We start from the raw sequence: 72,089 nt of genomic DNA on the forward strand, positions 1-72,089 counted from the left end.
CTGGCTTGGGAATGCTTTGGTTCTTTATTGAATGCCTGCATTGTCTTTATTAATATGTATTTCGAGATGTGCTTTATCAGCCCCATGAGTAGCTGCTGTCTCTCACTGACCTCCACATGATAAATCGCATGACTTGGCTCCAGGCCAAGTGCTGCCTGCCAACCAGCAGTCATTACATCTTGTAACTCATCCATCCAACCGTGAGAGCCATGGGTGTGGAGGGTGGGGGAGGGCTGCATCCTGAGGAGGATTGTAAATCATGTTATTATAGAGTCACACAGCATGGAAACAGGTCCTTCAGTCCAACCAGTCCATGCCGACCATAATCCCAAATTAAACCAGTCCCACCTACCTGCAAGTGACTCAAAACCTTCCAAACATTTCTTAGTCATGCATTTATCCAAATGTCGTACAGTCATAGTCATAGAGATGTACTGCATGGAAACAGACCCTTCAGTCCTTCAGTCCAACTCATCCATGCCAACCAGGTATCCTAACCTAATCTAGTCCCATTTGCCAGCACTTGGCCCATATCCCTCCAAACCCTTCCTATTCATATACCCATCCAGGTGCCTTTTAAATGTTGTAATTGTACCACTTCCTCTGGCAGCTCATTCCATACGTGCACCACCCTCTGTGTGAGAAAGTTGCCCATTAGGTCCCTTCTAAATCTTTCTCCTCTCACCCTAAACGTACATCTTCCATTTCTGGACTCCCCCCATCCCAGGGAAAAGACCTTGTCTATTTACCCTATCCATGTCCCTCATGATTTTATGAATGTCTTCTAAGCCTTGTAACTGTGCCCACATCCAACATTTCCTCTGAAAGTCCATTCTGCACACTAACCACTCTGTGTAAAAAAAAAAGTTGCCTCTCGTCTTTTGTTTTTAAATCTTTCTCCTCTCACCTTAAAAATGTGCTCCCTCATCTTGACATCCCCCACTGAAGGGAAAAGATTATTGCTTCTCCTTCCAGTGCAGTTACTATTTGGTCAATTGTAGAGTAGCCACTTTCCAATGAAGTGACATATTGAAAAAAGTGCCAAATGGCAGTGAATGCATGCCCACAGGGCCAGGAAGGCAAAGGATAAGTCAGAGCGTGACTCTAAACTGACCCCAGACCCTTGCCAACACCATCTACCTTTATTAACATGGCCCACCTCCAACCCTGCTTCATGCCATTTGCTTTTGAAAAGCACGCCTATAATTTTGTTACCTGTAGACAAATTGCTCTCATGGATGCCACCCCAAAACCCACTCTCTAATCTCCAACTCTGTCAAAACTTTGCTGCCCACATCTTAACTCACACCAAATCCTGGTCACCAATCACACTTGTATTCAATGCTTATATTAGCTCACGTTCCTAAAACTCCCCAATTAAAAATATTGTTTTGATGTTAAAGTATTTTCATGGCCTCTCCCTTCCATCTCTTTAATCCTCCCTATCTCTTAATCTCCTGCAGTTCTCCAACATTCTGAGATGACTGCCCTCTCCCATTTCTTAACTCTTGTGAATGTCTGGTTTCTTTCTCTCTGTTGTGCCTTCAGTTGCTTGGATCCAAACCTTTGGGATTTCCTCAATAAAACTCCATATCTCTTTACTCTCCCACGCCTCTCCTTACAATTTACCTGTCCTCATGTGGCTAGATTTCAGTTTCTGTCTGATTAAGCACTTGATATTTCTCTGTGTTAAAAGCTGTTACACAAATTTAAATTTCTGTTATAAAGCTCACTTGGAGAGGGGCTTATGTGCCATTTTGGACAGGATGTAGCTATGATGGACAATCGCTAGAACGGGGGTGTAAAATGAGGTAAAGTTGAGAGCTGGAATGGAGGAATAATTTCCTGAAATTACTGAATGGATTGGAACCTTAATGAGATTGGGAACCTGGCCAGTGAAGGATCCTCCCTTAACGGTAGAAATTGAAAGTTGATCAAAGATTCGAAGCACCCAGTAATTCCCAATTAACCCGTGTCAGTATCAGAGTCAGAAATAGTTGATATAGCAGCAGAAAGGGAATTATTCAATGCTGTTTCTATAATTGACCAAATTGTGTGAGGGAATCATCACCCATCTTGAATCTAATCCCATTTTGTATCTTTATTGGTAAAAGGTTGATGGGTTAATGGAGCACTTTGTTAATTTACTTTTCAACAAATCTATGCTGCACCTGGCCTGGGAGTAACTGATGGAACACTATAGATTTAGTCCAATTCTACTATCCATTATTCTTTGCCACTGCATCTAGTCCATGCTTCCTACCACCAGTGTATTCATTGGAAACATCACGCATCAGGCAAAGCCTGTTTGCTGGATTGGTGGATAGACATGATAGATGAGAGTGGTGCTGGAAAAGTACCGCAGGTCAGGCAGCATCTCAGGAGCAGGAAAATCGACATTTCGGGCAAAAGCCCTTCATCAGGAATAGAGGCAGGGTGCCTGCAGAGTGGAGAGATAAATGAGAGGGGGGTCAGGGTGGGGAGAAAGCATAGAGTACAATAGGTGAATGGGGGTGGCGATGGAGGTGATAGGTCAGAGAGGAGGGTTGAGTGGATAGGTGGAAAGGAAGATAGGCAGGTAGGACAGGTCATGAGGGTGGTGCTAAGCTCGAAGGTTGGAGCTGGGGTGAGGTGGGGAAGGGGAAATGAGGAAACTGTTGAAGTCCACATTGATGCCATGGGGTTGAAGTGTTCCGAGGCGGAAGATGAGGCGTTCTTCCTCCAGGCGTCAGGTGGTGAGGGAGCAACGGTGAAGGAAGCCCAGGACCTCCATGTCCTCGGCAGAGTAGGAGGGGGAGTTGAAATGTTGGGCCCCAGGGCGGTGGGGTTGATTGGTGCGGGTGTCCCGGAGATGTTCCCTAAAGCGCTTTGCTAGGAGGTGTCCAGTCTCCCCAGTGTAGAGGAGACCACATCGGGAGCAACGGATACAAGAAATGATATTGGTGGATATGCAGATAAAATTTTGATGGATGTTGAAGGCTCCTTTGGGGCCTTGGATGGAGGTGAGGGAAGAGGTGTGGGCGCAGGTTTTGCAATTCCTGCAGTGGCAGGGGAGGGTGCCAGGAAGGGAGGATGGGTTGTAGGGGGGGCGTGGACCTGACCAGGTAGTCACAGAGGGAACGATCTTTGCGGAAAGCGGAAATGGGTGGGGAGGGACATATATCCCTGGTGGTGGGGTCCATTTGGAGGTGGCGGAAATGTCGTTGGATGATGCAGTTTATGCGAAGGTTGGTAGGTGGAAGGTCAGCATCACCGGGTTCTGTCCTTGTTACGGTGGAGGGGTGGGGTTTGAGGCGAAGGGGTGGGATCTGGACGAGATGCGTTGGAGGGCATCTTTAACCACGTGGGAAGGGAAATTGCGGTCTCTGAAGAAGGAGGCCATCTGGTGTGTTCTGTGGTGGAACTGATCCTCCTGGGAGCAGGTACGGCAGAGGTGGAGGAATTGGGAATATGGGATGGCATTTTTGCAGGAGGTAGTGTGGGAAGAGGTGTAATCCAGGTAGCTGTGGGAGCCAGTGGGTTTGTAAAAAATGTCAGTGTCAAGTTGATCGTCATTAATGGAGATGGAGAGGTCCAGGAAGGGGAGGGAGGTGTCAGAGTTGGTCCAGGTAAATTTAAGGTCAGGGTGGAATGTGTTGGTGAAGTTGATTAATTGCTCCATCTCCTGGCGGGAGCACGAGGTGGCGCCAATGCAGTCATCAATGTAGTGGAGGAAGAGGTGGGGAGTAGTGCCGCTGTAACTACAGAAGATGGACTGTTCTACGTGGCCAACAAAGAGGCAGGCAAAGCTGGGTCCCATACCTGGATAGACATAATAGACAGTGTAGTGCTGGTGTGATTGCATGGTCAGAGAGAAAGTACAATTCGAAATGGGGAAAATCGATCCCACTCCTGTTGATTATCTCTGAATTTCTCGGGATGTAGTTATCGTTGTTGTTCAAATAGTCCACTATCTACAATTAATTTCGGTCAGTTCGATGAGGTACCAGTTGTGTTGCCAATGTCTATGGAAGTGACAGTTCATGTTGCGAGGAAAGTCGGGAGGGAGCTTAAGCAAAAATGAGTTTCTAATTGCTGCCATGGGTTACCTACTAGATTGTCTACAGCAGGCTGTCAGCTGGGCAGCACTAGGACCACTTTTAGCCTTCAAAAGACTTAATTCTTCCATAGTTGAAGTTGTCAGCAAGGCCAGCGATTGTTGCCTGTCTCTAAGTTGTCGCAGTGATCCTCCTTCTTGAACTGCTACTGCAGTCCATAATGTGAAGGTGCTCTCACAGTTCTGTGGTTTCCATGTGTGTGGAGTTCCAGCACTCTGACCCCAAGAAAATGAAGGAACTGCCAAGTGAGGATTGCATGTGAGTTGGAGGACAGAATGGACGTGCTTGCATTGCCATACATCTGCAGCTCTCGTCCTTCTAGACTTTTGAGGTAACAAGTTTTGGTATATCTGAAAATTGGACCTCTTTTACATGTGGGGCAGACCTCTAGAGTACTTAAAGAGGAAAAATCCCAAATTTATGAACTTCCAAAGTATCAATAATGCACTTTCAACTTCAAAAGGAAGGTCAAACTTTAAATTTATCCATGAAAAAGACTGTTACTTTCTCCTGCAGAAAGGAAAATAGTTGCAATTCTTTTCCATCACAAGTCAAGATGCTGGGAATATTCAATAGGAAGGGTTGAAGCCAGGCAGGTAGACAGAGCTCATGCAGTCCTCCCTCACTACTGCACTGGAGTGTTCGACAAGATCTTGTGTTGTGGTCCTTTTTCCAGCTTCAACATGCTCTCTACAAGGTAGATTAGTTCATACTTATAACTGGATTTAGAAGCACAAGCAAAATAACCAGTAAGAACTTGTGAACGATGAAGGTAGAAATTTGTCGATTTATCAAGGAGGTTCTAGGTTGGTTATTACTAGTTAGTCTTGTGCTTTATTTTAAGCTCTGTTAGAAACAACACTTAGAGTTGAAGGTGCTGTTTTCCCCATCCCCCATTCTCCCCGCTCTTCGGAGCCTGCTAGAATTTTGCATCTTTAAAACATGAGAAACAGAATGCAGCTGACTCCTGATAAATGGGGGAACCACTTTGCCAGCACTTTTCTTACATTTGGATCAGGAGTGCACTTGGATCAGAACGGCTGTCAGACTTCAGACGAAAACAGCCAATTTGCAGATCTTTGCACCAGAGCAGCCTGTGTAATCACTTAATCAAGAATCCAATCAAAATTAAACCCGGCACAAAATACTGAACACACAAAAAAAACTTAATGCTTCACACAGAAATGATTATCCTCTTGAATTATGCCATGAACTCTAGATGAAACTTGGCACAGCGCTGACTGCTTTTAATGAGCCTTGTCTGCTCAACTCTGCAATCAGGACTAAATGACAAGAGGTTTGCTTGCATGTAAATGCTATTTTTTCTTGCCTATTTTCCACATTCCTTGGAAGACACTGGGGAAATGACACAGGCACTGTTTTTATGTGAACAATGTCAATTGCCTGGGGACAGGCGGTGCTGTGGGCCACTCGTTGAGTGGTGCACGTGGGTCTCTTCATTGATAGCGCTACAGTGTGTTGGGTTGATCTGGAAGTACCAACCCATTGGCTCTACCTGCGTTCCTGCCTGGGAATCAACATAGTCTGTATAGTCCAAGGTGTTAGGCAAAAATGCTTCAGCTACTATTATTTCCTACGGGTAGATTTCATGTTCGATCTCCAGTCATACAAATCAAACAGCAATGGAGGGAGCTTGTTTGACCCATTGACCCCATCTCTTTGAAGAGTTATCCCATTAGTCTCACATATTGCTTTCTCTCCTTAATCCTGCAAATGTTTCCTTTTCAAGTGTTAATCTGATTAAGGAGAATCCAGTAGAATTTCGAAATGAGTGAACTGTTCAATCTGGAACTCCAGTTTGCACCAGTACCATCATTTTCATTTTTTTCGGGATTTTGCATCTACTTACCCTCTGGATCTGCGTTCATTTCTCCTTCAGGCAACAGATTCCAACTGCCAACAATTTGCTGCAAAAAATGCTTCTCCTTAACGTTTTCCCTCCTGATCCCTAATTATCTAATAGCTAATTATCTTAAATCTGTGGTCTCTGCTTACCCAATCGTCCTGCCACTGGAAATTGTTTAATTCTAATCTACTCATTCAAAACCCTTCATCATTGTGACCCCCTACTTAATCTGCCCTTAACCTTCCCTGCTGTAAAAAGTAAACCTCATAAAACTAAATCTGTTTGAATTCTTTTCTTGATTAAGATGCTGATTCAGTGTCAATGCCAACAACTGTGTCATCTTAATAATATATGTTTTCCTTGCTCACAATGCAAGGGCCCTGATGTTTATTTAAGGGTTTTACAGGTTTAAGCAACCTCTTTCATCATGTTAGTGAAGGCTGGATTAGTATAGTGTCTGAATGTTTAATGTCTTCAGACATCAGCATTTCCTCACTGCTCCCTTTCACGACCCCTGTTATCCTTTTTTTTGGTTGCCAGGCCGAAGGTCAGCCTGCAGCTTTCTCCTCATCCTGGCTGTTTGCTGCGTGGGCTCAAGAGATGAAGGCCTCAAAGTGTGTCAGCATTGTCAGGAGAGTCGAGTAAACTGAATGGAATCGAGGTCATTGGGTACACCATGGAGGAAGTTGAGCTTTTGATTTGAAGTGTGTGAGGAAAGAAGTTTAACTACGGCATCTATCTGCAAAATAATGGTGCCAAAGTTCACAGAGATAGACAATGTAGGTGCCCTTTCACATTATTCTGGCAGGACATGTCTGGTAGAATAACATGTTGTTTAGATAAACAGCCCTGGTATTAAAAGTACTGGATTCTGAACTCCACATCAAGAGAAACATTTCTCAGACAATTCATGTACTTCTGGATCAGTGTGTCAAGTGTGAGGTCCTTAAAAACTCTTATGGGTAAAGGGGATTGCAAAGTGAGTGCCAATTTGTGTGTGTGTGTGTGTGTGCGTGTATCTGTTTATAAAATCTGGACTTCTACAGTAGCTTTTTTGATCTTAGGATGTCTCAAATTGCATTACATCCAATGAAGTCTGGCTGCTGTTGCAGTTCAGATGCTTATCTGTTCCTGTGTGTGAGTGTACTTACAATATAAAGTATGTGTGTGAGCGCAATTTGTGTTGTATATTTTTGTAGCTTTGATCTTCATCTTTACTTCCAAGCCTGGAAATCAGATAGTGGTGAAGCAAAAAAGTTGATTTGTCATTTCGTGAGGTTTGTCCAGACTGGCAGAGACAGTAGAGGTTTCAGTTTGACTCAGTTTAACACTCTCTCCCACTGAGTCAGAACCTTCTAATGTCAAGCCCCACTCTTAGACTTCAGTGTTTGACCTTGGCTGGCATTTCAATACTGCACTGAGGGTGATGCATGTGTAATTGATCACTTCAGGGTCTTTCTGTTTCAGAAACGTATAAGATCCATGTTTGAGGAATGCCAGGAGGTTCTCTTAATTCCTGCTTTCTTTCCCCAATCCCAAGCCATTATGCGCAGATTAAATGGTCACTTAACTTGCTTGCTTCTTTTGGGGTCTGTAACAAATCAGTTGCAACATTTACCTGCATTAGAGACTGCACGCCTAGGAGTAATTCATTTCCTGTAATTTGCATCCAGATATCCTGAGAATGTGTATGGTGCTCTACAAGTGTAAGGTTCTCCTCTCATTTTTTTTTAATCTACCAAAGCTGGCATAAAGAATGGATTCCATTTTCAGCAATTGTTGTTAGCTGTGCAATATGGGTGGTACTGTTTTCTTTGATAATGAAGGCTATGGGTTCAAACTCTGCACGAGAAACACAAGCACAAAGTCCAGACTAACAGTGTCAGTACTGAGGGAGTGTTGTCAAGTGAGACAGAGAGGTTATGCATCAGTGATTACCCCTTCTGGAGGACAGTGTACACAGTACAGGTGGTCCCCAAATTATGAATGCTCATACTTACAAACAAGATTCCACATTATTATTAATTTTATGGATCTGACATGAATGTTTCCTCGTATTTACAAATTGTTATTTTATATTTTGCTGTATTGATTTCTGACTGATATACAATTTGACTTATGAACATACTCAGGAATGGAACCCCTTCGTAACCTGGGGACTGCTTTACTTAAAGAAGGATGTTAATGTGTTGGAAGCAGTTCAGATAAGGCGCACTAGACGAATAACACCACCTCCCCATTCCAGTTATGAGGGAAGGTTGCACAGGCTAGGCTTGTACCTGCTGAATTTAAATGAGTAAATGGAAACTTGATTGAAACATAAAATCCTGACAGATCTGGATAGAGTAGATGCGGAAATGATATTTCCTTTTACAGGAATCTCTGAAACTTTGGGTCACTGTTTATAAATCACTGCCAATTTAAAACAGAGATTAGACAACTTATGAGTTTTTGGAACTCTGTCTCTGAAAAAGGCAGGATGCAGTGCAGGTAGAAGCAGAGCCTTTGACTATTTTTGAAGGCAAAGGCAAATTAACTCTTGTTAAGCAAGCCGGTGAAAAGTTATTAGGGATAGCCAGCAATGTGGATTTGAGGTTACAACCAGATCAGCCATGGTGGAGCAGGCTTGAGGGGCTGAATAACGTAGTCCTACTTCTGGGTTGTATGTTTGTAATGTAAAGGAGGACTCAGTGTGCTCTCCAAGGTGGGAGATCTATCTTGAAGAAGAGCAGGGGTGTTCTGGCAAATACTTATTCCTCAGCCAGCATTACACAAACAAAAATGATTCTTTGAGCAATACTATATTGGCGTTTGTGGGAGTTTGCACAAATTGGCCGCTGCCTTTTACAACAGTGATTACACTTCAAAAGTGGCTTATTGGCTACAAAGTGCAGTGGGATGTTGAAAGGCATGATGTAAACGAAAGTCTTTACTTCTCCTTATGCCATGAGTCAGACTTCTAATTGCCAGGGCACAGGGAACCAGCACTCTGCCTCTGTGAGGAGTCGCAGTGCGGTATCAGACAGATTTGGAAGCTCACAGGTCTGTACTGGTTGTTTCCATTGGCTGTGTTGTACCTGGATTATGTAGTGGGATGTTCAGCCAGGGTTCACGCTCGGAAGGTTATTAATTGATCTTGCATGGAAAAGTGTGTTTGTGATAATGTGGTGAGCAAATTGCGCAGTGGGTCCCAGTCTTAAAGGGGAAACCACTGTTTATCCCTGCTCTGCGTGTTCAGACACAGCAATGCTGTGCTGGGACCTCCACGGAGCAGGTTAATATCCAGATCTAAGTAGGTAACACAATTGGATGGGGTCAAGTCATTTTCCTGTTCAAACTACACACCCCTCCCACACCACATGCTATTTCAGCCTGGTAAGGGGAATTAGAACATAGAACATAGAAAAATACAGCGCAGTACAGGCCCTTTGGCCCTCGATGTTGCGCCGATCCAAGCCCGCCTAACCCTCATTAGCCCACTATCCTCCATATACCTATCCAATGCCCATTTAAATGCCCATAAAGAGGGAGAGTCCACCACTGCTACTAGCAGGGCATTCCATGAACTCACGACTCGCTGAGTAAAGAATCTACCCCTAACATCTGTCCTATAGCTACCACCCCTTAATTTAAAGCTATGCCCCCTCATAATAACTGACTCCATACATGGAAAAAGGTTCTCACGGTCAACCCTATCTAAACCCCTAATCATCTTGTACACCTCTATCAAGTCACCCCTAAACCTTTATAAAAATGACAAACAGCAATGTCCCAAAACAGATCCTTGTGGAACACTGCTAGTAACTGCACTCCAAGATGAACCTTTACCATCAACTACTACCCTCTGTCTTCTTCCAGCCAGCCAATTCCTAATCCAAACCTCCAACTCACCCTCAATGCCCTCACCCTCATTCTGACAATTAGTGTCAGAATGAATTATTCTTCTGCTGCTCATAGCATTTCCAACTTGTCTGAGGCACTGGGAGTTGCAGGAGCATTGTGGAATCTTACAGAAAAAGAACGAAGCCATTCGGCCTTTATGACAGAGCTGATCAATTCGTCCCTTGCTCTTTCCATCAACAGCAACTTGCATTGATGTAATGCCTTTAAAAATGTAAACCACTCCGAGACCATTCACAGAAGTACTATGAACCAACATTTGAGACTTAACAAAATACAATGACAATAGTTCAGGTGGTGAAAAGCTTGATCAAAGAGTTGGGTTATAGAGAGTGACTTAAGAGAAGAGAGAGAGACAGAGAGAGGTGGAACAGTTTAGAAAGGAATTCCAGGCCCTAACGCCCTGGTATTTGAAGGCACATGGTGGAGCCAGAAGGGAATCAATGTGACGTAGTGTAATGCTATTGGACTAGTAATCCAGAGACCCAGACTACTGTTAGTTCATAAATGTCCTTTAGAGAAGGAAATCTGCCAGCTAGAATGACCCCCCAACTTCAATTTGCTCACCATTTCAAAAATCCACTGTACTCCCATATTGACATTTCTTCTGTTTTCCAATGAAGTTCAGCGCAAGCTTGGAGGAAAGCTTTGTTTTCTGCGTGGGCACCTTACAACCTCCAGAACTCAATGTTGAATTTAACAATTTCATAATCTCTGGCCCCCCCATTTTAACTATAACCCCACCCCTGCCACAGCCATGTCTTGTTTGCATATTGTTAGCTTTTATTCTCATTAGAGTGGACCCAGTTTCTCACTTTCACAGCAAACATTTACACATATTTTACATTCCTCTCCTTTATTACCAATATTGCTCCCTTTGCTATTTGCTCTGGGCACCCACACCATCTGCTGGATCCATGGTCAGCCCTACACGTGACTCCAGACACAACAACAATGTGGTTGACTCTTGACTTCTGAAATAGTCTGGCAAGCCACTCAGTTCAAGGACAACGAGGAATGGGTGACAAGTGCTGCCTCTGCCCATGATGCCCATATCCCATGAAAGAATAAAGTAATATTAAAGTCAGGGATTCCCAAGAGACCAGAACTGGAGTTGTGCAGCCACCTTGGAAGGTTTTTGGAGCTGGAGGAGATAACAGAAGTAGCGGGAGGCAAGGATAAGGAGAAATTTAAGGATAAGGATAAGAATTTTAAAACTGAGATGTTGCTTAACTGAAAACCACAGTGAATCAGCAAGCACAGGAGTGATGTGTGAACTGGACCTGACACGAGCTGGAATATGGGCAGTTGAAGTTTTGATGAGCTCAGGTCAACATTGTGGGAGCCTTCAGTCTTCCCAAAATTTAACTGGACACCATTTCTGCTCATTGGTACTGACAATTGGATAGGCAGTCTAATTATTCAGAAAGTAGAAGAGCCAAGAGAGGTTGCTATATGGTAGGCCTGAGTCATCAAAGTGTATGCTAAAACTGATGCCATGTTTTCAGATGATGGCTGAGCTGCGGGTAGATGAGAATCAGAAGGGGCGTGGATTGGAGGCCTGAGGAATTGGGAGAGAATCCATTGAGGATATTACTTTGCCAACAGTTACACAGATACGAATGGAATGAGGCAAATGCAGCCCACCCCACTTCCCCATTCCCTCCCCCCAGGTAGATGATCGGTGAAACACTCAAGAAGAATCGTATGGATGGCCATGTCCAAGGCTGCAGACAGATTGAGAAGGATAAGGTGGAACAAATTAGTGAGACAATTCGTTCATTGAGATGTCACTTCTGACTCTGATGAATGACCTTCACTTCCCACAGCCTCACAAATGTTCATTTTTGAGTATTTATCCAAATTCCATTTGAAAGCCACTCTTGAATCTGCTTATGCTGCCCTTTTAGGCAGCGCATTTCAGGACAAAGCAACTTGCTCTGTCAAAAAAAGAGGTCTTCTCATATTCTCCCATAGTCTTTTTGGTAATTAATTTGAATCACCCACATGATCTGCTAGCTGGTGGCTGACCTAGCTGCACGTAGGAAAAATTTCTTTCTAAATATGTCCAGTCTCAAATCTCTTCAGGATTTTAAACATATGATATATCTCCTTTTCACCCTCCCTGTCCAAGATTTAACAACAGCTGTGGGAGGACCTTACTCCTGTGTGAATCTCCAACTTCAGTGTAAGTGAACAAAAATACAGGCCTTACTTTTGCATTATATGTTGGTTACTGAGGTGGGGGAGTCGGGGTGGGGGGGAGAGGGGTCGGTGGGAGGAGAAGAGGAGTGGTTACCTTAATTGGCTCAATCACTGGCATGTGAATCAGATTAATACCAAAAGAACAGGCTCCGATCCCTGGTCCAGCCAAGGTAAACTTAGGACCTACCACCTCCCTCTACCTGTAGAAAAATAGGGCCCGCCGCTTGATCATGGTTTAAAGAGTGATCACCAAAGTCTCAGCCTTTGGGCATAGAACTCAAGAAAAAAATGGGCTTGCTAATTCTCCAGGCTCAAAGAGTTAAGTATTAAATGTGTAGGTTAGGTGGATTAGCTGTGGGAAATGCAGGGATAGGGTGGGGTGACAGCTCTGGGTAGGATGCTGTTTGGGGGGGTCAGTGTGGATTCAATGGGCCAAATGGCTGCTTCTATGTAGGGATTCTATGTAATTTGTATGACTTTTCTTTGAGTGCATTTTGGCTACCAGTCATAAAATACTAAACTTGGGGAAAAATATCCTGTTTTGCTTGGGTGGGCTGTTTGGAGGTGAGAAGTCAGTTGGGCAGCACAGTGGCTCAGTGGTTAGCATTGCTGCCTCACAGCGCCAGGGTCCCAGGTTCGATTCCAGCTGTGGACGACTGTGTGGAGTTTGCACATTCTCCCCATGTCTGCGTGGGTTTCCTCTGGGTGTTCCGGTTTCCTCCCACAGTCCAAAGATGTGCAAGTCAGGTGAATTGGCCATGCTAAATTGTCCATAGTTGTTAGGTGCATCAGTCAGAGGGGGGTGGGTTTCTCCTCGGAGAGTCGGTGTGGACTTGTTGGGCCGAAGGGCCTGTTTCCGCACTGTAGGGAATCTAATCTAAAAACTTGTAGGGTTGGCAACCCTAGTCTTGCGTTGTAAATTACCATTAATAGTTTCCATGCAGCCGGATGTTGATTTAAGCTAAAAGAGGCCCCGAAAGCTTTTTTGTCACCTAGTCATTTTGTAATGTTTGACCATAGGAGTCAAATCTTAGCAGAAGCATAAACAATTTGCCAAGAAAAATCTTGCATGAACCACAGTCACTGCTTTGATCAGGATGTCTGTCGACTGCCAATAAAAACAGCCATTTTGCAGTTCTCTGGCCTGCAGCTCACTTTTGGCGTTTGTTTTCACATAACATTAAATGCTGACAACAGTGATTAGAATTCTAATGTGGTGCTGGAGTCTCCCAAAAATATTTAACAGTGGACCGATCACATTGATTATATCCAACAATTGTAAAATGTTGTTTTTTACCCCTCCCATTTCAGCCAATTTGCGAATCATGTCAGAAGCTCTTCGCTGTATGTGCTGAAAACATTTAGAACCAGGTTCCACAGTGGTTAGCTATGGCCTAATCGGTGTCCCTCTCAATGTGAGCCAACAGAATGGATTTAAGGCCCAGTCCCGACCATTGAGCCCAAACTCCAGATCACATTCCAGAGGACTGTCAAGAAAGCACTGCACTACTTCCAAGAGGCATTGTCTCTTGGATGAATTGTTAAACTGAGGACTGGTCTGTCCTCATGTTATCGCCTTTTTGTTTGCGGGATATCACAATGTACAGATTGGCAGCTGTAATTCCACAGTGAGTACAGAAGTACATCACCATCATTGACTTTGGGTGTCCTGAAAAATGCAAATCATCCTCCTTCATAAGAATAAAGGAAGACCAGGAGAGAATGAAGCATAAGTTGTGCAACACCCATCTCTGTACTTTTTTAAACTTGCATGTTTTCAGCCACTGTTTATATTTTTCAGTAACCATTCATCTTCAAAATGTGGAACTGTCTGGCTGTCCTGCTGATGTTTTACTCGGCAGTGGTTTCCGATTCCCATTTTGATTTGTCGCTGCCATGTCCAAATGAATATTAAAAAAACTAAAATCATTTTTCTATGAAAATGGCTGATTGCTCTTTGATGGTATCTTAGCTTCCAAATGCAAATGATCATCACAGTGTTGTGATGAGAAAATCCTTACACAGTGTTGATTCTTTCAGAAGGATCAAGTAAATAATTTAAAAATTCATTTTTAAAGAGAAAATTAATTTATTCGAAATGAAAGATTTTTTTTTCTCAGTTTCCACCTTTAAAGTAAGAATAGCAGTAGCAGTTTCAGCTATCGAGTTTTGTAAATGTCATCAATCAGAAAATCATTCCATGGATGCATGAAGTTAACTTCACCTCCTGGTTCTGGGGAAGAGTCACTGAAGACAATTAACTCTGTTTTCTCGCAACAGATGCTGCCAGACCTCCTGAACTCTGGCAATCTCTGTTTTGTTTTTTTAACAAGGCTGTATTAGCTCCCACAGACATTTGTTGTGTTCTGCCATTAAGATTCCCACATACACACCCCCAGCATCTTATCTTTGGCTATGGTTGTGCTCCAGTCAATAACCACTTACTGCCTGAGCCGCGTTATGACATGCCATGACTTGTGTCAGTTTTCTGGCTTTCAGCTTTCAAATAAAGTTTATAAAGTCATGAGGGGCTTGGATAGGGTGAACAGCCAAGGTCTTTTCCCCAAGGTATGGGAGTTCAAAACTAGAGGGCATAGGTTTAAGAGGGACCCAGGGGCAATTTTGTCACGCAGAGGGTGGTGTGTAAATGCAATGAACTGCCAGAGGAAGTGGTAGAGGCAGGTACAATTACAACATTTAAAATGAATTTGGACAGATGCATAACAGGAAAGTTTTCGAGGGAAATGGGCCAATGCGGGCAAATGGGATTAGTTTAGTTTGGGAAACCTGGGAAACATACCTTTCATTTTTTTTTCTAGGCAGGTTCAAATGGATCTTCACCTTGTCTGCAAGTCAGCAACCTAATTGGGGGTTTCAACAGTAACAGTCCCTATTCTTGCCCCAAGGTGATTGCTCAGAAAATCAGAACATCGCTGAACCACGCACGTGAATGTAGATACCTGCTCTTAAGATCTCCAGAATAAAAAAAAGAGGTGCTGGATGTCTGAAACAAAAACAAATAGGTGGTAAAGCTCAGTAGGTCTAGCAGCACCTCTGGAGAGAAAACTGAATGTTTTGGGTCCAGGGACTCTTCTTCAGAACAAGTCTTAAGATCTCTGCATAGCTACTGAACTTGGAAACTTTAATGTTCACCTCTACAAATGGCAATGTCCTTTTATCATCACTGTAAGAAAATGGACCACAGAAAGAGATTATTTCAGCCTTTGTGCCTGTTTCAGCTCTCTGAAATAGATGGCAAGTTCATTCCACTTCTCAGTTGGCACTCCCTACACCAGCATACTCTCTTCCTTCACTAATATTTACCAAATTTCATTTTGAAAGTTATTAAGTCTGCTTACTTTTGGACAACACTTTTCTGCTCATCGCAACTTGAGGGCTGGCATGGTGGCTCAGTGGTTAGCCCTGCTGCCTCTCAGTGCCAGAGACCAAGGTTTGATTCCAGCCTCGAGCAGCTGTTTGTATGGAGTTTGCACATCCTCCCTGTGTCTGTGTGGGTTTCCTCCGGATGCTCCGGTTTCCTCCCACAGTCCAATGATGTGCACATTATGTGGGTTGGCCAGGCTAAATTACCCAGAGTGTCCAGGGTTATGCAGGCTAGGTGGGTTAGCCACAGGAAATGCAGGGTTATAGGATAAGGGAGGAGTAGGTCTGGGCAGAGATACTCTTTGGAGTGTTGGTGTGGACTTGATGGACTGAGTGGCCTGCTTCCAACTGTGGGGATTCTATGATTTCTAACTCATAAAAAACAAATTCCTCAAAGCTCTATCCTCTCCCCCCAGTGAAAACAGATATTCCCCAATTTATTCTATTAAATGTCTGCATAATTTTGAACTCCTCTATTGAATCTCCTCTCTGGCTTTTCTGCTGTAAGGAGAAGAACACTCACTTCACATTAGTTCTGGAAACATTGCCTTTCCTCGTTTAATTAAATCCCAGGCATTCAAGGGGGATTGGTTTGTTTTGCTCTGAAGCCATTATTTAAGTGATTGATGTGACCGCTGGTGAATTCATGAGGCAATAAATGCTTCCAAGATTCTGATTAAACATTGAGTCTATTGGCAGAGGCATTAATGAGCACACTGGAGCTATCTTTGCTGCATGAATGTTGCTGTCTGCATTAGAGCTGTTGTATCCTTTGTGACTTTATTGTGTGATTTTGCAGCATATTTCATGCTCTGTTTTATAACTTAGTAATATCTGTGATTGATGGACTTAATTTCTTTTTAAGTGAGGATTGTGTCAGCTGACCAACAACAACCTGTCTTTATGTAGCACTTTTAATGTAAAATAAATGTTCCAAAGTGCTTTACGAGTCTTATGAAATAGACCGGACACTGAGCCACATTGGTAATACAAGGTCGGATGACCAAACACTTTGCCAAAGAAGTAGGTTTTGAAAAGTGTTTTAAAGGAAGAAATTAAGGTGGAGAAGCAAAAACGTTTGAAAGAAGGAATTTCTTGAAAGCTAAAAGTACAGCCACCAATGCTGGTGTGAGAAAAATCAGAAATACCTTAAAGTGCTGGATTTTGAACAGCGCCGAGATCACAGGATGGAAGTTGAGAGGCCACAGAGTGAGATTTGAAATCAAAGATGACAACGTTAAAACCAAGGTATTATTTAAATGGGAACCAAAGAGTGAGGACACAGCAGATTGATGAACAGGGATCTTGGTACTAGACCCAGGTAGCAGGGTTTTGAATAATTTCAGATGAGAGAGCATAGAATGCTGGAGGCGAGCAACACGAGGAAGATCCCATTTGAATCCTGAGGACAGAACATTTCCTGGGTCTCTGGATTACAATTCTGTGACAATACCACTAAAGCTATCACCTCCCCAACACCAGAAGAGGAAAATAATTGTCTTTTATTTGAAACACGCAACATGTTAGCTCTAGTATGTATATGATTTTATTGAAATTTTTTAATTGTCTCCTCGAGGACTGAAATGTGCAATCAAAAACTGGATCTTTGTAACGCTAATTCTCTGTCCTGTAAGCAATGGGGACATCAGCACAGTAAAATCACTACTGTCACAATGAAAACGATTGCTGCTACAAAAATAAAGAGCCTGCATTTAGGTAGTGCCTTTAGGTAGTGCTAAAAGCGCTTTTCAGGCATATAAGTGTGGTCACTGTTGCAAAGTGGAAATCATAATGACCTATTAGAGTACAGCAAGATCCCACAAAGAGCAATAACAACTGATATTGCACCTTCAACATATTTAAATATCCAAAGACACTTCACAGGAGTGCTAGCCAGCTAAATTTAACAAAAAGAGATAGAGTATAAGGACAGATGGCCAAACGTTTGGTCAAAGCTGCATGTTTAAGGGAGCATCTTAAAGGAGGACAGAGAAACAGACAGATATAGGGAGGGAATTGTAGACCTAAAGGCTGAGGCAGCTGAAGGCACAGCTGCCAATGACACTGAGTGAAGCGTGATAAACAATCAGATGATGTTTTGTGGTGATCTTTATTGAGCGACTGATATTGATTGATTGATTTATTGTCATGTGTACCAAAGTACAGTGAAAAGCTTTGTTTATGAGCAGTACAGGCAGATCATAGTAAGCAAGGATATACAGATCAAAAAGACTTAGGCAGAGGCAAACAGGTTACATTGTACAGGTAGTGCACTAGGCGAGATCAACGTTAGCAATATCAGCATTATTTGAGGCTAGAGAGTCCATTCCTCAATCTAAGCTGGGAAGAAGCTGTTCCTGAACCTGCTGGTGCGTGCATTCAGGCTTCTGTTTATTATGCCTTATGGAAGAGGTTGTAGATGATCATTACTGGGGTGTGACTGGTCTTTGATGATGTTGGCAGCCTTTCTGCAGCAGCGAGCAATGTAATTGGGGTCCGTGGATGGAAGATTGACTTCCGTGATTGTCTGGGCTGTGCACGCCACCTTCTGTAATTTCTTACGGTCCTGGGCAGAGCAATTGCCATACCAGGCTGTTATGCACCCAGACAGTATGCTTTCTGTGGGGCATCTGTAGAAGTTGGTGAGGGTCTTTATGGACATGCCAAATTTTCTGAACCACCAGAAGAAGAAGAAGAGGTGATATTATGCCTTCTTGACCATCACACCTACATGGGCAGTCCAGGCTCTTGGTTATCATCACTCCGAGGAACTTGACGCTCTCCACCTCTCAACCTCAGCTCTATGGATGTAGGTGGAGGTGTGTTCTCCTCCTTTCTTTCTGAAGTCAATAATCAGTTCTTTAGTTTTGCTGACATTGAAAGAGAGGTTGTTCTCATTGCACTACATCACAAGTCCTCTATTTCCCTCCTGTATTTTGACTCATCGTTGTTAGATATCAGTCCTACTACGGTGATGTCATCAGCGAACCTTTGGATGACGTTCGTTCAGAATTTGGCAACATGGTCGTGAGTGTACAGAGAGTACAGTAGGGGGCTGAGGATGCCTCTTTGTGGAATTCCAGTGTTGAGTGTTATTGTGGAGGAGGTACAGTTACCTATCGTCACTGATTCTGGTCTGTGGGTCAGAAAGCTGAGGATCCATTTGCAGAGGGTGGAGACCAAGGTCACCAAGTTTTAAGATCAGTGGGGATGATCAGAATACTGAGGAGAATTCCTCAGGTCTTTTCCAAATAACGTGGGATCTTTCATGTCCTCCTGAGACATAAGACAGGGTCCAAGTTTAATGACTTATCTGAAAGATGACACCTCTGAACAGTGCCACACTTTCTCTTTCTGCCACTGGAATCTCAGCCAAGATTTTGTGCTGATCTGGGACTTGGCCCAACAATTGGCTGACCATTAGAGGCCACTGGTACCAACTGAGCCACAACTGATACTGTGGCCTTTACGACAGAGTTGGAGAAAGTTTTATTGAATGTTGGATCTGAACGTAGAAATATTAAATGATGTATGACACGTGATGAATGAAACATGACATTCTATTTCAGACAGACTTCCTGGATCTTTGATGGGTTGATCTTAATTTGGGAGGATGTTTCCCAAAATTCTTAATACCTTGGCTTTTTGTTTTGCCTGTTTTTGTTGACTTTCTGTCAGGGACCAGTCAGGTTGACTCTGAAGTGGCTAGCAAGTTACCCTGTTTAAGAAGCAGACTGCCACCACCTCCTCAAGGCATCTGAGGATGGAATCTAACAGCAAGACTGAGTTGCACCTTGACTTACATTATCCCTTCTGTAGATCAGGGCAGCCGAATTGACTCGGAGCTTCTCACCGTTTCTCCACCTGGAGTTATCGAGTTCAGCACAGCACTTCATTGTTATCATATGGCAATGCATTAGCTGGGATGCTGCAATGTCCCCATCAACTCACATTGATTCTCAATAAACACGTTGATTTACTGACGGTGAATCAATGGACTCCATTTTTGGATGGGTGATCTCCTCCCTTCTGTTTCCACTCTGACCTGCAAAAGGAATGTCCCAATCAACTTGAAGGCTCAACCGAGCGATTTCGACAATTTACGTATTTGTCAGTTTCTGTTCCATGGAAATCTAAACATGAGGAGAAAATGATAGGTTGCTTTTTAGAGTAGGAGTGGTATTTGTGATTGACAAAGGGAAGGGAGGCTGGAGTGGTGATTCACAGTCTCTAAGGGTAATAAATATGAAAACAATGATTAGAATATTTTAATATTCTTGACTTCAATCATCCATACATGTAATTATCCCAAGATGTTCAAACTCTTTATTTTGGGAAATGCCAGTAGATTTGCAATATCTGTAGTAATTCTTAGTATATTTTGAGTGTCTTAGTACGTTGTTACAATATCCACATCTCTTCCTGGCAGCCAAAATACCTTTCTCTTCAATATGAAGCCAGCAGTGGTACCATGTGACTCATTCTCAGCTTAGTTTCTGGACATGGCTTTGTTTCTGCTTCTATTGCAAGAAGTGACATTGACTTTCATCCAACTTTAGGCTTTACAATGGTGCAGATTTTTCAATGGGCTGTTTGGAAGTTTGTGCAGTAAACTGGATAAGTACTTTTATGTGTGACCAATTGGGTTTATTTTTTATTCATTCACGGAATGAGGGCATCACTGGCTAGCCCAGCACTTATTATCCGTCCCTAATTGCCCAGAGGGCATTTAAGAGTCAACCATATTGCCAGTCACATGTAGGCCAGACCAGATAATGATGCCAGTTTCCTTGCCTAAAAGACATTAATGAACCAGGTTGATTTTTCCGACAATCAGCGATGGTCGTTACTAGACTCTTACTTCCAGATATTTATTGAATCCAAATTCCACCATCTGCCATGGCAGGATTCAAACCTGGGTCTCCAGAACATTACCTGGATTAACAGTCCAGCAATAATACCATGAGGCCATTGCCAGTGAATCAGTTTGCATTTCATTATGCAACAGCATTGGCTGTTTATTTTCATAAGAAATTTGATGCAATCTCAGCTACACAGAATTCCAGCCATGATATTAACACTTATTCTATCATGACTCAAACTTTTGCATCCTGAAGTGGAAATAATTCAAGAGTACTTAAAAGCTAAATGGCTTATTTCCTGTTTTAAGATCTTTAGTTAACTTGATTCTATGTCATGTTCAATAAAACGGATTCATTCAGTGCTCTCCAATACACTAGACATGCGGCTAATTGGTTATGACTATTTGCATTTTTGATCAGTAAATGAAAACTGACTAATAGACAACATTGTTGGCTATGTAATCACACAGACATTTTTTTATGTATAAAGCACCTTTAATGCAATAAAATATTCCAAGGTGCTTCTTGCATGCATTATGAAGCACTGGAGTCAGAGGAGTTCTTAGGACATGTAACTAGACAAAGTTGTAGGTTTTAAGTCAAAATCTTAAAAGAGGAAAAGGAAAAGGAACAGAACAGTTTAGCGAGTAAATTCCAAAGATTAGAGCCACTAGAGATTAAAATCAGGAATACTTAAGATGTCAAAGTTGAAGGAGTGTCTACATTTTAGATGTAGTGTCGAGAAAGATTACAGAGATGAGTAAGGGTGACGCCATGGAAGAATTTGAAAATAGTGATGAGGGTTTTGAAATGATGCATTGATTAAATGGGAGCCATTATAGGGTTTGTGGGTATGGGAGTGAGTGAACTCTTTGAGTTAGTAGGTTTTTGTGTGAGTTAGAAATGGGCTGTTGCATTCCAGATAGCCTCAGGTTTCTGAAGAACATGAGAGGCCCATTAGGAGAGTATTATAAAATCTAGAGATTATAAAGGCCGAGTTGAGGATTTCAGCAGTAGATGAGCTGAGGCAGGAGTGACATAGAGCAAGCAAGTGAACTTCAATCCTTTTGTGCACTTGTTGGTAAAAAATGGTGGTATGAAACAAAATGTGTGAACAGAGACATCAGATGTCAGTACTCTTATAATGTGGGGGTGCTAGAGAAGCTAGGATTGACTTCCTTGGAGCAAAAAAGACTAAAGAGATATAGAGTAGATTGAGAGTAAATATTTTCCAATGGAATGAGGATTAGTAACCAGAGAATGCACATAATTGAAAGAAGAGCCAGGGATGGGAGCGATGAGAATTTATTTCCATGCAGCAAATTGGTCTGATCAGAAATGCACTTCATGAAAAGGTGGTGGTAATAGTAGATTCAATTACAGCTTTCAAAAGGGAATTGGATAAAGTGTTGGCTATTGAGCAAGAGCAGGAGACAGGGGCTGTCTCAAAGAGCTGGCAGAGGCATGATGGGCCCAATGGCTTCCTTCTGTACCACAAGATTCTATCTCTATAAAACAGACGAGCAACATTTATATTATGCTATATGTGGTTCAACTCAGCAGCCAGCCCTTAATCCTGATGATCAATTCCCATTTGCACAGCTCCCTTTGATCATTTTTATTGTCCGTGAAAGGCGAAGGGACCTGTCGTGTATTTACTTGCCAAAGGGAATTGATCTAATAAAAACCGTCCCTTAATCCATTGGTTCAGTTTAAGGATAGCCCCATTGCTTGTAGCAAAGGCTTGGAGTTTCAAAGTAATTTACAGCTATATTTTTCTCTCTTGTTATTACGACAGACGACAACATTGAGCTGACAGTGAAGAGCCACGATTTACTGCCGAGTCCCCAGCGAGTCACTGACCCAGATAAATCAGGCTCAGCAAAAAATGCTTCATTTTATGGGTGAGATACTCCACTGAAAAGTATTACATTTCCTCAAACGTTAGCCAACTGCATCAATTGTACACCAAAAGAGATCTGAGCTCCCAGGATATCGAACTCATAATAAAAAGAGAGATTTATGTACATTGTATTTTGATAGAGAAGGATGGTAAATGAATTTCTGAATCCTTATCTCTCCTCAACAGTGCAGCAACTTCATCCAGTAATTTACTGAACCGTGCAAAGTATGAACGTCCCAAACCCCATCCCCTGCCTATGCTGAGTAAACCGATTTCATCAGCAGGGTTTATATTTCAAGACAACGTGCCTTTCTATATGGAGTCTTTAATATAGTAAACATCCCAAGATTCTCTACAACAGCAAGCACAACTTGACCCTAAGCCTCGCTCTTATTAGGGCAGGTGACCTAAAGCTTGGCCGATGAATTATGTTTAAAGGAGCACCTTAAAAAGTACAGGAGAGATGTAAGGAGGTTTAAAGAGGGCCTCTCAGAATTCAGTGCCTAGGCAGCTGGTGGAGCAAAGGAGACTGAGAGTGCACAGAATGCCAAGATTAGAGATCGTTTAGGGTTTTGTGTGCAAGAAGCTGGCAGCAATGGGTAGACATGCGACCATGGAGGAATTTGACAATAAGGGCGAGAATTTAAAATTCAAGGTTCATGTGAGTCAGTTCAGATGATATGATTTTGGGTGAATAGACTTGGTGTAAGTTACAGAAGGCTATTGGTACTTATTTGGTGAACACTGAGCGGGACAAGGATTTCAATAAGGGTGCCAACAGCATGTGAACCAAGCAACAGGCAGAAGTGGTTAATATTACAGCATTGGAAATAATCAGTCTTAATGGGTATCTGGTCAAACCTGGATCAAATAGGATATCAAGGTTGTGAACTGCCTGGTTCAGCCTCAGACAGTCTTGATTTTATTCACTCATAGGACATGGGCATTGGAGGCTGGGACAGCATTTATTGCCTGTCCCGGGTTGCCTTTGAGAAGGTAGTAATGGACTGTCTTCTTCAACCACTGTAGGTAGACCTACAATACCAACATGGAAGTAATTCCTGCATTTTGGCCCAGTGGTAGTCAAGGAGCTATCTTTCCAAGTCACCATTGTAAGGGAGATGGATGGACTGCCATGGATAGAGAATGATGTTCATGGCAGGGATTGAAGAGAATGGTTTTCATGTTTCCATCTTTAATCAGAGGAAATTTATGATGATTAAGTGTGGGCAGGTAGTGCAGGAGTTCCATGTGACCATCCCCTTCTCAAATAGATATACCATGTTGCAAACTGTTGAGGGGGAATGGCTTTCCAGAGGAAAGGCGCAACTGCCAGGCTTGTGGCACCACAGTTGGCTCTGTTGCACAGCAGGAGAGGGAAAAGATGAGGAGAGCTTTACTGATAGGGGACTCGATTGTAAGGGGAACTGACAGGCAGTTCTGTGGCAGCATAGAAACTGTTGAATGGTATGTTGCCAGGGTTGGAGATGTCTCAGAGCAGTTGCAGGGCATTTTGAAGGTGGAAGGTGAACAGCCAGCAATTCTGGTACATATCAGTACTAATGACTTGGGTAAGTAAGGAAATTGGTTTTGCAATAGGAATTTAGAGAGTTAGGTAGTGGATTAAAGAAGAAAACTGTGTGCGAGGAGATGCATTTTGGGAGGTCTAATAAGGGAAGGATTTACACCATAAATGTAAGTCCCTAGGGAGTACTGAGGAAGAGGGAAAATCCATGGATCCCTGAAGGTGTCAGCACAGGTAGACAGGGTGGTGAAGAAGGCATACTAGTTGACTGCCTTCATTAACTGGCACATAGAATATAGGAGCAAGGAAGTCTTGTTACAACTTTATAAAACGTTGGTTAGGCCACAGGTGGAACACTGTGTGCAATTCTGGTCGCCACGCTATTGGAAAGACATGATTGTACTGCAGAGAATGCAGAGCAGTTCACCAGGATGTTGCTTGGGATGGAAAGTCTCAGTTGTGAGGAGAGATTGGACAGGGTGGCTTGTTTTCCTTGGAGCAGAAGAAGGCTGGTGGGGGGGGGGGGGGGGTGGTGCATCTGATTAATGTCTACAAAATGATGAGATGCATAGACAGAGTAAATTGTGAGAATTTTCTCCCCATGCCAAACGCGTCTAAGACCAGGGGACATATGTTTAAGGTGAGGACCAAATCGTGAAAATAAATTTTCACTCAGAGAGTGGCAGAATATGAAACAAGCTGCCTGAGAGGGTAGTGGAGGCAGGTACTCTTACAATATTTAAGAAGCATCCGGATGAGTATTTAAAATGCCAGGGTAAATGCCAGTCACCAATGGTATTAGTGTAATTTGGTGTTTATTGGTCCTGTTTCCATGCTGTATGACTCTGGACGCCAAGAGAATTGGTGATGTAGAGCTAGGTATTATCAGCATATATATAGAATCTATCTGTCTTTGGATGATGCTACTGAGGGCTAGCAGATGAACGTGAAGTTGGAAGAGGTCAAGGATTGACCCTTGGGGGAAATCCATGCAGTAATATGTGGGAGAAGTGATTCTCTGGCCACAGCAGGATAAGTAAGAATGGAATTGGGCGAGTCCAGTCCATTCAATCTAGACAACAGTGGAGAAGCCTTGCGAGTGTCTGATGTAAACAAATTTACCAAAGGTTGTATACAGGAAGGGAAAGATGAGCTGGGATAGGTACCATGATCACAGTCAAATAAGTTGTCAGCTATTTCAGCAGTAGCATGTTTGCAAACCAGATCTAAAGATTCATGTGAGGAAAGAAAAATGGGTACATATTGCGAGGTCAAAGCATGTTAAATGATTTTGGGGAGGAACATTTAGAGATGGGGGCAGAAGGTGGCAAAGGTCCAGAATGGGTTTTTGTGATGAGAGATTAATGATGGCAGAATTGAAAGGGAGGGCGACGGTGCCTGAAAGGAGGGAACCCATTTACAATAACAGCTATCATAGAGGATAAGAAGGGAGGTTAGGTTAGCAGATTAGTGCAAATTGGACAGGGAGAGCTGGAAGTAATTCTCATATATTTCATTTTAGGTAGCCAGATGTTGAGGGATAGAACTGGAACCTATTGATGATACACTTTATAAGCTGTTATTTACAGAAACGCACATGACAAGTACGTATTTTTAAACCTTAAAACGACAGACTTGGTCTCTTCCAACATTTAGAAGCACATGTGAAAGTTCTGTTAATGCCAACTCCGGAATACAATTAACTACCCAGTTAATACAGAATTAACAACAGGATATGCTCAGATAGGAGACGAACCAGAGAAATTCAAAGTAAACCAGTTTACAGTGAGGACAAGGGAGAATGTATTAAAATGATTAAGTGGGTTAGGGAAAAGGAAAGACGCAGCAAAGGCAACCTATGGATGGTCTCAACCTTTGTTACAAACAAATCTATGAGGTCCTTGCATTTGCTGAATGTGAATGTGGTGGAGATAGGGGAGAGGAATTCAACAGGATGTGTGATAGACAGTTTGTGATGTCCTGAAGTCATATGCCATGTCAAGATGCCATATATACTGTATTCCTAATGTGAATAATGATTTATGTCTGTGGTAATTTGATAGAATGGGACAGGAACTGAAATTCTAGCCTTCAATATCTTCACAACTTTATCCAGTAATTTCCTGAAGTCTGAATCATACCAAGAACAAATTTCCGAAATTCAGCCCCTGTTTTGTGATAAATTAATTGTTACAATGCATGTCATAATCTTAGGATGTCCCAAAACACCCTACAGCCAAGTGAGGGCTCTCTTAATGTGTCGCCACTTTCCTAATGCAAAAAATGCAGCAACCAACTGGCACAGCAAAACATCAGTAACAGCAGTGATAATGATCAGTTAATTTGTTTTGGCCTTTATTTAAGCTTTGAAGATTGGCTCGATTACTGTGGAGAACTCTCCGACTTTGCATCAAATTAATAACTTGAACCTATTCCATTGGCCAAAGAGGACAGACAGAGCCTTAGTTAAATGTCTGATCTGAAAGAGGTCAACTCTGACCATGCATTGCAGCCTCTCTATTCCACTCAAGTCAGCTTTGATTGGGTGCTCAAGATCTTGGAGTGAGAATTGAACCCATAACTTCTGACTCAGTGACTCTACAACTTTCCAAAATTGTATAACATGGGACATTGGAAGGCTACTTTTGGGATATTTTGTGCAATCGGAAGGATGTTGTGAAACTTGAAAGGGTTCAGAAAAGATCTACAAGGATGTTGTCAGGGTTGGAGGGTTTGAGCTGTAGTGAGAGGTTGAATAGATTGGGGCTGTTTTCCCTGGAATGTCAGAGGCGGAGGGGTGATCTTCAAGAGGTTTATAAAATCATGAGGGATATGGATAGGGTAAATAGACAAGGTCTTTCCCCTGGGGTGGGGGAGTCCAGAACAAGAGGGTATAGGTTTAAAGTGAGAGGGGAAATATTTAAAAGAGACATAAGGGGCAACTGTTTCACGCAGAGGGTGGTGCATGTATGGAATGAGTTGCCAGAGGAAGTGGTAGAGGCTGGTACAATTGCAACATTTAAAAGGCAATTGAATGGGTAAATGAATAGGAAGGATTTGGAGGGATATGAGCCAAATGCTGGCAAATGGGACTAGACTCTGTTCAGCATGGATGAGTTGGGCTGAAAGGTCTGTTCGTGCTGTACATCTCTTGCTTCTTTTGTAGTAATGATTTCCCTGCCCGCACCATTCAAGGCCACACCTTCAACTGTCTAGGCCTGAAACATGGAATTCTAAATGACCTGTTCTTTTGTTTATCTACATGTCCTTTAAAAGGTTGACTATAACCTATCTATTCAGTATACATTTGGTTTGTCCTAAAATCTCCCATGGTTTGGTGTCAGTTTTTGTCATATTACGACCCAGGGAGGAAAGGTCAACTGGATCCACTTTCCTTCTTCTGCTCATTTGACACCAACAGGTTCTTTTTGTTTACATGAATATATTTGGCAATTGACTGAGTGTTTAGCTATTTACACTTCATGTTTACGTAAAAGACACAGTCATGCTGAATTCAGTGGTCCTGCTAGTTTCACTCAATGATCCTGATGTTTCTGGCATCAAGATGGTTTAAAGATAGATCTGGATAACTCTTCAGGAGACAGTCACATTGGGTTGACTTGGAACATAAGAACGTAAGAGCTAGGAGCAGGAGTAGGCTGACTGGTCCTTCGAACCTGCTCCGTCGCTCAGTAAGATCATGGCTGATCTTTCCATGGACTCAGCTCCACTTACCCACGTTTTCACCATATCCCTCAATTCCTTTATTTTTCAACAAGGTATCTGCCTTAGCTTTAAAAGCAATTATTGAAGTAGCATCAACTACTTCCCTGGGCAAGGAGTTCCATAGATTAACAACCCTCTGGGTGAAGAAGTTCCTTCTCGGTTCAGTTCTAAACCTGCTCCCTCTAATCTTGAGGCTATGCACTCTTGTCCTAGACTCATACAGTCTATTTATTTCTGTTTTATTGATTCCCTTCAAAATTTTATGTTTCTGTAAGATCCTCCCTCATTCCTTTGAATTCCAATGAATATAATTCCAATCCACTCAGTCTCTCCTCATAAGCCAACCCCCTCAACTCCGAAATCAACCTAGTGAACCTCCTCTGCACACCCTCCAGTGCCAGGAGACCAAAACTGCACACAGTACTCCAGGTGTGGCCTCACCAGCACCTTGTACAGCTGTAACATTACTTCCCTGCTTTTAAACTCAACCCCTTTAGCAATGAAGGACAACATTCAATTTGCTTTCCTAATTACTTTTACCTGCAGATCAACCTTCTGTGATTCATGCACAAGGACACCCAGGTCCCTCTGCAAATCAGCATGTTACAACATTTTACTATTCAAGTGATAATCTATTTTGCTGTTACTCCTACCAAAATGTATGACTTCACATTTACTAATATTGTATTCCATCTGCCAGAACTTGGCCCACTCGCTCAATGTATCAATGTTCCTCTGTAAAGTTTCACAGCCCTCTGCACACTTTGCACTGCCACTCATCTTAGTGTCATCGGGAAATTTTGACACAGTACACGTGGTCCCCAACTCCAAATCATCTATATATGTTGTAAATAATTGTGATCCCAACACCGATCCCTGAGGCACATCACTAGTCACTGATTGCCAGCCAGAATAGCACTAATTTATCCCCAGTCTTTACTTCCTGTCAGTCAACCAATCCCCAATCCATGCTAATACTCTACCCCTAACACCGTGTCCTAACACTAGTCCTATTCTGTAGAGAAAACAATGCTTAAAATACGTAAGACTTCCCCTGTCCAACTGCACAGGTATACAAATAAGGTCATGGCCAGTTTATTCTAATTGTAGGTGTTAGTTCATGTCTGGGAATCCCTGTCTCGGGCAGAATGTCATTGTCCAAGTAGTTACGTCCAAGGGCATATCTCCACCAGTTAAATAGCCATGTGAGTGTATGTATGCTATACTAATGGAACAGGGAACATGGTTTGTTCATATTCCCCGATATCATTATTTTTGGTGGGGTTTGCACACAAGTAGTTTCCATCTCAATGGTGCTGGAATGTGAGAGATACAATTATGTAGTCCCCCTTTGGCTGCAAGCTCAAGTTTCTGGATTGCAGCTTTATGTTTGTTTTAATAAAAAAGATAACTAGGATTTCCAGTGATAGATTCAGAAATCATTTTATTTTGCACAAAACATGTTTTCATTACAGCCTGATTCTACTCCTGTGAATTGTCTTGGGTGTTTTTATTACATTATAGGGGCTGTATGAATCAGAATAGTTTGTTATTGATCCCATTGTGACTCATTAATTTTGCTGTTCACTTTAACATTTGGATTTCTGTCTCCTGAGCTCCTTTCTCTGCATTCCCCTTATACCCTTCTTTTTTCTTTCCTGCATATGTGAACTCAAACTCCAGTTCAATTTCACAGGCTCCTAAATCACAGGTCCTCATTTTAGATGTAGGAGCCTCACAAGATGATTATCACCAGGCCATTCAAGCTCTGAAGCTATTACAGGTCCCAGTGATTCTGCTCTGGGTACTTGTCTTGATTGGGTGTAAGTAGAATCTGGTTTCCAGCATCTGCAGTCATTGTTTTTACCTCTGTAAGTAGGAAGTGTTGGCCTTCGGACTGACTTCTACCCACATTTGCGGTTAATTTGTTCTCTTGCAACAGACAAATGCAGAACTGGGATTTTTGTCAGCCAGGAATCATTCTGAGTCTGCTATGACACAGATCCACAGTCAAAGTCAGGAGCAGGTGAAAGTTAGAAACATTTTACCCAAAGTCTTCCTCGTTCTCTCAAAGCCCCTCTCAAATGTCCCTAAACCTTATTCCATCTCTCTTGCTCTCTCTCTCTCAATCTTAAAGACTCCCTCTCTGAGATCAGGTACAGCGACGTTAATTTATAGATGATTTGAAAAAGCCAAATACGGCTTCACTTCAAAACATTCCCAGTCTTAATTTGTCTGCATATTTGGGTGTGACCCTCAGCCTTCTTACTCTGATGATGAGTATCTCCTGTTACATTCTGGCAAAAATAAAAAATCAGACTAGTAGAAAATACAGAAGTGAAAAGCAACTTTAAGTTGCACAAGCCCCTCATTTTCCACATTAATGCCCCCAAATCTGGGAAAGAATACCTGATCAATTACGTCCATTAGATGGCACTGTCTCCATAATAATGCCTTTGGATCATACACCAGCTATCTAATATTCTATTGAACAAAGAGAGCTTTCACTCTACTTTGGCACTTTAAAGTAATGCTAGCAGTGGGTAATCCAGAAGTAAGCTGTTGGTTTCTGCAGATCCCTCCCAGTGTCTGGTGTGATATGATCTTGAGTATTGCAGAGATACTCTCGGCTGATTAAGGTGTCAAATCTGGTACGGTGGTTGCAATCTCGGTCTTACATGAGTCGAAGGTTTGTGTGTTTAAATACCACCGAGGAAGTGCTGAAGGTGCTGTCTTTCAGGTGAGACACTAAGCCCTGACTGACTGTTCAATTACATGTAAAAGGTCCCATGTCACTATCTTATGAAGAAAAGGGGAGTTCTCCCCGGGTTCTAAACATTACTGGTACATCATGCAAATAAACAATTTATCAAGTCATTGTCACATGACTATTTGTGGGATTTTGCTGTCAAAAAACAGGTTGTCGCGTTTCCTTCATTATTTCAGTGACTGACTTCACCTCCAAAGTCCTTCATTGTCTGTAAAGAATTTTAGGATGCTCTGAGATCATGAAAGACTCTGTTAAAGCTAAGCTTTCTTTCCTTCACTTGGTGACAGGAAGTGATGTATTCCCTATTTGATCTGCAACAGAGTTTTTTTATGTTCTCTTCTGGGATGTGGATGTTACTGGCTGGGCCAGCAATTATTACCCATTCCCAGTTGCCCATGAGAAGGTGGTGGTAAGTGCTTTCTTGAACAGCTGCAGTCCCTGTGCTGTAGGTAGCCCCATAATGCCCTTAGGGATGGAATTCCAGGATTTGACCCAGCTAAAGGCTATGTTATAACTTTTGATCAGAATTTCTCTTAACCATTTATGTAGAGAAAAAGAGGCAAAGACTTCAGTAATTGAGGGAAGCCAAATCCTCAGAGTTTTGTTCTTTAATGCACTATGTTGTAATTGTTTAATTGCAACAATTTTTTAATCGCCTGGAGGAAGAACACCTTATCTTCCGCTTTGGGACCCTTCAACCCCACTGCATCAATGTGGATTTCACCAGTTTCCTCATTTCCCCTCCCCTCACCTTACCCCAGTTCCAACCTTCCAGCTCAGCACCACCCTCATGACCTGTCCTACCTGTCAATCATCCTTCCCACCTGTCCGGTCCACCCTCCTCTCCGACCTATCACCTTTACCCCCACCTCCATCCACCTACTGCAGTCTCAGCCACCTTCTCCCCAGCCCCACCTCCATCCCGTTTATCTCTCCACCCCCAAGACTCCCAGTTTCATTCCTGATGAAGGGCTCGGGCCCGAAACGTCGATTTTCCTGGTCCTTGGATGCTGCCTGACCTGCTGTGCTTTTCCAGCAACACACTCTCAACTGCAATTTTTTAATGTCAAGTCAGCCTAAGTTATGTAGAATTGCATAGTGTCTGTAGTACAACTAGGTGCAACTGGTTAATATTGGAGTTTATGGTCCATATATGCCTCCACACACTCTTCTTAATCTTACCCAATCACCACACCTTTCCACTAAATTCTCACTCATGTACTTATCTTGCTTCCCCTAAAATCCATCTTTGTCATGCATCTCAACTATGCCATGTCATCACAGATTTCACATTCTAACTATTGCCCATCAAGATATAAGTGATAGTTCTTAGGAGGAGCTGGCCTGATTTTCAAGAGTATTCTAAATTGTATTTCAATGGTAAGCTGAAAATAGCTCAAAAGAAAAATGTAATTACTTTTAATTCTCACCTGAAGATTCACAGTGGATGATGATATCATTCAGATACAATGGTCAGAATCTTATTGGGGTCTGAGCGACTTGGAAAATGGTGAAATTTGTAGCAGATATTATTGGGCTGGATTCCTCAGGTGGGGGATTTCAAGACTTGGGGGGGCATATTGTTAAGGTGAGAGGAGAAAGATTTAAAAAGGTCATGAGGGGCAATGTTTTGTACACAGAGAATGGTACATGTGTGGAATGAACTTCCAGAGGAAATGGTGGATGCAGTTACAAAGTTTAAAAGACATTTGGATAATTACATGAATAAGAAAGATTTGGAAGGGTATGGGCCAAGTGTAGTCAGGTGGGACTAGTTTAGTTTGGGATTATGGTCAGCACGGACTGGTTGGACTAAAGGGTCCATACGTATGACTCTATGAGAAGTTGGGCGAGAATTATCTCACCATCAGGAACAACATGCTGCACCTTTTTTTACATTTGTTGAATGGTAAGGCAAGCTTCTCACTGGGCAGTGGTGAGTTTCCAGTTAACTGGACTTCTAGCTTCTTATGCGTCTTATTAATGCCCTAACTTGTTTCGTTAATATTCAGCTTCCTAAACGCGCTAAATAAGGTGGACATCAAGAAAACCTTAACATGGAATTCAGAGCGTGGCACCTGGTGACTTCAGCTCATCTTTGGCTTTGAAGGGTTACCACATTGCTCAGCATTAAGCAATATCTTAAGGCATGATCCATGGGCACCAACTACATGCAGGTCTCATCCACCTACTCCTCACAGCCATCGGGGTACCTTTCCAGCCCACTTGCACAGGCTTGAATTGCAGGTAAGTGACACTGAAAGGCTGCTGCAAGGACACCTCATGTGCAGGGACAGGCACCCAGCTCAGACAATAGATCAGGCTGCATCTCAAGGCTGCTTGGTTTCTTTCTTAGCACTTGCTCACCGAAAGCCTGCCTCTATGCGCACTGCGTCCACATCTTGCCTTGTCTTGCTGTACCTGGTCATGCTAATTAGCGCATTCAAAAAATCATGCAGCTTGCCTTGCCCATCAGCAGTTCTTAAAGGATGGGGAGCTGGTCTGGGATTAGTGTATGGTAAGACGGAGATTGGATTGGATGTGGGATGGAATACTGTGGGGACAGGGGAGCGAATTATTGAGATGAGTTTGGTAAGACATGGGGAGAAATCTCAATGGATGTCATAGAGAGAATTCTCAAACAAACCGACACAATTCGCATGAAGCCAAAAAAAAAGCAAAATTCAGTCCAATGCTATTAAATAGTGTGCAACAAACTGGGGCAGCACGGTGGCTCAGTAGTTAGCACTGCTGCCTCACAGCTCCAGGGACCCAGGTTTGATTCCCACCTCGGGTGACTGTCTGTGCGGTATTTGCACATTCTCCCCGTGTCTGCGTGGGTTTCCTCTGGGTGCTTTGGTTTCCTCCCACAATCCAAAGATGTGCAGGGCAGGTGAATTGGCCATGCTAAATTGCCCATAGTGTCAGGTGCTTTAGTCACGTGTAGATATATGATAGGGGAATTGGTCTGGGTGGGTTGCTCTTCAGAGGGTCTGTGTGGACTTGTTGGGCCAAAGGGCATGTTTCATTATTGTAGGGAATCTAGTCTAATCTAAACCTACTTGTTTATCAAGATCAAGATCTTCTAACAAAAACATCGGGTGGAACCTTCCCAGTCCCTGAATGACATGAACTGTGACGAGAAGATTGAGAAGAGCTTGTGAGATAGTCAGTGAGGAGCTTCTCGGCATTAAGAGACAGATATTCTGTTTTCGAACCAGGTGTTGAATGGTGAGACAAGTTTCTCAACTATTTGCGTGCATTAACATCTCATTAGTACTTACCTTTGGCTCATTGTTTTAATGTTTCCCATTCTCCCACTCTCCAAATAGAAAATAGATAGCGACAATTCCAGCCAGGATAATTACAACAATCACATGGTCACTGCAGCTTGCTCTTTGCTTCTCTGGACATCCACCTCAAGACATGCTCCATGAGCAGTGACCACATCCACCCCTCCAATCACAGACAATGACACCAGATGTGTACCAGCTTCATTGCACCATCATGGCACATCTCCCACCGAACTTGGTGCCATTCATATCGGTCGGGGGGTGGGGGGGGGGTGGGGGGGGACCACAGTCAGTCTTAGTATGAGCAGAATGAAAGTCAATGGGATTTATCAATGTTAGGGAATTGGGGGAATTCACTGCTTGAGATGCATATATTGCATGGGGAGACATGGGATACTGTGGGAGGGGGACTAATTAGCAGTCCCCACTGCATTGGCCATGACTGGAGGAGTGTGCAGGGTGGGTAGGACTAAACTGTAGGACAGGAGTTCAGGCAGTAAGGATGGAAGTTGCAATCATTATTTCAAGTGGTGTGTGGGAACGTGTGGGAGATCAGTAATGATGGTGTGTCTGAAAGGGATATGGAGGTTCAGGAAGAACTCTTGATTATCAGATAGAGCCTGTGACTCTTTGTGCCAAGAGCAACCTGCCTCATCTTCTGTATTCATTGAGAAGGCATCTGGATGGGTACATAAATGGGAAGGGTTTAGAGGGATATGAGCCAAAAGCTGACAAATGGGACTAAATTAATTTAGGATATCTGGTCAGCATGGATGGGTTGAACCAAAGGGTCTGCTGCCATGCTGTTCATCTCTATGGCTCCTTGACTCCTCAATGTGAACTATAAATTGAAAACATTTACAACCACACTTGGAGTGGGCGGAGTCAGTGCTGTCTCAGCACGTGGGCTCCATTCTGAGAAACGGGAAAACCTTCAAGTGGGAATTGAATTAATCACGCATGTGCAGCTTGAAGACTTCTGTAATCACAGCATGCAATATATACATCTGCAGCACTGAATTCCACCAATTCCCTACCATAGCAGTTACATCTCTGATAACTCCCCCTTGACTTTCATTCTGCTCACACAAAGACAGACTGTCATCCATCCCTCTGACTGACATGAACAAGTCTGACAGCAACAAGTTTGGTGGGAGATCTGCCATGATGGTGCAGTGAAGCTGGTACACATCTGATGACAACGTCCGTGATTGGAGGTTTGGATGTGGTCGCTGCAAGTATGCATTGTGGGATATAAATCCTGGTCACAAGCACAATCTCGACCACATCATTGGCCATTGCAGAGTAATCAGCCCTGTAAAGAAAAACTAATCACAGGTGACCTCAAACAGGCACCCATAGGTCACAAAGTGCAAAGCCATTAGACAATCTCGTAAGTTGCATGGAATTGATTCCTTTCATCTTGAGCTGTAACTAGTCTTCAGCATGCTCTTATGTTAGCTTTCTTAGGTAATGTGGACTAGGAACACAAGATCTCAGTGTTTATGAAGTATTTACAATCCCCTCCTCTCTCATTGTAACATGACTGCATTCATGAGAATAAGATTCCAATTTCAAAGGTCTATGTCCAGGCATTCCACTGCCCTCCTTGGAAGGGTGTCACTGTAAGGGAGGATAAGTTAAGCTGACATTTGTGAACATAAGTTAAGCACACATTTCTCAGGGTCTGTTCTGTTCTTTATGTACCCATAGGTTCATTGCAAGAATGAATGATGGATCTGGCCACAGCAGGGGTTATCATTGCTGTTGCCATGATACAGCTGGGGTGCAGAGAAATGGAAGAGGAATAGTTGTGTCAGCACACCAGAGACCAGCAGCAATCTCCAATAGCTGCTGAACAGCCACCACGTGAAGAGGTCCCAGCTGAAAGTCCCCTCAGGATGTGCGGGAGGTACAGGAAGCTCAGATTCATATTCTATTATCATCGATGCCATTTCTTCCAGATGAGTGAGGCACAGTTTTGCCACAGACTGAGGATGTCCCAGGACATGTTTCAGAAATAAACCAATTGCTGGAGTGGGACCTGAGACATGAAGGAGTGGGTGGCCATTCTGTCCTAAATTGTCAAGGTGACAGCTGTGTTGGACTTTTATTGCAACCAGTTGTCTCCAAGGGACCACTGGGGACTTTTTATGAAATCTCTCAATCCTCGACTCACAAATAGAACAAGGTTATTACCCATGCAATTTGTGCTGGATCACACTCCTTCTTCACATTTCCCCGTAACAAGGGCAGTGCTGCAGTCTGGGCATGAGGCTTTGCCAACATAGTTGACTTTTCCTAGGCCTAGCCACTGTGAACTGTACACACATCATGTAGAGAAGGCCATTACAAAACAGCCATGTTCATTGATAAAGAAGGATTCCATTCTATCAATGTTCCATCTGTGATGGTTAGATTTAGATTTAGATTACTTACAGTGTGGAAACAGGCACTTCGGCCCAACAAGTTCACACTGACCCTCTGAAGAGCAACCCACCCAGACCCATTCCCCTACATTTCACTCTGTCAGTCCAATTTTATTTTTAGATTTATCATTAGCACATCTTAGAAAAATGCATCATGTACCTTGGGAGCTGCCATAATGCCCATAACTTTAAGAACTCTTGTGATCCTGATGCACTTGAGGAGCCAAATATCTTGCAAGGATGGCTACTGCACAACAAGAGCCACCCTCTGCCACCACTAGGCTTGATTCATGCCCCACCCACTGCCTTAAACATGGCATCTCTCCAGCATCTGCAATATGCACTTCAGCAACTCAACAAGGCCCCAGATTGGAATCTTTCAAATCCAGGACCTTTACCACCCAGAAACAAAAGGACAGTAGGTGGGATTACCTACACCTCCAAGTTGACCAACATCAAGACTTGTAAATATGTTGTCGTTCCTGCATTGTCATTGGGCCAAAATACTGAAAAATTCAACTTAATCGCATTATGAGTGTAAATACACCAGCAGTGGTTCAAGAAGGTAACTCACTAGCAGCTTCTCAAGGACACATTTAAGGAAGGGAACTATACGTTGGATCTCCCAATGACTCCCAGCTTCCATTATTAATTTTAAAAATGCACTTTTCCAAATACAGTCCTTCATGCACCCCAATTTTAAACACACCACCATTGGTTGCTGTACTCTCAGCTGCCTACATCCTTACCTCCTTTAATTCCTCCTCCTTTCCTCCTTCAAGATACTCCTCAAGCTGACCTCTTTGATGAACATATTCATGGTCACTTGTCCTGAAATCACCTGAGAAGACTCCGCGTCAAATCTGGATTAATTATACTCCTCTGAAGCTTCATCGAGTGTTTTATTTTGTTAAAGACGCTTTAGAAAAGGAAGTTGTCACAGTTTAAGGCAAATTTCTGGCTTCCACCTTTTCATATCACTTAATAGCATTTTTTGGTATGAGCATGATGAGCTTCTCCTTGATGTATGCAACTATAACATTGTAGTTTATCTATTATGATCAACTTTGTGTTTAAGCCTTAACTTTTCATTAATTATGGTCATTCTGCAGAAGTAATTTCAAACCCTGTCGAGAATGTTAGGCTGTGGATAAACAAGACCAATGGGAAGTTAAAATTCTCTGAGGGACAATTTAAACTAAACGGAGTTTATTTCTTCACAGACCCCGCCTTATCTTAGAGAACTGAAAAGTAATTATAAATCTCGATAGCACATTAGACTGACAATGAAGTATTCTTATTTCTTTTGATTTTAACCAAGATTTGTAGATTACTCATTCCCAGCCGTTGAGGTTTCATTGCTTTAATTCCTGTGGAATTGTCGTTGGCAGGGATGGGAGGGAGATGGGAATTTTTTTCACTGAGTTCCCATTTAAAGCTGTAACCTTTGCCCCTGTGCCTGTCTCAGTCCTTTGGAATGCAATGGAATAATAATTGGATCTTTCTGTGTGGCATTGAGTGCACATTTCCCACAGTTTAAGATTAAGATACTTGACACTAACAACTGCATAATCCAGAAGATGTCAATGTTTGGTATTTGTCTGATGGTGTATGTTGCACTGAAGTCATGCTGAGCCCACTTTGTTAGCAGAAGAACCATATTTGCAATCACATTTTCTATGCAACGTTTCCCAATGGCTGCTCCACAAACCTCGGAGTCAAGGCTAACCCTGACATTACAGTCCTCCAGCAGAGTCATCGTTTCTTCTTTTGGGATGTCAATGAGTAAACGTTATCACTGGATCAAGAGTTATTTTTACACCATTCAATCTACAGGTAATTGTCTTGGAAGTGCAGAGAAAGGTGGAGTTTGGTGACATGTTCTGTGTATTACTAGACCTGTAAATTGGCCAGAATCAATAGCCTGATTCATTTCACTGACATTTGCTTTCAATGCCAGTATTTACTCAGTGGGTGCTCTCTCAGTCAGATGGTTGCAGATTTATCCTTCAAAGACGTCAGCACAATATCTAGGTCAGTTCTGGGGAGTGTTGCACTTTTGGAGATGCTGTCATTCCCAAGAAACATTGAACTATGAAACATCCCAAGGCATTGTAGTAAGCAGCAAAGGAGAATATAAAATCAAAATAGAGTGGATTCTGGAAATGTGAAACAAAAGCAGAAAGTGCAATTTTTGTGTTTGGTCCAATATTTAACACAGTAATTAATCAATGCAATTTAACCACATTGGCGTAGAAATAAGGTTGATTTTGACTGTGATCATGTAGAATGGCATATGGTGAATTGACAGTCTGGTTTACAACTCTCCTGTTTTGGTTCCAACATTAAAATCTCTTCCAATGAATTATTCTTGAAAATTATTTATGGAGATGGGTAAGTTGAGTACTGAGTGGCTAACACTGTTTCTCAGGTTGCTTTTAATTAGCATTGGTGCACGCAATATCCGATGTGTGCAATTATTGAAGAGCGTGGATGGTGCTTCATTTGAACAGGAATTACTTGAAACAGTAGGTGCATGAATTTGATATTCCACCAGCAGCACAGTGAATGTCCACAGGTTAGTTGTACATTGTAATTCCTGAATGGCTAACTGAATCAGAGCAGCAGTCAACAAAGCTAAAAAGGATTCTAAGCTACATGATTAATAGATAACCAATACCTAATTCAAAATCTGTTCATGTGACAAATGGGATGAACTTGACCATACTCCCTTTTTGCTGGAAGATTCCAATGTGTTGATACAATAGCAACTCGAACAGTTAATTCCTGACTGGGTTGGACCACCTTTCATCGCTGTTCTGTGAACTCGCCTGTCTCCGATCATAGGCATTTGGTTCAGTTTATCTGAGATTTTAATTCCATTAATAAAAACAGACAAAACATGCCACATCTAGTATGGGGGTGAGGGGGGTGGGGAGGAAGTTACCCACCCTGACCTTGATTTTCAGGGTTAAATCTGAGCAACAAGTCATTAGGTTATTTTGGCACTGTCGAAAAATAACTGCAGAGCAAAGCGACTGCTGGCTCATTAGCACTCAGTCAGAGGGCTCTTGGAATTCAATGCCTGCCTCAAGTTTCTCAGGTACATTTGTTAAAAGTTAATGGGAAAACCAAAATCAATACAATGCTTTTAAAAGCAGAAAATAAACAGTGGCTGGAAACTACTCCCTCGGGCAAAGAAAGACGTTGCGATTTACAGACAGAAGGGACTGAATGGATGTCTGTTTTACACTGGACTTTAGTTCTGCCACAGAGAAAGTGGCCGATAATTCACAGGAGACAATGACCTACTGAAGACTGCTTTCTTCTCAGTTGTCTGGCTCCACCTTGTAGAATGTTTCTGGAACCACTTCATTCTTTTTTATTTTGGGCAAGGGATTATATTATGCCATTGTGCTGGTAAGCCTGAGGCACAGCAGTGTTGGGGCATGGATCATTCTTGTTCCTCAAATGTATCATTCACCTCTAATTAGAAAGTCAGGGTTTGCATTCCACACCAGAGGTTTGAATGCAAAAATCTGGACTGGCACAGCTGATGCAGTACTGAGGGAGTGCTGCACTGTTGAAAATGCCATTTTTGGCTGAGACATTAGACTGAGGCACCATCTAATCTCTTGAATAACCATGAACATCTGATGGGACCTCAGGGACCTCTCCACATTGTCCTGACCAGTATTAAGCCTTCAAATCACATCACTGGAACAGATTGGTTATTATCACGTTGTTGTTTGTTGAGAAGTAACAGAAAAAACATGTATACACATTAATACTGGATTAGTGGTGCTGGAAGAGCACAGCAGTTCAGGCAGCATCCAACGAGCAGCGAAATCTTGGATGCTGCCTGAACTGCTGTGCTCTCCCAGCACCACTAATCCAGTATTTGGTTTTCAGCATCTGCAGTCATTGTTTTTACCTTGTATACACATTAAGCCCATTCCAGCTCAACAAAATAGATGACAGCCATTCATTGGTTCATTTCTCAGGACAATGGCGTGACGAGAGTCATAGAGTCATACAGCACAGAAACAGACCCTTTGGTCCAACTCATCTATGCTGACCAGGTTTCCTAAACTAAACTAGGCCCATTTGCCTGTGTTTAGCCCATACCCCTCGAAACCTTTCCTTTCAAGTACTTGTCCAAATGTCTTTTAAATGTTGTAATTGTTCCTGCCTCTATCACTTCCTCTGTCAGTTCATTTCATATACGCATCACCCTCTGTGTGAAAAAGTTGCCCTTCAGGTCTCTTTTAAATCTTCCCCCTCTCAACTTAAAGTTATGCCTTCTAGTTTTGGACTCACAACCAGGGGAAATGACCTGGTTGTTCACCTTATCTATGCCTCTCATGATTTTATAAACCTTTACAAGATCACCCCTCAGCCTCCTTCACTCCAGGGAAAAATACATCCCAGCCTATCGAGCCTCTCATTATAACTCAAACCCTCCAGTCTCAGTAACATTCTTGTAAAGTTTTTCTGCACTATTTCCAGGTTAATAACATCTCTCGTATAGCAGGGTGACCCACACTGTACGTAATACTTCAAAAGTGGCCTCATCAATGACTTGTATGGCTGCAACATGATGTCCCAATTCCTATACTCAATGCTGTGACCAATGAAGGCAAGCACACCCAATGCCTTCTCCACCACTTTGTCTATCTGTGACGCCACTTTCAAGGAACTGTGCATCTGCATCTCAGGTCTCTCTGTTTGACTTCCCAGGGCCCGACCATTGACTGTGTAAATCCTGCCCTAGTTTGTCTAACTGACATGCAACACTTCGCATTTATCTAAATTAACCTCTACCTGCCACTCCTTGACCCATTGACCCAGTTGATCAAGATCTCGTTGTACTCTTAGATCATCTCCCTCACCATCCATAACCACCAATTTTGGTGTCATCTGCAAACTTCCTAACTATACCTCCTACATTCTCATCCAAATTATTTATAGAAACAACAAGCAACAGTGGACCCAGCTCCAATCATTGTGACACACTGCTGTGTACAAGCCTCTAGTTTGAACAACAACCCTCTACCACCACCCTGTTTCCCACCATCAAGCCAATTTCGTAACCAATTGCTAGCTCTCCCTGGGTCCCATGTGATCCAACCTTACTAAGCATGTCTATCATGCAGAATCTTGTCGAAGGCCTTGCTAAACTCTGTGTAGACAACGCCTGCAACTCTGCTTTCATCTATCTTATTGGTTGCCTTTTCAAAAAATTCAATCAAACATGTGAGACACGATTTCCCACCCACAAAGCTAAACACAGTCAAAGTGCTGGTTTAAAGTTTAAACATAGCCTGACTGCTAACTGTCAATCAGAATGGGTGCATTCTCTGTGGCAAAGCCTCAAAACCAGCAAAGTCCACTCAGAGACATAGAGTCGTAGAGATGTACAGCACGGAAACAGATCCTTCAATCCAACCCAATCTAGTTCCACCTGCCAGCACTTGGCCCATATCCCTCCAAACCCTTCCTATACATATACCCATCCATGTGCCTTTTAAGTGTTGCAATTGTGCGAGCCTCCACCACTTCCTCTGGCAGCTCATTCCATACACGTACCACCCCCTGCATGAAAAAGTTGCCCCTTAGGTCTCTTTTATATCTTTCCCCTCTCACCCTAAACCTATGCCCTCTAGTTCTGGACTTGTCCACTTACCCTATCCATGCCTCTCATAATTTTGTAAACCTCGATAAGGTAACCCCTCAACCTCTGACACTCCAGGGAAAACAGCCCTGCCTGTTCAGCCTCTCCCTATAGCTCAAATCCTCCAATCCTGGCAACATCCTTGTAAATCCTCTCTGAACCCTTTCAAGTTTCACAACATCTTTCCGATAGGAAGGAGACCAGAACTGCACGCAATATTCCAACGGTGGCCGAACCAACATCCTGTACTGCCACAACATGACCTCCCAACTCCTGTACTCAATACTCTGACCAATAAAGTATAGCATACCAAACGCCTTCTTCACTATCCTATCTATCTGCGACTCCACTTTCAAGGAGCTATGAACCTGCACTCCAAGGTCTCTTTGTTCAGCAACACTCCCTAGGACCTTACCATTATGTGTAGAAGTCCTGCTGAGATTTGTTTTCCCAAAATGCAGCACCCCATATTTATTTATTTCCACAAAAAGTAGAGGACCCAGCATCAATCCTTGTGGCACTCCACTGGTCACAGGCCTCCAGTCTGAAAATCAACCCTCCACCACCACCCTCTGTCTTCTTCCTTTGTGCCAGTTCTGTATCCAAGTGGCTAGTTCTCCCTGTATTCCATGAGATCTAACCTTGCTAATCAGTCTCCCATGGGGAACTGTGTTGAACACCTTACTGAAGTCCATATAGATCACATCTACCACTCTGCCCTCATCAATCCTCTTTGTTACTTCTTCAAAAAACTTAATCAAGTTTGTGAAACATGATTTCCCATACACAAAGCCATGCTGACTATCCCTAATCAGTCCTTGCCTTTCCAAATACATGTACATCCTGTCCCTCCGTCTTCCCTCCAACAACTTGCCCACCACCGCAATCAGGTTCACTGGTCTATAGATCCCTGGCTTGTCCTTACCACCCTTATTGAACAGTGGTAGCACGTTAGTCAACTTCCAGTCTTCCGGCACCTCACCTGTGACTATCGATGATACAAATATCTCAGTAAGAGGCCCAGCAATCGACTTCCCTAGCTTCCCACAGAGTTCTCGGGTACACCTGATCAGGTCCTGGGGATTTATCCAGCTTTATGCATTTCAAGACAAAATACTCGTTTAGTATCTCCCCCATTTTCTGCGGCTCCACACAAAGGTCATCATGGTGATCTTTGAGGGGCCCTATTCTCTCCCTAGTTACCCTTTTGTCCTTAATGTATTTGTAAAAACCCTTTGGATTCTCTTTAATTCTATTTGCCAAAGCTATCTCATGTCCCCATTTTGCCCTCCTGATTTCCCTCTTAAGTATACTCCTACTGCCTTTATACTCTTCTAAGGATTCACTTGATCCATCCTGCCTATACCTGACATATGCTTCCTCCTTTTTCTTAACTAACTCCTCAATTTCTTCAGTCATCCAGCATTCCCTATACTACCAGCCTTTCATAGAATCATAGAGTCATAGAGATGTACAGCATGGAAACAGACCCTTCGGTCCAATCCGTCCATGCCGACTAGAATTCCCAACCCAATCTAGTCCCACCTGCCAGCACCCGACCTATATCCCTCCAAACCCTTCCTATTCACATACCCATCCAAATGCCTCCTAAATATTGCAATTGTACCAGCCTCCACCTTATCCTCTGGCAGCTCATTCCATACATGTACCACCCTCTGCGTGAAAAAGTTGCCCCTTAGGTCTCTTTTATATCTTTCCCTGCTCACCCTAAACCTATGCCCTATAGCTCTGGACTCCCTGACCCCAGGGAAAAGACTTTGTCTATTTATCCTATCTATGCCCCTCATAATTTTGTAAACCTCTATAAGGTCATCCCTCAGCCTCCGATGCTCCAGGGAAAACAGCCCCACCCTGTTCAGCCTCTCCCTGTAGCTCAGATCCTCCAACCTTGGCAACATCCTTGTAAATCTTTTCTGAACCCTTTCAAGTTTCACAACATCTTTCCAATAGGAAGGAAACCAGAATTGCACGCAATATTTCTACAGTGGCCTAACCATGTCCTGTACAGCCGCAACATGACCTTCCAACTCCTGTACTCAATACTCTGACCAATAAAGGAAAGCATACCAAACACCTTCTTCACTATCCTATCTACCTGTGACTCCACTTTCAAGGAGCTATAGACCTGCACTCCAAGGTGTCTTTGTTCAGCGACACTCCCTAGGACTTTACCATTAAGTATATAAGTCCTGCTAAGATTTGCTTTCCCAAAAATGCAGCACCTCGCATTTATCTGAATTAAACTCCATCTGCCACTTCTCAGCCCATTGGCTCATCTGGTCATGATCCTGTTGTAATCTGAAGTAACCCTTTTCGCTGTCCACTACACCTCCAATTTTGGTGTCATCTGCAAACTTACTAACTGTACCTCTTATGCTTGCATCCAAATCATTTATGTAAATGACAAAAAGTAGAGGGCCCAGTACCGATCCTTGTAGCACTCCACTGGCCACAAGCCTCCAGTTTGAAAAACAACCTTCCACCACCACCACCCTCTGTCTTCTAGCTTTGAGCCATTTCTGTATCCAAATGGCTAGTTCTCCTATTCCATGAGATCTAACCTTGCTAATCAGTCTCCCATGGGGAACCTTGTCGAACGCCTTACTGAAGTCCATATGGATCACATCAACTGCTCTGCCCTCATCATTCTTCTTTGTTACTTCATCAAAAAACTCAATCAAGTTTGTGAGACATGATTTCCCATGCACAAAGCCATGTTGACTATCCCGAATCAGTCCTTGTGTTTCCAAATACATGTAAATCCTGTCCCTCAGGATTCCCTCCAACAACTTGCCCACCACCAAGGTCAGGCTCACCAGTCTATAGTTTCCTGGCTTGTCTTTACCGCCCTTCTTAAACCGTGGCACCACGTTTGCCAACCTCAAGTCTTCCAGCACCTCACCTGTGACTATCGATGATATAAATATCTCAGCAAGAGGCCCAGCAATCACTTCTCTAGCTTCCCACAGAGTTCTTGGGTACACCTGATCAGGTCCTGGGGATTTATCCACCTTAACCGTTTCAAGGCATCCAGCACTTCCTCCTCTGTAATCTGGACATTTTGCAAGACGTCACCATCTATTTCCGTACAGTCTATATCTTCCATATCTTTTTCCACAGTAAATACTGATGCAAAATATTCATTTAGTATCTCCCCCATTTTCTGTGGCTCCATATAAAGGCCGCCTTGCTGATCTTTGAGGGGCCCTATTCTCTCCCTAGTTATCCTTTTGTCCTTAATATATTTGTAAAAACCCTTTGGATTCTCCTTAATTCTATTTGCCAAAGCTATCTCATGTCCCCTTTTTGCCCTCCTGATTTCCCTCTTAAGTATACTCCTACTTTCTTTATACTCTTCTAAGGATTCACTCGATCTATCCTGTCTATACCTGACATATGCTTCCTTCTTTTTCTTAACCAAACCCTTAATTTCTTCAGTCATCCAGCATTCCTATACCTTCCAGCCTTCCCTTTCACCCTGACAGGAATATACTTTCTCTGGATTTTTGTTATCTCATTTCTGAAGGCTTCCCATTTTCCAGCCGTAACTTTACCTGCGAACATCTGCCTCCAGTCAGCTTTAGAAAATTCTTGCCTTATACCGTCAAAATTGGCCTTTCTCCAGTTTAGAACTTCGACTTTTAGATCTGGTCTATCCTTTTCCATCACTATTTTAAAACGAATAGAATTATGGTCGCTGGCCCCAAAGTGCTCCCCCACTGACACCTCAGTCACCTGCCATGCCTTATTTCCCAAGAGTAGGTCGGGTTTTGCACCTTCTCTCGTAGGTACATCCACACACTGAATCAGAAAATTGTCTTGTACACACTTAAGAAATTCCTCTCCATCTAAACCCTTAACATTAATGCAGTCCCAGTCGATGTTTGGAAAGTTAAAATCCCCTACCAGCCTTCCCTTTCCCCCTAACAGGAACATACTTTCGCTGGATTCTCATTACCTCATTTCTGAAGGGTTCCTATTTTCCAGCCACCCCTTTACCTGCGAACATCTGCCCCCAATCAGCTTTTGGAAGTTTTTGCCTCATACCTTCAAAATTGGCCTTTCTCCAATTTAGAACTTCAACTTTTACATCTGGTCTATCCTTTTTCATCACTACTTTAAATCTAATAGAGCTGTGGTTGCTGTCCCCACAGTGCTCCCCCCCCACTGACACCTCAGTCACCTGCCCTGTCTTATTTCCCAAGAGTAGGTCAAGTTTTGCACCTTCTCTAGTAGTTACATCCACATACTGAATCAGAAATCTTTCTTGTATGCACTTAACAAATTCTTCTCCATCTAAACCCTTCACACTATGGCAGTTCAGATGACTGCTAATGTTATAAAGGATTTCAGAAAGATTAGTTTTGTCAAGTAAATATGTGACTCAAAGATTGATGTGGGAGAAATGGGTTTGAATTCATGGGACATTGGCACCAGCACTGGGGAAGATGGGACCAGCATTGAGTATAGGAGTTGGGACATCATGTTGCAATGGGATGGTCGTCATTGAACTGTGCTGGGACCAGAGTCCTGGCGTATCGCACAACTAGGAGAGGTTATTAAAAATCTCTATGACAACCACAAATAGTGTATGGAAAGGGTTAGCAATCAAGCCAAGCACACTGGACTGAAGGTGTTATATCTGAATGCATGCAGGGTAAGGAATAAGGCAAATGAGCTTGTGGCACATATCGAAATTGGCAGGTATGACATAGTGGGCATCGCAGAGACATGGCTGCAAGGGGATCAGGATTGGGAGCTGAATATTCAAGGATATACATTCTATCAAAAAGATAGCTCAGACAGTGTAGAATCTGTGTGGGTAGAATTGAGGAACCTGAAGGTAATAAAAAAACATAGTTGGATATATGTACAGGCCTCCAAACAGTAATCAGGAGCTGGGGCGCACGATACACCAAGAGAAAGAAGGGATCTGCAGGAGAGACGAAGTTACAGTGATCACGGGGATTTCATTATGCAGGTCGAGTGGGAAAATCATGTCGGTGATGGATTGTAAGAAAAAGAATTTGTGGAATGTCTATGTGACGGCTTTTTGTAACAGCTTGTGGTGGAGCCCACTAGGGAACAGGCAACACTGGAGTTAGTATTGTGCAATGAAGCCGACTTGATAAGGGAGCTTAATGTGTCAGAATACTTAGGAAGCAATGATCATAATATGATTGAATTTACTCTGCAATTTGAGAGGGAGAAAATAGAATCAGATGTCATGGTATTACAGCTAAATAAAGGCAACTACAGAGGCATGAGGGAGAAGTTGGGTAGAATTGACTGGGAGAGAAGCCTAGCAGGAGAGACAGGGAACAGCAATGGCAGGAGTTTCTGGAAGTAATTGAAGAGACACAGCAGAGATTCATCCCGAGGAAAAAGAAGCATGGTACAGGGAGGATGAGATAATCATGGCTAACTAAGGAATTCAGGGATAACATAAACATAAAAGAGAAAACATATAATGTAGTGAAGGGCAGTGAGAAACCAAAGGATTGGGAAGATTACAAAGACCAATAGAGGGCAACAAAAAAAGAAATAAGGAGGCAGAAGATTAAATATGAGGGTGAGCTAGCTAGTAATATAAAGGAAGACTGTAAGTTTCTTTACATGCATAAAGAGCAAAGGAGAGGCAAAAGTGGACATTGGGTCGCTGGAAAATGATGCTGGAGTGATAGTAGTGTGGAACAAGGAAATGGCTGAGGAACTGAATAATTATTTTGTGTCAGTCTTCATGGTGGAAGACATGAGTAATTTCCCAAAAATCCGAAAGTGAGGAGGCAAAGCTGAGTGTTGTGGCCATCACCAAGGAGAAGGTGCTAGAAAAACTGAATGGCCTGAAGGTGAATATATTACTGGACCAGATGGACTACACCCCAGAGTTCTAAAGGAGATAGCTGAAGAGGTAGTGATGCATTAGTGATTGTTTCAGGAGTCACTTGCATCAGGAAGAATCCCAGAGGACTGGAAAATCACTAACGTGACACTTCTGTTTAAAAAGGCAGCTACAGCAAAAGAGGGAAAATTACAGACTGATTAACCTAACCTCAGTCGTGGGTAAGATCCTGGAAGGATTGTGAAGGATGAGATTTCTAAATACGTGAAAGTGTATGGTAAAATAGGCCAAAGTCAGAATGGTTTCATCAAAGTGAAGGGGTGGGGGGGGGGGGGGGGGGGGTTCAGCCTCATAAATCTTCTAGAATACTTTGAGGAAGTAATGAGCAGGTTAGACTAAGGGCAGCCAATGAGTGTTATCTAGCTAGACATCAAAAAGACCTTTGAGAAGATGCTGCACAGGAGGCTACTGAGTAAGATAAGGGCCCATGGTGTCAGGGGCAAGATGGATAGAAGCTCAGCTGTCTGGCAGAAAGCAGATAGTGAGGATAAAAGGGTTCTTCTCAGGGTGGAAGCTGGTGACAAATGATGTTCCACAAGACTCAGTGTTGGGACCACAACTTTTCACTTGATACATTAACGATCTAGATGCAGGAACTGAGAGTATTCTGGATTAAGTTTGCAGGCGATACAAAGATTGGTAGAGGGACAGGTAGCATTGAGGAAGTGGGGAAGCTGCAGAAGAATTTGGATAGGTTAGGAGAGTGGGCAAAGCAATGGCAGATGGAGTACAACATGGGAAAGCGTGAGGTCATGCACTTTAGTAGGAGAAATAGAGGCATGGACTATTTTCTAAATGGGGAGAAAATTCAGAAGTCTGAAGTGCAGAGAGACTTGGGAGTTCTAGTCCAGGATTCTGTCAAGGTAAACTGACAGGTTGAGTCAGTAATTAGGAAGGCAAACGCAGTGATGACATTTATTTTGAGAGGACCTGAATATAAAGATAGGGATATACTTCTGAGGCTCTAATAGGCTCTTGTCAGACCACATTTGAAGTATTGTGCGCAGTTTTGGGCCTCATATTTCAGGAAGGATATACTGACCTAGGAGGGTGTTCAAAGGAGGTTCCGAGGAATGAAAAGCTTGACATATAATGAACATTTGAGGAGTCTGGGTCTATACTCAATAGTGTTTAGCAGCATGAGGGGGGTTCTAATTGAAACATACAGAATGCTGAATGGCCTGGACAGAGTAGATGTTGGGAAGATGTTTCCATTGGGAGGAGAGACTAGGACCTGAGGACATAGCCTCAGAGTAAAGGGTAGACCTTTTAGAATGGAGATAAGCAGAAACTTCTTCAGCCAGAGAGTGGTGACTCTATGGAATTCAGTGCCACAGAAACCTGCAGAGGCCAGGTCATTGAGTATACTTAGGACTGAGATAAATAGGTTCTTGAATATTAAGGGTTACGGGGAGAAAGTGGGAGAATGGGTTTGAGATATTTATCAGCCGTGATTGAATGGCGGAGCAGATTCTATGGGCTGAATGGCCTAATTTCTGCTCCTTTGTCTTATGTCTAATGTTTCTTTCGAAAGCAAAGTAAACTTGGAGCAGAGCTGTCTGCGGAGTCCCCAGCAGTGCAGCTGGCTTTGTGTTTTTGTTTTCAGAAGCAGACAAACGAAGCATTAGTAAATGGAGTGAGGAACACATAAACCCAGGATTTTCTGGTTCTGATTTTCAATTGGTGACCTAGGATTTCAGAGGAAGATACAGCTCTCTCTCTCTTGACAAAAGCTTATGTTCTCTCCTTACTGCTGGGAATATGTTTTTGAGTTCTCCAGTATTTGCCTTTGCCAAGTGTGTTTGTAGGATGCTGCTATATTGGAACAATTAATTAGTAGTAATTAAATGCTATACTATTTTGTTAAGTATTTAGATAGAGTTACAGTTAAGCCTTTTTTATCTTTTTTTCTTTTTTTCTAGTTTTGTCTGTATTATAACTGTAGTGTAAGAAATAAAGTGTGCTTTGCTTAAAGCTGAACAGTTTGACCAATCGAATTGCATTCGGAATGCCACTTTCCTTTAAAATAATAAAAAGTTAGAGTCTAAACTATCTGGACATGTTTTGAGGAGGTTTGATCTGGTCCATAACACTAATTCATGAGCATTATTTTGTCATGCAGTATAAATGTTAGATTTTCCCTTGAATTTGTACTCTTGCAAACTGTCCTGATGGCTGCAAGGTGAAAAGCTTTGACAGAATTTGGCTTATTTCAGCAATATTGAAAATGATTATATTATTCTTATGGGATCTTGCTGTGTGCAAATTGTTTGCTGTGGTTTCTGCTTCACAACAGTACTCCATTTCAATGAATATCGAGAGATCATGGGGAAAGGTGATAAATGAGTGTCTTTCTTTCTCATTATACATAACACAACATTTAGCACTCTTGGAACAGGTATAAAAATTGCAGCCTGGCTCCTAAACCTAACCTTTGAATGATGCATCTTCAGTATCCATACCAATTTAGCCATTTTCTACAGCATGTAACACTCTAAACCTCCCTGAGCACTGTTGCCAGCTTTAGGTCTCCCAGTCCTGATTACAAGGTAGGTCATTTGACACGTAGCCAGAGGATCTGGGTATTGCCCATACTCACAGTCAATAGAGAGAGAAAGCTTTCATTCAAACGGCCAGGGCTCCAATCAAACTCAGATTCAGAGAGGAAAATCTGTGTCTCCATAATTTACTTCAAATGCTCATGATGCTTTTTCTCAAAACACCATTTAAGACCACTGCTGTTATGTACGCTATCAGTTGTAAACATGCAGCACTCTCTTTTTGCCAGTCCTGTGATGGGCAATGACTGTCTGGATTTGCTTGCCTTTTCAATGGAAATTTTAATCTGTCCCTGGTCATCATTGACCTTCCAAAATCCAGTCAAGTCTACAGGGACTGAGTGATTGAGGACATTTAACAAAGATAGGAGACTAATTCTGGCCTATTAATGAAAATAAATGACCAGATTATCTTGGCAAGTTTTGAGAAGATTTGTAGCTCAGGTTGAGGTTCTGGATGTAGGTTTGCTCGCTGAGCTAGAAGGTTCATTTTCAGATGTTTTGTCACCATACTAGGTAACATCATCAGTGAGCGTCCGGTGATGCATTGATGTTAGTGACCCACGTTCTATTTATGTGTTTATATTTCCTTGGGTTGGTGATGTCAGTTCTTTTGGCGATGTCATTTCATGTGGTAATGTCATTTCTGGTCCCTTTTCTCAGGGCGTGGTAAATAGGGTCCAGATCAATGTGTCTGTTGATAGAGTTCCGGTTGGAATGCCATGCTTCTAGGAATTCTCATGCATGTCTTTGTTTGGTTTGTCCTAGGATGGATGTGATGTCCCAGTCAAAAAGGTGCCCTGTCTCATCCATATGTAAGGCTACTAGTGAGAGTGGGTCATGTCTTTTTGTGGCTAGTTCACGTTCATGTATCCTGGTGGCTAGTTTTCTGCCTGTTTGTCCAATGTAGTGTTTGTTACAGTCCTTGCATGGTATTTTGTAAATGACATTAGCTTTGCTTGGGGTATTTCAAGTTCATTACCTGCTGTTTTAATGTATTGGTGGGTTTGTGGGCTCTCATGAGGCCAAGAGGTCTGAGTAGTCTGGCAGTCATTTCTGAGATGTCTTTGATGTAGGGGAGTGTGGCTAGGGTTTCTGGATGCATTTTGTCTGCTTGCTTGGGTTTGTTGCTGAGAAATCAGTGGACTATAAGACCATAAGACATAGGAGTGGAAGTAAGGCCATTCAGCCCATCGAGTCCACTCCGCTATTCAATCATGGCTGATGGGCATTTCAACTCCACTTACCCGCATTTTCCCCGTAGCCTTTAATTCCTTGTGACATCAAAAATTTATCAATCTCTGCCTTGAAGACACTTAGCGTGCCGGCCTCCACTGCACTCCACGGCAATGAATTCCACAGGCCCACCACTCTCTGGCTGAAGAAATGTCTCCGCATTTCTGTTCTGAATTTACCCCCTCTAATTTTAAGGCTGTGTCCACGGGTCCTAGTCTCCTCACCTAACGGAAACAATTTCCTAGCATCCACACTTTCCAAGCAATGTATTATCTTGTAAATTTCTATTAGATCTCCCCTTAATCTTCTAAACTCCAATGAATACAATCCCAGGATCCTCAGCCGTTCCTCATATGTTAGACCTACCATTCCAGGGATCATCCGTGTGAATCTCCTCTGGACACGTTCCAGTGCCAGTATGTCCTTCCTGAGGTGTGGGGACCAAAACTGGACACAGTACTCCAAATGGGGCCTAACCAGAGCTTTATAAAGTCTCAGTAGCACAACGGTGTTTTTATATTCCAACCCTCTTGAGATAAATGACAACATTGCATTCGCTTTCTTAATCACGGATTCAACCTGCATGTTTACCTTTAGAGAATCCTTGACTAACACTCCCAGATCCCTCTGTACTTTGGCTTTATGAATTTTCGCACCGTTTAGAAAGTAGTCTATGCTTGTATTCTTTTTGCCAAAGTGCAAGACCTCGCATTTACTCACATTGAATTCCATCAGCCATTTCCTGGACCACTCTCCCAAACTGTCTAGATCCTTCTGCAGCCTCCCCATTTCTTCAGTACTACCTGCCTGTCCACCTAACTTTGCATCATCGGCAAACTTTGCTAGAATGCCCCCAGTCCCTTCATCCAGATCATTAATATATAACATGAACAGCTGCGGCCCCAACATTGAACCCTGTGGGCCATTGCTTGTCACCGGCTGCCATTCCGAAAAAGAACCTTTTAATCCCAACTCTCTGCCTTCTGTCAGACAGCCAATCCTCAATCCATACCAGTAGCTCACCTCGAACACCATGGATCCTCACCTTACTCAGCAGCCTCCTGTGTGGCACCTTATCAAAGGCCTTTTGGAAGTCTAGATAGACCACATTCACTGGGTTTCCCTGGTCTAACCTACTTGTCACCTCTTCAAAGAATTCCAACAGGTTTGTCAGACATGACATCCCCTTACTAAATCCATGTTGACTTGTTCTAATCCGACCCTGCTCTTCCAAGAATTTAGAAACCTCATCCTTAATGATGGATTCTAGAATTTTACCAACAACCGAGGTTAGGCTAATTGGCCTATAATTTTCCATCTTTTGTCTTGATCCTTTCTTGAACAAGGGGGTTACAACAGCAATCTTCCAATCATCCGGGACTTTCCCTGACTTTTGAAAGATCTCAACCAACGCCTCCGCTATTTCCTCAGCCACCTCCCTCAGAACTCTAGGATGTAGCCCATCGGGGCCAGGAGATTTATCAATTTTAAGACCTTTTAGCTTTTCTAGCACTTTCTCTTTTGTAATGGCAACCATACTCAACTCAGCCCCCTGACTCCCTTTAATTGTTGGGATATTACTCATGTCTTCCACTGTGAAGACTGGCGCAAAGTACTTATTAAGTTCTCCAGCTATTTCTTTATCTCCCATCACTAGGCTTCCAGCATCAGTTTAAAGTGGCCCAATGTCTACTTTTGCCTGTCATTTGCTTCTTATGTATTGAAAGAAACTTTTACTATCATTTCTAATATTACTGGCTAGCCTACCTTCATATTTGATCCTCTCCTTTCTTATTACTCTCTTTGTTTTTGTAGCCTTCCCAATCTTCTGATTTCCCACTGCTCTTGGCCACTTTATAGGATCTCTCTTTTTCTTTAATACATTTCCTGACTTCCTTTGTCAGCCATGGCTGTCTAATCCCTCCCCGGATAATCTTTCTTTTCTTGGGGATGAACCTCTGTACAGTGTCCTCAATTATACCCACAAACTCCTGCCATTTTTGCTCTACTATTGAAGCTGGTGGAGCATGAAGTAGTGTACAGCGAGTGAAGTGGTTTTCAAGTTCATTGTTAAAACACAACAAAGGTCTGACAAAGAGAAGGAAATAATGATCAAGGTGATCTGTTTTACCCGATTTAGCGAGGAGAAAAGTATCAGCCAAGGAGAACACTCATGTTCTTCCAAATAGGACCTTTTACATCCACCTGAGTTAAAACCAGTTTTAACTCCATACCTCCAAAATATAATGCACCCTCAATATTGAAGTGAGTAGTTGCACTACATTAGATGATCTGCACAAGTCTCTGGGGTGGGATTGGAAACCATGACCTTTGGATATAGAGGTGGGAGGGCTATCACTGACCTCAGCTAACATTCAAGAACACTTTATTTACTTTAACAACACCACACATATAAATATTGGCTTGCAGTTGAGTGGCGTTTAGAGTGAGGCTGTACCTCACTCAGTTACAAAATGCCTTGCAGGTCATACTTGGATGCCATATTGCTTGAAATGAATAATTGTCAAATCAGGTGAAACCCGTTGGAGATCACAGCTACATGTATTGTAGTGTTTCTGATCATGCAACCCCTTTGGACCGAATTTCATCAAGTTTGATTTCGTCAGGTGGTTATGACCTGTTGAAGAAGCACCTGATGAAGGAGCGGCGCTCCAAAAGCTAGTGCTTCCAATTAAACCTGTTGGACTATAACCTGGTGTTGTGTGATTTTTAACGTTGACAGAATAGATTTAGATTATGCCAGAATATATATCACTTATATTCTAATATCACAAACTTAACATACCTTATGGTCTTATGAGGCAAATATGTGTGACAGACAAATATGATCAAACTCCCTACACAACAAACCTAAATTCAATCAAGACAGATCCCTTGGATTTCCCAGCAATTCTCTGCCCCACACGCCTTTCCAACCCATTCCCAGTCATTAGTGACACAATGGATCACCACATCTCATTTAAACTTCAGAAGGGATTCCAATTATTCACTTCAAATGACCTGGTCTTGAAATTCCCTCTAGAGCACTTACATCATGGACTGCCATAATGATAGCTCATATTCTGGTAATTAACCTTATTTTCCTGCATCTAAACTCCCTTGGATTCTGGAAACTGCACTCCAGAATTTACTGACAGATACAGATTTACCAAGTCAGTACTGCGCCTTTGTTTTTTTTAAACCGGTCTTTAAGTTTGGTTGCAACAAGCTATTAATTTTTGTGTACTGTTGACCTCCTTTTTCAATTATACTGAAGTATGAAGTATGCACACTGACTCATGGAACTCAGTTCCTGAGCTATGACTCTCAGGGTCAATGGCCCTAAGTTGCCTGATCAGATCTTTACAGCACACAGCCTGCCTCTGTGTTATGAAAGCAAAATACTGTGAATGCCAGAAAAGTGAAACAATACAGAGAATGCTGGAGAAACTCAGCAGGTCTAGCAGCATCTGTGGAAAGAAATTGAGTTTTTGAACTCTTCTGTCTTACTTTGTCTCCTTCTCCAACTAACTGTGACTTGGGAACTATTCCTCATTGACCCTGTAATTATTTCAAGTGACCTATTGAAACATTGAAACAGGCTTTGCCTTGTTCCTAAACAGTGAATGTATCCAACATTTTGGAACAGTCAAATATAGCAACTCCTTGGAATTTTCCATCCCCTGCATGTTACAATGTTTGCTGGATTTTTGGTGCCTGCTACAAAAATTGATATAACAAAAGAACGACATCATCACACGTTTTACTATCAAGGTTGTCTGCTTAATCAGAGATCCATTCACCAACTTAAATACCTACTCTCACCGATATGCTGCCTGCAATGTGCATAATTTACAGTATGCATCACAGCAACCCACTAATGCTTCTTTGGCAGCAATCCTCAAACTTTTGATGTGTACCATCCAGAATTTTACAAACATCAAACGCATGGGAATACCATCATTTCCACGTTCCCCTACTTGTCTCGCAGCATTCCGATTCAGCCATATATTACTGTCCGTTCATGTCGCTGTTGCAAAGTTCTGGACCTGTCAATGTGACTTGACCTTGGAGCACCTTTATCAGATAGACTATAAGGGTTGAATAAAGCTCTCCATTGACATCTCATGGGAAACGAGGAGTAGGCAATAATTATCGGCCTTCCAGTGAACACCCACATTCTGAGAATCAATTTTTTGAAAATCTTTTGTCTTATTCCCTTCTCCAAGAACACAGTATGACCAGAGAATCGGGGTCTAGATTAGAGTGGTGCTGGAAAAGCACAGCAGTTCAGGCAGCATCCGAGGAGCAGTAAAATTGACGTTTCGGGCAAAAACCCTTCATCAGGAGAATCGGGATGCTGACGCACATAGGCTGATTAACAGCTGGATGGCTTTCCTTACACATTTACATTTATCTACAATGACTGATTCAGTAAACAGATTGTTTCTAGCCAATTTGAAATCTGTTTTCCTTTAGCTTTCTGACCCTCCAGATTAACAACAACAACAATTTGCATTAATGCAGCACCTGTAATTCAGTAAATTTTCACAGGAGCCAAACAAGATTACACAATGAGTGTTCAGAAGCTACTACAATGGGCGACCTCCAAAGCTTGGTTCAAGAAGAAGGTCTACAAAATCAATTTAAGGAGCAGAGAGAGGTAAAGAGGTGACAGCATTTAGGAAAGGAATTCCAGATTTTAGGGTTTGTGCTGAGGGAGCAGCCATCAGTTGTAGAGGGATGAAGCTTAGGAGTGTGCCAATAGTAGGAATTGGATAAGCACAGAAATCTGTGATCATGGCAGAACTAGAAGAGGTTAGAGAGCTATGGAAGGGAGAGGCTGTGGAGGCATTGAATACAAAGATCACAATTTTATAATCAAGGTAGTGCCCCATCATGCAGCAATGCAGGCCGGTGATTACAGGAGTGATGGGTGAACATTGTTCCTTGGGATTAACAAGTATCCAAATACTGGACAATGACCAGGTTATGGATCGCTCATGCCATGCTCCAAACTTTATTTTGAGACGTTAACAATGATGAGCAGCTGGTCTATTGTACCTGCCCCATCCACATAGTGGCTGTAGTACAATGGAGTAGATACTGCCTGTTAATGCCTATCCCACCACACACAACCTCACCCTCACTCAAGCAGCTACATAATTGAGGCAGAGAAACAAATAAGGGAAAATTGCTCTGGAAAATTACTCTCTGAACTTCCCAGAGGGTACCTAAACCTGTCCAGAAGATGACATGGAACAAACCTATATAAAGATATTCACATTCTAAATTAAATAATCACTGCCTCAGTTAAGAGCTCTCACTCGCAAGGCTAGACTTGACAAGATAATGCAAGAAGATGCCCAGAGGCCTTTGTTTTTCATTTAACTCCCTTGGAAAAGGAAATTTGGAATACATTACCAAAGAAAATGAAATAGAATTGCATATTGCAGCTTGAAGTTGGTTCACGGTCATTTCGATGTGAGCTTTAGCATTTGTTAAAAACTACATTTGTGCTGTTGCACAATGGTTTTAAAAATTGGGTGTTTACTAATTTACAGAGGACAATCCTGTTAACATTTGAAAACATCCAAAAGGGCTTAGGACTTTAATTTAATTAACAAACTTTATTTCCCTTATGGCTAAGGACATGATCCCTTCCCCTCCTTTGAAGTTGAGAAACAACAGCTATTTTTCTGCCATAACAGTTTGGTGACTACTGCACATTTGTTCCTTATGCATGTGCGCAAGGAATAAAGTTGTTTTAGTTTGTGATTGCAACCCAGTAAAGAAACAAGCTTGGAAAGGTGGTGTGATGATTTCTGCAGAGGGTACAATGGATAACCTGTGCGTCACAAGTGTAATCAGACCAACAGGGTGCAGGAGTTTGGCCTGGAAAGCATACCTTTCGGATATATGTGATTATCAAGTACTGTACTCTAACTTAGCAGCTCTCCACGGTGTTCTGTAAAACAAAAATCAATAGACAGTTCATCAAGAAAAATGAATCCAATTCTCTACATTTGAGTGGAAAAGCTTTTCAAGGACTATTGCAGTGCTGTCAGAGAGATAGAGAGAGAAAAAGCAAATAATTTTAGCTTTGGCTAGCTTGAACTTTCAATGATAACAATGGTCTTCACACAGAAGTGCTCAGCCTTCTTGAACAGGCATATGATGTGGGGTTAAAACAGGCAGATTTTAAGGTGAAATATAAAGAAAATGTAACCTTAACACTGACGCAATTACTTAAGGTGACTGACCAGCTCAGTAAAGCAGTGCTGCTGTGGATTGTGTGACATGACCAGCAGTGTTGACTGTCCCACAGGGAAGAAGGGCCCCTGTGGGAGGAAGGGTCAAAACTAGACGACACAGAACCCCAGTGTTTTTGGATTCAGTTGCAAGTTAGTCAGACTTGATAGCAAATGAGAAGGAGCACCAGATTTGGATAAGGTTACATAGAAACTGCAGAAGGAAAATAGGTGTAAGTGAATAAATCAAAGGCGGATTAAATACTGAAAACTAAACCTGTGCAGCAATCAGCAACACCATTAGAAAGCTGAACTACATAAAGCAACAACTTTTAAAGTTCCCCATGGAGCTTCTCAGGAGCAAAATCAATCAAAAATTGACTTGAAATCAGAAAGGCAATATTAGGACCAGGGAGAGAAATCATAGGGCCTGGTGTTCCTCTTTTTCTCAGACCACTTACTCCCTTTCTCCCCTCACTCTTTAACCCTGTCCCTCACAACCTTCAGGTGTCCGGAATTGGGAACCAGAATTTTGGCAAGGCAGTCGGGTGAACTTAATTGGGCAGGAAACAAAGCATCAGTTTCCCGACAGCGGGCTGAAATGCTTCTCTTAGGTTCTCAGAGTTTCTTAGGCAAGTCAGCTTTCCCAACCTACCTGTTTTGCAATCATTAACATGTCTCGAATATTCATGAACACCACAGTCATTAATATCTCAGTTGCTTACAGTTTGGCTTATTGGTGGTAACCACTTATAATTTAAACTAAAAACATCACACAGGATTCACCCTGGCTATCAAAAACAGATTTTCATTATCTAAAGTTCTTTGTTTTATTTCAGTGTTAAACTCATTGTCACATTTCTCCCAGGTATTCCCATCTTGAAGGAGTTCTGAACTTCTCTCTGACAATTTCCTTTCTAATCTTGCTTCTTGTTCATCATCATTACTTTCCTTATTGTTTGATAAAGTGTCTGCCATAACTTACTTTCACGGCCAAATTTTATTCGTCAATGACCGCCTCCAGCTCAAACACACCCCACGTGGATTCCAACTCAAGTTTCATTCTGTGCATTTCGAATCCACTCAGGATCACAGGTATCTCTGTGACGCACTGTGCAATGCTCCTCAGACAGCTGTCTTGCCACACCCTGAGATTCACATGCACAGCGCTGCCATTTGCACACTCACAACCTCTTTCTCCATCAGCACCACCTCCTGCTATCTCAGAGTCATCCTGCCCCCTCGTTCCACTTCAGTTTTTGGCTTGTTCACTGTCTCAGGTCTGCTATAGTGTTCCAGACAGGCTCAACTCAACCTGGAAGAACAGCATCTCATTTTTCACCAGGTGACCCTGCAGCATTAGCACTTAATATTGAGTTCAATAATTTTAGGGTCTTGAAAACCTCCCTCCATGTCCTTTGCTCACTCCCAAACCCAAGGCCTTGTCATGACATGGATTGCTTTCAGCCCAGCTAACCCATTGTCACTTATTTATGAGCAGCTCTTCTTTCTCCCTTTCCTACCAGTTTCCATCTCTTTATTTGCGTGTCTCTCTCTCCCCCTGTCTTCGGTGTATATGCCACCTTTTCCTAGCTACCATCAATGCTGAAGATGAGTCTGCTTTCTCTCCACAGATGCTGCCAGACCTGCTCCAGTGATTTCTGTTTTTGTGGGCGGCACGGTGGCACAGTGGTTAGCACTGCTGCCTCACAGCGCCAGAGACCCAGGTTCAATTCCCGCCTCAGGCGACTGACTGTGTGGAGTTTGCACGTTCTCCCCGTGTCTGTGTGGGTTTCCTCCGGGTGCTCCGGTTTCCTCCCACAGTCCAAAGATGTGCAGGTCAGGTGAATTGGCCACGCTAAATTGCCCATAGTTATAGGTAAGGGGTAGATGTAGGGGTATGGGTGGGTTGCGCTTCGGCGGGGCGGTGTGGACTTGTTGGGCCGAAGGGCCTGTTTCCACACTGTAAGTAATCTAATCTGTTGGCCACATGGATGCAGGCTGTTGAATTATAGAATCCTAAAGTATGGAATTCAGCCCATTGAATCTGCACAAATCCTCCAAGAAGCATCCCACCCAGACCCACCCCATTACCTATCCCTTTAACCTTGTACTTACCATAGCTCACCCACCTGGACACTACAGGCAATTTTAGCATGGCCAATCGACCTAACCTGCACGGCTTTGGACTGTAGGAGCAAACCGGAGCACCCAGAGGAAACTCAAAGCAGACACGTGGAGAACAGACAGGATGGAATTGAACCTGGGACCCTAGCGCTGAGAGGCAGCAGTGCTAACCACTGAGCCGCTGTGCTGCCCTTTGCTCGAAGACAATTGGATCTTGAGATGTCGGCAAAATAGCAACAGTGTGATGTAAGATGTTTGATTTACATATAATTGATTATAATTTATTTTAAAGTTTGGATTTTTGAAATAGTGACAAAACTGTTTTTTCCGTGTATCTGACTAACTTTTAAGTATTTCTGTGGTAGAGATGATTTCTTTTAAAACAGTTTGAGAAGCCTTTAGGTCAAATGTGTTTGGCTAATACTAGGAGAGCTTATAACTAAGCAAGGTAAACAATTGTGCCTCAAGATTTCAGCTAGAAACATCTGGCTTAACTCTTTAAAGCTTAGGGGAAATACATTTTTTTATTATTCAGTTTGGGGCAAGTCCTGCAGAAATCTTGGATGCTGATGGATATGCAAAGCAGTGTTCCTGAGAAAGGGAGAAATTAGAAAATAGATTACTTTAGAACGTAGTTTCTATCTGCACAGTACTGCAACCCCTCTCCAATCCCCAGACCTGACAGCGTGGTGACCTGATATGAAGGAGTCACCTTATGGTTGTCTTTGGTGCCGGTGGAACATGCTGTTGTATTGCAGATATGCTGGGCATCTTGATGTCAGATTCTGGCCACCACCTCTAAATAGAGTCTCTGTCTCCTCCCATCACTCATGGTAGATACTGTGGGCTTCCTCTGTTTCTGCTGCAACATGAGGGCTCTTATGGCTGAAAATTCTGCAAATCCGAGGCTGCACTGTACCTGCTCAAGGCTGCTCCTAGGCTTTTTGACACATAGATCCTCATCCATTCCTGTGGATGCTTTTAGTGCAGCTGCCCCAGAGAGCCCCACAGCTTCTGTGTCAGGATCCACTGGCTCCAATGAGCCGGTGTGGGCAATATCAGCATCAAAGCAGCTCCTCAAGTCATGGGGATCAGTCAACCCTTGCAGCACACGTGACTCGGATTAACGTGTAACGTTAGGTGAGATGGTCACGAGTGCTCATGGCCAGGATTTTCAGTCAAGACGGTTGTTCAAAGGATGAAGTTTACATGAAGAACTCTGTGATATCTTTAACATGTCCTGGATGAGGGTCTGCTTAATGGTATTGCCCCTTAAAAGGCCTCACTCACTCACTCACAAATGAAACCCCCTCCCTCAGAGAGTAAAAACAAAAATGTACCTTGCCGGCAGCCATTTTTCATATCAATTGCATACCTGTGAATTATATGAGGTAAAAGGCAACAGGGGTATCATTTCACAGAGTGAGACTCTGGCTCAGCCCTCAACCACCCCACACCTTCAGGTACCTTTCTGCCTTGCCCTCTCTGTTCATCTCATCAGGTTTGACCTTCCCCACATTACCGTCCAACTCCTTCATTTAACTTTTTATCTCCCCACTTTACCTCCTGAGCTCCAGGCGGACATCTTGGTTGTGCCAATTGTAGGGGGGAGGGAGAGAGGAGACTGATAGGCAGCTTAGTGGCATGGTTTAAAGACAATAATCTTTCTCTCAGTGTCAGCAAAACAAAACAGCTGGTCATTGACTTCAGGAAGCAATGTGGAGGACATGCCCCTGTCTATCAATAGTGCTGAGGTAGAGGTGATCTAGAGCTTCAAGTTCTTAGGAGCAAATTTCGTCATCAATCTATCCTGGCCTATTCACATCAACGTTACAGTCAGGAAAGCACGCAAACACTTTTTCAGAAGGCTAAGCAAATTCAGCATGTCCGTAATGACTCTTAACAATTTTTACGGATGCATCATAGAAAGCAGCCTATTCGGTTGCATCACAGCTTGGAATGGCAACTGCTCTGCCAGACACTGCAAGAAATTACAGAGGGTTGTGAATGCAGCCCAGTCAAGTCCATCATATAAAGCAGCCTTCCTTCCATTGACACTATCTACACTTCCTGTTGTGTTAGGAAATCAGCATAATCAAGGACCCCTCCCATCCCAGTTTTGCCATTGGGCAGAAGATACAAAAATCTGAAAACACGTTCCAACCATGTGTGAGGTGCCAGAGGACTGGAGGGTGGCTAGTATTGTGCCTTTATTTAAGAAATGCTGAATGAGAAGCCTTGGAACTGTCGACCTGTGAACCTGACATCGGTGGTGAGCAAGTTGTTGGAGGTGATTCTGAAAGGTAGAACTTACATGCATTTGGAGAGGTAAGGACTGATTTAGGATAGTCAGTATGGTCTTGTGTGAGGAAAATTGTGTCTCATAAACCTGATTGAAATTTTGAGGAAGTAACCAAAAAGATTGATTAGGCAGAGCGGTTGATGTTATTTACATGGACTTTAGTAAAAAGCTTTGACAAGGTTCTACATGGTAGACTAATTAGTAAAGTTAGATTACATGGGATTCAGGTGAGCTTGCCAGTTGGATACATAATTAGTTTGATAGTAGGAGATAGAGGGTGGTGGTGGAGGGTTTTTTTCTGGACTGGAGGCCTGTGACCAGCAGTATTCCACAGGGATTGGTACTAGGTTCACTTTTGTTTATCATTTGTATAAATGGTTTGGATGAGAATATAGGAGACATAGTTGGTAAGCTTGCAGATGGCACCAAAATTGGTGGCATAGTGGACAGTGAAGAAGGTCATCTGTGATTACAAAGAGATTTTGATCAATTGGTTCAATGGGCTGAGAAGTGGCAGATGGAGTTTAATTTGGAAAAATCAAGATATTATATTTGGGTAAAACAAGCAATGGCAGGACACTTAAAAGAAGGACCCTGGGTAGTGTTGTTACAACAGAGAGACTTAGGGGTTCAGGTACATATTTCTTTGAAATTTAGTCACAGGTAGACAAGGTGGTTAGGAAGCTGTTTAGCACACTTGCCTTCATTGCTCAATAAAGGATTTGGAACATCATGTTGAAGTCATAAAGGACTTGGTGAGGCCGCTTCTGGAGTTCTGTATACAGTTCTGGTTGACCTGCTATAAGAAGGATATTATTAAATTGAAAAGGGTTCAGAAAAGATTTACCAGGGTATTGCCAGGAGAGGAGAGTTTGGGTTATAAGGAAAGGCTGGATAGGCTGAGACTTTTTTCCACTGGAAAAAGGTTGAGGATGACCTTATAGTGGTTTATACAATGACAAGAAGCAAGGGTCTTTTCCCTAGGATGGGCAAGTTCAAAACTCAGGGACATATTTTTAAGGCGTGGGGAGAAAGTTTTAAAAGGACATGAGGGGCAACTTTTTTTACAGAGTGGATCGTATGTGCAATATACTGCCAAAGGAAATGGTCGATGCAGGTACAATTATAACATTTAAAAGATATTTGGACTGTTACATGAATAGGAAAAGTTTAAAGGAATATGGGCCAAATGCAGGCAAGTGGGACTAGTTTAATTTGGGAACATGGGCGGCGTGGACATGTTGGACCAAAGGGTCTGTTTCCATGCTGTATGACTCTATGACTGTATAACAGATGCACGAACAACTTCTTCCCTGCTGTTATCTGACTTATGAACGGACATCTCATATATTAGAGTTGATCTTTCTCTGCACCTTCTCTGTAGCTGTAACACTATATTCTGCATTCTGTTCTATTACTCTGATGTACTTACATAATTATGCATAACTTGTCTGGTTAGCACACAAAACAATATTTTCTCCGTAATTCATTACGTGTGACAATCCATACTCATAGGCACAGCAGTCCGAGACATGGTACCAGAGAGTTCTCTCAAAGCATGGACTCTCTCTTCCTTAATGTAAACCATTGAGGATATAAAAATAGTGAAAACTTGCAGATCACTGCGAGGCGTATGTTATATCTAAACAATTTAGGATATATACTTATTATTCCAACTCTCCTGGAGCAGAAGGGCATCAGGAGTATACTGAAGAGGGAAATAAGCTAGGCAAAAAGGGGACATGAGATAGCTTTGGCAAATAGGATTAAGGAGAATCCAAAGATTCTATAAATACAGGAAGGATAAAAGAGTAACTACGGAGAGCATAGGGCCCCTTAAATATCAACAAGACCGTGTGGAGCTGTAGGAGATGGGTGCAATACTAAACTAATATTTCACATCAGTGTTTACTGTGGAAAAGGGTATGGAAGCTAGAGAAATTGGAGAAATAAATTGTGATATCTTGAAAAGAGTCCATATTACAGAGGAGGGCATGCTGGACGTGGATAACTCCCGGAACCAGATCACGTGTATCCTAGACCTTTGTGGGAAGTTAGTGAAGAAATTGCTGGGTCCCTTTTTTGTATGATTGATGCAGATAAGGTACTGGAAGACTGGAGGAGGCTGGGAAGGTTCTGCCCAAAGAGTCTATTTCCTTTCCAGTTGGCTGTGGGAGAACGGTGTGGCAGGCTGGTGGACCAATAGAAGGAGTGTGGGTCAGATGTGTTGTCAAGCAGGAGATCATGTGATGAGACTTCTAGGAATATACCCAACCTGAGTTGGCAGCTTTCCTAGGGGCATTATGGGATGTCATTATAGAATAAAATTCAACACAATGTTTGAAAGGGAGAAACAGGAAACAATTACTCAGATTCTAGGTTTATGTAAGGCTGATTGTCAAAGCGACAGTGTAGTAGTAGTGCTACTGGTTTAATTTTTCAGAGTACCTGGCTAATGCTTTGCATTCATGGGTTCAAATCAATTACATTCTATTCAAATTTGATCCATAAATCTTAAATATAAAGGTATGTCAGTAATGGTGACCATGAAGTTATCATAAAAACACAGCTGGTTCATTAATGTTTGTTAGGAAAGGAAGTTTCCCAAACTCACCTGCTCTGACCAACATAATGATTCCTGACCCAAAGGTACTTAGTTGACTCTTAAGTGCCCTCTAAATGGGCTAGCAAGCCACTCAGTTCAAGGACAATTAAGCTTGTACAACAAATGTTGGCTTTGCCAGCGATGGCCAGATCACTAGAATTTTTTTTTAAAAGGTCTGTTAAAAATGAGCCATAATGGGAAAAATGACAGGAGATTAAGTGAGTGAGGTTCCAAAAAAGAGGTTTCGCATGATACAGAGTCAGGATCAAAAGCTTGACCTGTCAAATAAAAAAGCATGGATAAATAAGGAGGTAAGTGACAACATGAAAGTAAAAGGAGAAGGATACCAATATGTCTGAAATAGCACAGGTCCTGGCAGATAAGAGAGATACAAAGAACAGCAAAGAGTGTCAAAAGAAATAGTGAATGCTATGAAAGAGGGTATGAAAAGACATTTACAAGGGGTACCAAATTGAACAAAATGATTTTTACAATTGAGTTAGGATAGAAGAGAGTAGTGTGGAACAGTTACTCAGGAGTTTCACCAGGCATTGAATAGTCTAATGATAATGGAGATATTACCAATGGGAATAAAGAAACAACAAGCATATTGAGTAATTTCTTTGTGCCAGTTTTCATTGTAGAGAAAAACATTGGCATACTGGAAATATCAAGGGAACTGATACTGAATGAAGGAGAGACACTCCCCAGAATTAATAAAAGCAAAAAGCAGAACATAATGACACGAGTAACTGACAAGTTCCAGGACCATAGGGTTTCTAGACTGGGGTTTTCAAGGAAATACAGGTGAGAATTATAGGCCCAGATTTCCTGAGGAGTGGCAATCAAAGGCAGATTGCTACTCTCCTTTTTTTTAACCAATGAAAATAAATCTGACAAGAGATTCTGATCAGGCCAAATTCAGAAATGGAAGAGCCTTACTTCCAGGTTCCTTCTAGCCCAGAACATTTGGGGAGTGCAAGTATGCCCCCTTTTCCACTGCTGCATTCTGTAATTTAGAGTTCCATCATCATAGACAGACACTTTGACAACTGTTGTGAAACAGTAAGTATGTAAGGTAAGTGTGACCTTGAAGTGGCTGGTGGTTAGAATGCCAGGTGAGTAATGGAATAGGTGGCCAGGAACACAGGGTGTTAGGTGGGTAAGGATTGGGTGCCAGAAAGGTAAAATGACAGATTGATAGCAGTTGGGTGCCAGTTAAATAGGGTGCTTGCTGTGCAGGGTGCCAAGTTGGTATAGGGTAAGATGCCAGGTGGATAGAACATCAGGTAAATAGGATGCCAGGGTTCAAAGTGGCAAGAGGACCAGGTAAGTGTGGGGTGTTTAGGATGACAGAGTAGGCAAGATAGATACAGTCTAGTGGGCAGTAGGGGTGCAAGATGTCAGGTCCATCAGCAATAAGTGTGCAGGATGTGGGTTCAGGTTCAGAGAGAGCAGGGGATGTTGGGTCCAGTGGCAAGCAAGGCTGGATGTTGGAGTCACTGGCAAAGGAAAGGTGTTGGATCTGGCAGTGGGAGAAGGAGTCTTGAGTCACAGGAGGGGAGGGGTGGGGTGCACGTGGTATGCTTAGTCCCGGGGAGGGTAGGGGATTGGGGCAGATTACCAGTTTAACAGTTGGGGGGATTGAGGAGAGGTGGATGTCAGGTCTTGCCAAAGGGAGGTCGGTTTCTTGACCAGGGGGTTATATTGATTCAGTGTTTAGAGTTTGTTGGGGGTCTGAGGTTGGGTAGTGAGTGCTAAGTTTGGGGTTCAGTTGAACAGTTAGTCAAGAGTTAGACAAGCTATTGAATAGTCTAACTCCTCCTGAGTAAATAAGTACTAATCTGGTGTGGAAACCTCCAAATTCTCCAATCTAAATGGATACTTTCAGAGGGTTCCAGATACATAGGAATTACCTGTCAGAATCTTTAATTTCCCAAGCAATTCCTTCAACGATTGCTATGATGGGAGTTCTGCAAGGTCCCCACATGCAACTTCCATCAAAACGTCAGAAACAATTATCTGACCATTGGAAAATTCAGGCCACAATTTTCCAAAGTTCACTCAACTCATGAACTCATTAGTTTCAAAAATTGCATAAGTTACTTAATTCCTTAAGAAAGAATACTGCAAGAGGCTAGAGAAGAAATTGCGGGGGCCCTGTTTTATACTTTTGCATCATCATTAGCCATGGGTGAGGTCCCAGAAGATGGGAAGATAGCGAGTGTTGTGCCCTTATTCAAGAAGGGCTGCAAAGAAAAATGTGGAAACTATAGAGCAGTAAGTCTAACCTCTCTGGTAGGTAGGTTACTTGAGAAGATTCTGAGAGATAAGGTACACATGCATTTGGAAAGACAGGGTTTGATTAGCATGGCTTTGTGTGTCTGAGATCAAAGTGACCAAGAAGATTGATGAAGGAAGGGTGGTAGACACGATCTATATGGATTTCAGTAAGGCCTTTGATAAGGTTCCACATGGTAGGCTGCTCTGGAAGGTTTGATCACATGGAATCCAGGGGAAGCCGGCAAATTGGATATAAAATTGGCTTGATTGTAGGAAGCAGAGGGTCATAGTGGAAGGATGCTTGTCAGATTGGAGGCCTGTGACTGGTGGAGTGCCTCAGGATTTGGTGCTGGGCCCATTGCTGTTTGTCATCTATATCAGTGATTTGGGTGAGAATGTACAAGGCATGATTAGTAAGTTTACTGATGACACTAAAATAGGCAGCATCATGGACAGTGAGGAAGGTTCTCAGAAGTTGCAGCAAGACCTTGACCAGCTGGGGAAGTAGGCTGAGAAATGGCAAATGGAGGTTAATATAAACAAGTGTGAGTTCTTGCATTTTGGAAAGTCAAATCAAGGTAGGAGTTTCATGGTGAATTGTAGGGCCTTAAGGAATGTAGTGGAGCAGAAGGACCTTGGAGTTCAGATGCATGGTCCTCTGAAAGAGGAGTCACAGGTAGACAAGGCAGTGAAGAAGGCTTTTGGCACACTGGCCTTCATCAGTCAGGGCATTGAGTATATAAGTTGGGAAGTTATGTTGCTGTTATACAGGACGTTGGTGAGGCAGCACTTAGAGTACTGTGTTCAGTTTTGGTCACCTTGCTCTAGGAAGGATGTTATTAAACTGGAAAGAGTGCAGAAGAAATTTACAAACATGTTGCCAGGACTCAAGGGTCTGAGTGATAGGGAGAAGTTGGACAAGCTAGGCGTTTGTTCTTAAGAGCATAGGAGACTGAGAGGGGATCTTACAGAGGTGTGCAAGATCATGAGAGGCACGGAAAGAGTGAATGCACTGTATCGTTTTCCCAGGGTTGGGGAATCGAGGACAAGAGAGCATCAGTTTAATGTTAGAGGGGAAAGAATAAAAGGGAACCCCAGTGGCAACATTTTTTAAGCCTATGGAATGAGCTGCCAGCAGAAGTGGTTAAGGCGATCACATGAACAACATTTAAAAGGCATTTGGACATATACATGGATAGGAAAAGTTTAGAAGGATATGGGCCAAGTGCAGGGAAATGGGGTTAGAGTGGATGGATATTTCGGTCGGCATGGTCCAGTTTGGGCCAAAGAGCCTGTCCCTGTGCTGTAGGATTCTATCACTGTATGACTTTATAAAGATGATCAAGGGAAATTATAGACTAACATCTGATTTTAGGTAATTATACGAGACGCGGTAACAGAGGATAGGGAATACTTGAAAAATTCCAGCTGATCAAAGAGAACCCACATGGATTTGAAAAGGGTAGGTCAAGCCTGATTGATTTTCTTTTAAGTACTAACAGAAGTACTGGACTCAGAAATATCTGTGCATTATTTGAATGGATTTTCAGAAGCATTTGGTAAAGTCTCTCATAAGAGACTGTTAACTAAAGTGGAAGCTTATAGAATAAGGGACAAATTATTAAATTGGCTAGAAGATTAACTGAATGGCAGGAGACAGGGAGCAGGGATAAAGAGCTGTTAATCTAATTGACAGGGTGTGACCAGTGGTGTCTGGCAAGGCTCTGTGTCTCCAGCCTATCTATATCCTGCTGTATTCTCTGGCAATCCTCCTCGCTATCTGTACTTCCCCCAGTCTTTGTGTCATTAGCAAACTTACTAATCAAACCATTAATATTCTCCTCCAAATCATTTTATATATTTCAAACAATATAACAATGACAGGGGTTCCAGTACTGATCCCTGAAAAACATGACTGGTCACATATCTCCAGTCAGAAAAACACCCTTTCACAGTTACTCTGTCTTCTATGACTAAGCCAGTTCTATATCCATCTTAACAGCTCCCCAGCAGATCTCATGTGACTTCACCTTTTGTATCAACCTGCCATGAGGACCCTGTCAAAGGTCTTGCTAAAGTCCGAGTAAACAACATCTACCACCCTAGTATCATCAATCAGCTTTGTCACTTCCTCAAAAAACTCAATCAAGTTTGTGAGACACAATCTGCCCCACACAAAGCTATGCTGCCTATTGCTCATAACATTTTCCAAATGTGAGTAAATGTTGTCCCTATGAACCTTCTCCAGTCATTTCCCTACCACTGAAGTAACACTCACCAGCCTGTAATTTCCCAGATTGTCCCAGTTGCCCTTCTTAAACAAAGGAACAATGTTGGGCTTTCTCCAGTCCTCTGCGACCTCTCCTGTGACTAAAGAGGATACAAAGATTTGCATCAGGTTCTGGGGACTTACTACCTCAATGCTTTTTCAAAATACATTATCCTTTTCTATATTGACATGTCCCAGAATATTAGCATACCCCTCAGAGACTCACCATCCACCATGTCCTTCTCCTTTGTGAATACCAATGCAAAGTATTCGTTAAGGAGCTCAACTGCTACTTCTGGCTCCATACATAAATTCCCTCCTTTGTCCTTGAATGGACCTGCCCTTCCCCTGGCTAAACCCATGCACCTAATATATATATATATATAAAATGCCTTGAGTTTTTGCTTAATCCTGTTTGCCAAAGACATTTCATGACACCTTTAGTGCTCCTAATTCCTTGTTTGAGTTCTTCTCTGCTATCTTCAAGGGCTCTGTCTTTTTCTCTTGTCATCCAAGGTTCCTGAATCTTGCCATCGCTATCCTTCATTTTCAAAGGAGCGTGCTGGTCATGAAATCTAATCAACTGGTGTGGATGTACCCTCAAACAACTGCCCCCAATCTACATTCCCTGCTCTTGTCTAATATTGTGGTAGCTAGCCTTCGGCAAACTTAACATTTTCATCTGAGGACTACTCTTGTCCTTATCCATTAGTAACTTAAAACTTACAGAACTATGGTCACTGTTCCTGAAACTTTGTTCACCGGGCCAGGCTCATTCCTGCCCAAGGATAGCCCTTTCCCTAGTTGGATGATTTGCATGTTTTCAAAAAACAACCTGGGATACACCTAACATATTCTTCCCCATCCAAGCCCCTGACGCTAAGGGAGTCCTAATCAATATAGGCGAAGTTAAAGCACCCCACCACAACAGCCCTGTTATTTTTACTTTTTCCATAATCTATCTGCATATCTATTCTTCTATCTCCTGCTGTCTGGTTGGAGGTCTGTGTACAATCCATCAAGGTGATTGCACGCTTCATATTCCTGGGCTCTTACCCCTCTGACCTTGATGGCTGAGCCCTCCACAATGTTCTCCCTCAGGACAGCTGTGATATTCTCCCTATTCAGTAATTCAACTCCCCCACCTCATTTATATCACTGTCTTGCCTGAAATATCTAAATCCTGGAACATTAAACTGCCAGTCTTATTCCTCTCTCAACCAAGTCTGTATAATAGCTACAACATCATAGATGTATGTATAAATCCAAGCTCTAAATTCATCTGCCTTACCTGTCATACTCCCCGCATTAAAGCGAATACACTTCAGAACCACCAGTCCCATCATGTTCAGTAACCTCCCCTTGACAATTCTTCCTCTTAGTCTTTACTGGCCTTAGTCTAGAGAGGCGAGAGATAAAGAGATAATGATGCATTAAGTGAATGGGCGGAACTGCAGCAAGAGATCTCAAGACAGCCAACTGTGGGGTCATCCACTTTGGACTTAAAGATTATCAAAAAGGCTACTTTCAAAATTATGAAAATCTAAAAACAGGGAGTCCAAAGCGACTTAGGCATTCAAATCGGAGATCATTAAGATGCCACAAAGAGATAAAGGCAATGACCAAAAGGCTAATAAAAGGCTTGCCATTATATGTAGAGGATTAGAATCAGAAGGGTAGAACAGAATTCAAGCTTCAGTATACCGATTTGCTACTTGGACCACACCTGAAATACCCATGAGCGGTTCTAGGTTTTATACCTGAGGAAGATTATATTAGCCTTTGAGAGAAAGCAGCATAGGTTTACAAGAGTGATACCTGCTATCCAAAGTTTAATTTACAAGGAGATGTAATACAAGCTGGAGTTGCCTACTTCAGAATTTAGAAGTGTAAGGTGTAGTTTGTTCATAATTTTCTGGCTATTAAGAGGAACAAACAGGGTATATAGAGAGAAAATATTTTTTTCCTTGGCTCCAATCTAGAACTAGGAAACAATTGCCCAAAGACTAGAGCCAGACCTTTTAGCAGTGAAATTAGGAAACACCTTTACAGTGAGTGGATCGCAGATTTTATATTCTGCAAATGGTAATTGAAGCAAGATCAATTGTGAATTTTAAATCTGCGATTTTGCAACTTTTGTGAAGCAAAGATGTTAATGAGATATGTGAAAGAAGTTGGTAGGATATAGGTCATATCAGCTAGGATCCTAATGAATAGGCTTGTGGAGATGAATAGACTTTTCCTTTTTCTAGATTTCCACACCACTTTGCTGAAAAATTAAAATTACAAAATCAGTTCAGGTAACCCTATTATTCCTTGAGAAACAATCTTACATATCTATTATTCTCCCTGTAACTCAGTCTCATGTTCATTATTCACCTTGCAATCCAGATTTGCAGTAATAGGGTATTAAATAAGATCATCCTCTGAAACGCAATTACATTCTGATAGTCTCTCTGTGAAGTATCGTTGATAATCTGAGCTTGGGGGACTGAAAAGCAGAGCTGCATTTGTGTTGATCAGATACTCAGTTAGAGCGTGGCTTTCAGGAAATGATGAAAGACAGCAGTTAATCATAGGACATGGAAAGAAATTGGAGAACAGTAGCAAGAGGATCTGTAGTCAGTTGGGAAGATGTTGCATTTAATTCAGCTTGAAGAATAGGTGACCTGCCTTGAAATGTGTTGGCCTATTCGAGGTAAACAGAGAATAGAATTTAGTGGATGGGTCAATAGATAAATATGTTACTGTATGGTGGTAGATAGTGAAAATAACTGTAGTCAACAACATAATCGTGAAAGATTGCAGAGTGCTTGATGTGAATGCAACAGCAACAGGGAAGAGGAGAACACAAAGTTTCCACATAGAATTGGAAACTGGTTTTAAATGGTGGCAGATAA

At 42.5% G+C, this 72,089-nt stretch overlaps 2 long non-coding RNA genes across 2 annotated transcripts in view; one reads left to right on the forward strand and one right to left on the reverse strand.

Moving 5' to 3' along the window:
- Window positions 1–6,857: 6,857 nt before the first annotated feature.
- Window positions 6,858–38,299, forward strand: LOC140481910 (uncharacterized). The gene is made up of 5 exons (XR_011961633.1): window positions 6,858–6,943; window positions 22,114–22,219; window positions 32,252–32,486; window positions 33,314–33,470; window positions 35,246–38,299. It is a non-coding gene; the product is annotated as an uncharacterized lncRNA (long non-coding RNA).
- A 30,905-nt stretch (window positions 38,300–69,204) lies between these two features.
- The window catches only part of LOC140481911 (uncharacterized), an 11,889-nt gene continuing 9,004 nt past the window's right edge, over window positions 69,205–72,089 (reverse strand). The window contains exons 2-3 of the long non-coding RNA XR_011961634.1: window positions 70,481–70,588; window positions 69,205–69,290 (exon numbers count right to left, since the gene is read on the reverse strand). This is a non-coding gene — a long non-coding RNA (uncharacterized lncRNA). The remainder of the gene's footprint in view (window positions 69,291–70,480; window positions 70,589–72,089) is intronic.

The sequence above is a fragment of the Chiloscyllium punctatum genome, chromosome 10 (assembly GCF_047496795.1).
Source record: "Chiloscyllium punctatum isolate Juve2018m chromosome 10, sChiPun1.3, whole genome shotgun sequence".
Taxonomy (NCBI): domain Eukaryota; kingdom Metazoa; phylum Chordata; class Chondrichthyes; order Orectolobiformes; family Hemiscylliidae; genus Chiloscyllium; species Chiloscyllium punctatum.